This window comes from Sorghum bicolor, chromosome 1 (assembly GCF_000003195.3).
Source record: "Sorghum bicolor cultivar BTx623 chromosome 1, Sorghum_bicolor_NCBIv3, whole genome shotgun sequence".
In the NCBI taxonomy this organism is placed as follows: Eukaryota; Viridiplantae; Streptophyta; class Magnoliopsida; order Poales; family Poaceae; genus Sorghum; species Sorghum bicolor.
The window spans coordinates 48,339,610-48,410,692 of NC_012870.2; the positions used below are offsets into that span (position 1 = coordinate 48,339,610).

The following is a 71,083-nucleotide window of genomic DNA, read 5'->3' on the forward strand; positions in this document are numbered from 1 at the left end:
CGCGAGACGTGTCACCTCCCGTCGTCGCGCGGTGCTGAGTCGTCGCGCTTGTTGCTCCATCCCACGGTGCCGCCGACTTGTGGCCTACGCCCTGCCTCGCACGAGTTGTTGGTCGTGCTGAAGCAGAGGGGCCGCGGTGGTGCTGTCCGCGCCTCTTCTTAGGCGGGGAGGCGTGGTGGTGAGGGCGTCTCGGGGCCTTCAACCGTGCTGGCGTAACGCGGGCTCCTCCTGGTCCTTTGACTGAGAGCAAGATCATGTCGTAGCCGGAGCCCGTAGACATGAACTCGAGGCTTCCAAACCAAATCACCGTGGAGCGCGGAAACGGCGAGGCAAGAGTAGCCATCCGGAAAGGAGTGGGAAATCGATGAAAAACACGCAGGACCCCTACCTGGCGCGCCAACTGTCGGTGTTTTTTCCCCGGGGGGTCACACCAACGAGTAAATTTGTATGCGTGCTCCCTTTCCCGGATGGTGATGCAAGAAGACACAGAGATTTATCCTGGTTCGGGCAAGAGAAAGCCCTACGTCCAGCGGGGAGAGAGAGTTTATATTATCTTGCACCTAAGTGCTTGTACAGGGGCGAATACAAGCGTGGAATGGAGTGTGGAGCTCTACTACGTATGAGTATGGTCTTGTGTCGTCCTGCCCGTTCTATTCCTGAGTCTCTCCTTTTATAGCTCCAAGGAGAGACCCAGGGTACATGCATAGATGTTAGAGTAGGGGTCGATAGCCGCATGGAGCGCTGACCTACTCGAGGCTTCCGTACGGCATGGCCTCGAGCCGTCCCATCTTGATAGCCCGGTGATGATTACGCGTGCTCCTGCGTTCGGCCCTGCCCGCCGCCTCGCGCTGGTTCTGAGGTCGCATGCATGTACGGTATGGCGGCGGATCCGGCGGGGTAGCTGTGGTGTTGTCAGTCGACGCCCAACTTGCCCCTAGGAAGGGACCCTGTTCGGTCGAGGGTCGGACGCCGTGTAATGTGCTGATATCTGGAGCGCTGACCTTGGAGGTCTCGAGGGGGTCCCAATTAGACGTTCCATCCTTGTTCCCTGCGTCCTGACACGCCCTTGATCGTTCGGTGGGAAGGCTGCAAAAAGAACGATGGGACAGAAGCCTCCCGTGACCCGTGTGTTAGGTGGGGAAGCGTCAGGTGCATTAAATGCCCTAGCTCTCGTGCGCGCGTCAGGCGGCGGACAGTGTCCTTGCGCTCGATGCCTCTCGGTTCGCTCGAGCCCGCTTCCGCATTCGACGGCAGTGGTCGCTCGAGCCCTGACCGATTCGCTCGACGGCATTTCCGTCTTCGAGGCTGCGACCGTCGATGGCCGCGCGTGCGTACGGATGGCCTGGTTATACGCATTGGTGAGGGTACCCCTTGTTGATACCCTCGACACCCCCTACCTGGCGCGCCACTGTCGACGAAAGCTGGTCGGCAGTCTACCTTGGGGTATACCCACGGTAGTAGTTTATCGGTAGACGGTGCGCAAACTACGAACTCGATGGTGACGCAAGACACGGACAAGCTTTTTATCCACGTTCGGCCGCCGAGTTGGCGTAATACCTACGTCCTGCGTCTGGTTGTATTGATTTGTGTTGAGAGAATATGATGTCCTAGGGGGGTCCCTTGCCTCACCTTATATAGTCTGAAGGGCAGGGTTACAGATCTGGAAACTAATCCTAGTCGGTTACAATTGTCATAGATAGTTCGATATCAATTCCTATTCTAACTGACTAGAATCCTGCTTGATCTCCACATCTTGCTTCCTTGCGCGAAACTCCAGGCTGTCGGATCAAGCCTTGAATTCGTCTCGTAATGGGCCAAGCCTCCTGGCCCAAGTCTAGCCGTAAGGGTATAGGGGTCTATCCCCCCACAGACGTGGTGCTCACCGGACTCATGCGTAGAGAGATCTGCAAACCGCACTAACACCAGACTCACACCACCGGATGCATCCTGAGCGTCCAGTGCTCTCAGTCAGAAACTCTCTGCTGAAGTCAGGCCACATCGGACGCATGAACAGGGAACACCCTGCGTTTGGTGCAGTGCGTTCGGTGCTCAACCCTAATAGAGCTAGGCACTGATAGCACACCGGACGCTAAAGCCAGCGTCTGGTGCCTCCATGCACTGCGTCCGGTGAGTGTTTCTTAGTGAGAAACACTCCCGCGACTTCCCCAAATTCCCACCGGCGCAATAGAAAATATACATTTAATTTTCTCAAAAGCGCCAAATCACATCGAGCTTGCACCACAAAGTGTCCCCTCTCAACCCTAGGAACTCCCTCTCAACCCCTTTCAATCTTAGGAACTCAAACCTCTCTCAACCCTAGGAACTCCACCTCCTTTGTAAATGTGCTAACACCACAAAGTGTCCACCACCAAAGTGCATGTGTGTTAGCTTTTCACAAACATTTTACCCAAAGGAGTTTGGTTAGGACTTTAATAGATCCTAATGCATATGCTCAAGATATAGACCTAGTAGCACTTGATACGAGAGATGATTGTGATTTCCCCTCTTGATAGTTGGCTATCTATCCTAAATCCGGTCAATCACTTCTCTACTCAACTTAGACCAGCAAAAGCAAAACCCTATGTTTATACCTTTGCCTTGATCACTTTCCTCCTTGTCTATCATCATGATTTCCACATCATGCTTCATCCCTTTGTGATCATGTGACCACCTTTCTATGCCACCATGCACCTTCATCACATGTGTTGCTATGCCTAGCTCAAATCACTCAAACATAAGGCATTAGCAACTTGGTGTCATTAATTACCAAAACCAAACTTGAGCTTTCAATTGTGCTTCGTGCCTAAGATTCAGGACGGGTACACCTCTTTGCTTGACTTGAATAACTAGTGCTATCCTTTTACTGGGTCCCCTAAATCTACTACCACTTTTATTTATCTAAGTTAGTTGGTAGATTAGTTTGGTTATTCTTTACCCATTCATTTACCATTCCTAGCTCCGATCATTCATTCTTGCCCAACTCGACCACATCACCCCAGCCTTCCTTTGGGAAATTATAAATCGACACTTGGTTACTCACCAGGCGAAGTGCTACACACTGCAAATCTTATTCACCTAGATAGATTGCAATCATGTCTGTTGGCCCTACTAGTGTCGGGATTGACAACCCCGCTAGGCATTAGTGGATTAGCCAACTCTAGCCTCACCTTAGGTGTAGCTAAGAACTATTGACCCGACGCTTCAAGGATAGTAGTTAACCTCTGTCCTTTCTTAGTATTACTAAGAAGTGTCATTAAACATGTGGGGGTATAAACCCCTATACCCTTACGGCTAGACTTGGACTAGGAGGCTTGGTCCATCAACGAGACAATTCGAGGCTTGATCTAACTGATCGGAGTCTTGCGCAAGGAAAAAAGATGGAGAGATCAAGCAGGATTATAGTCGGTTAGAATAGGAACTGATATTGAACTATCTATGGCAATTGTAACCAACTAGGATTAGTTTCCAGATTTGTAATCCTGCCCTCTGGACTATATAAGGAGAGGCAAGGGACCCCCTTAGGACATCTCATCTCAACTCAACACAATCTACAGCAATACAATCAGACGCAGGACGTAGGTATTATGCCCACACGGCGGCCGAACTTGGATAAAAACTTTGTTCGTGTCTTGCGTCACCATCGAGTTTGTAGCTTGCGCACCTGTCTGCCGATAATCTACTACCGTGGGTATACCCCAAGGTAGACTGCCGACTAGCTTTCGTCGACAGTGGCGCGCTAGGTAGGGGGTGTGCGCACAGTTCTCCCGACGAACAAGATGGTCATCGTTCCAGTTTTCGCGGCTGTGGCTGAAGGCCTCACATTCACCGTCGGCCAGATCACTTGGACTACTCGTGGCGACGGCCTCACGACCACGACCTTGGAAGAAACCCAGATCCAATCTAGGGCGGCAGAGGCGTCGACTTCCATCACGCCAACTCCGAGGACTCGACCTCCACTCCCTCGCTACAAGGCAAAGCAAGTCGACAACTCGGACCTTCTTCAAACCCTCGATCGCGCTGACCTCAAACTTCTTGAAGCCTCCAACCTGGTGGATTCGATCTCGCGCAAACCCGATTAGGCGGCATCAACAAATTCTTTCGACTCCCGTCGACCAACTCGTGTCACCACGCACGAACAACTGGAGACGTCCCTAACAATAACATCGACCCTCACAGGACGATCTGTCAAGGTCAAGACGGCCTCCCCAGACCAGAACTGCCCTTATGGTCTGAACAACGCGGCCGACCAGTATTCACGGCATACCTGATCTCTATTCAGCAAGGCGGGCTTGTCGCTGGGCCAGAGCAGCCGAGCAGCTCGTCATTACGTCAACATGGTATCCATCCGAGTCCTGCCACAAGATAAGGCTACCAGTACGAACTCCAGCACAGGATCTGTCCCTACTGAGGTTTTACACCCCGAGGACGAAGACTATCACCTGGATTTACCACCATAGCCCCTGGGTTTTTCTCGTTTTCCAGTCTTCCCACCCCGGTGAGGACATCTGATCTTCAACGTCAGCAACGACAAACCAGTTGTCGATGGCGAAACCGACGAGCAAAAACAACTCCGCGAGCAGCGCAACGCCGATCGCGCTCAGCGGCGAGCGGATGACGAACAGCAACTTGCACCACACAACCTCAGCGATGCTTTCGACATGGTTGGGAATCAGCCAGTCTACAAGACGCCAAGCGCTAACGTGGCTGTTGCCATGGCAAACCTGGACCGACTCCCCGATACCCCAGAGTACTAGGGCATCCGATCCAGTATACGAGCGCATCTGATCGCCGCGATGGGGCAGACAGCCACTTTGCTCAAAAGGGTCCAAGCCGTCTCCTACGTGGAGGTTTCCTCCGACCAGACTCATTGTAGTCGGACTTCACCACGACCCAGCGGGCGCCATCATAGCCGCTCCCCCAATGGTCGCAGGAAGGACGCTGGACGTGACAACCGTGGTTACGACACGGGCGGTTAGCGCGAGCAGAGGCGCGGGCGCGGTCAGGAAGTAAACCAGGATAGGGATCTACTCTACAACATCCCTCCTAAGGACGCCCGCGACCGCATCAACAGGCGTGCTACGGAAAGAGCGGTACACGAAAACGTGCGACGCATTGAGTACGATGCAGCACATGGACACCCCCCGGCCTAAGACAGTTCTCTTCACACCTTCGCCAAGTCGTATGGCCCCGCAACTTTAAGCTCGAGAAGCTTAAAAAATATGACGGCAAGGAAAACCCTGAAAATTGGATCACTCTTTACGAGATCGCAGTCCGATCAGCAGCGAGAGACGAGCACATCATGGCAAATTACTTCCCAGTTGTCCTCGACCAAGCTGGCCATCAGTGGCTCCTCGGCCTACCCGAGGACTCCTTCGATTCTTGGGAGGAACTGCGCTAGGCGTTCATTGACAATTTCATTGCTACCTGTGAGCAGCCTGGAAACAAATACGATCTCGAGAGAATAAGGGACAGGAAGAATGAGCCCTTACGCGATTACATCCGACGTTTCTCGGATATGCGCCTCAAGATTCCAAAGATTTCTCACGATGAGGCTATATCAGCCTTCATCAAGGGCCTACGCTTCCATGAAGCATTGAGAAACAAGCTACTGCGCAAAAGACCGACCACGGTCGCCGAGCTCCTCGCCACGGCCAAAAACTACACTGACGCCGATGACGCAGAAAAACTCATCCGAGAATATGTGAGAGGCGCCGACCAGCCTCCCCGACGAGACGACAGTCGTGGACGCTTCGACAACCGAAACCCTCGCCGCGGTGACAACCATGACCACCGAGAAGGTTGGGACAGGCGTCGCGACAACCGCGACGATTTCAGAGGCAAGCGACCTCGTGACAACAACCACGAGGTGAACACAGTCAAGCGCCCCAATGGACGGCGAAATTACCAGGAAGACTACAACAAGACACTAAAAGGACCGTGCCAACTTCACCCCAAGTCCAACCACACGATGGAAGAATGCCATGTCCTTAAAAGCATTTACACTCAGCGGGCCGCTCAGGGAGACTCTGTCAAGAAAAACGGGAAACAGGATAGACACGAAGATGAAGACGACGACCAGGATAGGGACCCACGGCACCAATATGTCAGTCCTACCGACGTGGTACATTCCATCTTTGGAGCCAAAGTTTCCATCGAATCCAAACGAGAAAGAAAGCTCTTAAAGAGAGCTTGCCTTAACGTGGACAACACCGATGGCCTGATTGCCGATCCGAAATTTCCCCCTAGTCACACAGAGAGATCTCCTTCAACAGGCAGGACTAGTGGGCCGCCATCCCAGAACTAGGGCGTTTCCCTCTGATCCTGGACCCGTGCATCAACAGCGTTAGGTTCGAGCGCGTGCTCGTTGACGGGGGTAGTTCTATTGACATCCTTTCCGCAACAGCTTACCTGCTCTCAAGCTAACCCCGACGCAACTGAAGCCGTATGATGCTCAGTTTTGGGGCGTCCTACCAGGTCAAAGTTCAGTACCCCTCGGGCAGATAACGCTGCCCGTCTAGTTTGGAACGCCAGACCACTTCCGCACAGAGTTCGTCAACTTTGTGGTCGCCGACTTCGACGGTACCTATCACGCAATCCTAGGCCGCCCCTCGTTGACCAAGTTCATGGCAGTTCCGCACTACTCATACCTGGTCCTCAAGATGCCAACCGAGAAGGGCGTCTTAACCGTCAGGGGCAACGTCTACACCACATACACTTACGAGGAGGAAAGCTTCAAGATCACTGAGGCAATCGATCTCTCGATTTGCATGGCAGAAACTGCAGCTCAAGCCACACAAATTCCCTCTGACCAGCTCCAAATACCCGAGTAGGAGACTCCCAGGAAAAGCTCTAAGTCCAAAGAGCACAAGGAAGTACAACTGGTCGACGACAGCCCTGAGAAGACAGCTCTTATCGGGGCCAACTTGGACCCCAAATAGGAAGACACGCTCGTCAGGTTTCTAAGGGACAACGTAAGTGTTTTTGCATGGAAACCTGCAGACATGCCCAGCGTCCCATGAAACCTGATCAAGCACTCCTTAAATGTCTCGAAGACCGCAAGGCCTATCAAGCAGAAATTACAACGGTTCGCTCATGACAAAAAGGAGGCTATTAGGATAGAAATAACACGGCTACTAGCAGCCGGATTTATTAAAGAAGTGTATCATCCCGATTGGCTCGCCAATCCAGTTCTTGTAAGAAAAAAGAATAATGAATGGAGAATGTGCGTTGATTACACTGATCTTAATAAACACTGTCCTAAAGATCCTTTCGGTCTCCCTCGTATCGATGAGGTGGTCGACTCAACGGCCAGATGTGAACTCCTTTCTTTTCTTGACTGTTACTCTGGTTATCACCAGATCTCACTAATGGAAGACGACTAGATCAAAACCTCCTTTATTACTCCTTTCGGTGCATATTGCTTTCGGACTCAAAAACGCCAGAGCTACCTATCAACGCGGCATTCAACAATGCCTCCACGACGAGATACGTGATGACCTCATCGAGGCTTACGTCGACGACGTTGTCGTCAAAACCAGGGACGCAAGCACCCTGATCGACAACATAGACCGGACTTTTAAAGCGCTGAATAAATACAAGTGGAAGCTTAACCCCAAAAAGTGTATCTTTGGGGTCCCTTCTGGTTTACTGCTCGGCAACGTCGTCAGTCGCGACGGCACACGGCCGAACCCTTCAAAAGTTGAAGCAGTGCTCGATATGCGACCACCCAAAAAGGTCAAAGACATTCAAAAGCTCACCGGATGCATGGCCACTGTCAGCCGGTTCATCTCTAGACTGGGGGAAAAAGGCCTCCCCTTTTTCAAACTGCTAAAAGCGTCGGAAAAATTCTCCTGGACAGAAGAGGCCAACACGGCGTTCACCCAGCTCAAAGCCTTCCTCACCTCACCACCCGTCCTCACCGCACCTCAACCTAACGAGGACCTGCTCCTTTATATAGCAGTGACTGATCGGGTCGTCTCCAAGGTGCTCGTGGTCGAGCGGGATGAACCAGGCCACGTCTACAAAGTCCAGAGGCCCGTATACTTCATAAGCGAAGTCCTAAACGAATCCAAGATCAGGTATCCTCAGATACAAAAACAAATCTATGCCGTCTTAATCACCTCAAGAAAGCTGAAGCACTACTTCGATGGACATCGGGTGTTAGTTACTACCAGTTTTCCCTTAGGGGACATTTTGCGCAACAAAGACGCCAATGGAAGGATTGTAAAGTGGGCAATCGAGTTATGCCCATTTTCTTTAAATTTCCAGAGTCGCACTACCGTCAAATCTCAGGCCCTGGTCGACTTCATTGCAGAATGGACGGATCTAAACGAACCCTCCTCCCCAGATGTCTCCGACCACTGGTCAATGTTCTTCGATGGATCCTTGAACATCAATGGAGCTGGTGCCAGAATACTTTTCCTCTCACCAAACAAGAACAAACTCTGTTACGTCCTTAGGATCCTCTTTCCAGCATCCAACAACGTCGCCGAATACGAAGCATGTTTGCATGGCATCCGATTGGCTATCGAACTGGGAGTCAAACGCCTTTACGTCCACAGTGATTCTGCCCTAGTCATCAATCAGCTAAACAAGGAGTGGGACACGACTCAAGAGAAGATGGACCTCTACTGTAAAGAAATCTGGAAGTGGGAATCCAATTTTTACGGCATAGAATACATCCACGTGGTCCGGGACAGGAATCAAGCAGTAGATGTGTTGTCAAAGATAGGATCATCCCGAGCCTAGATTCCGCAAGGCGTTTTCGTCCAGGACATTCACACGCCAAGCGTCGGCACAGACCTGGTTGACAAGCCACCCAACGAAGCAATGCTCATCGACGATACCACTCCGACAACCAGCAGCAACGACTGGCGCACTCCTTTCATCAAGTATCTCTCGGACGGTTCAGAGTTTCAAGATAAAACGGAGAACGAGCGCCTTATCCGGCGATCTAGAAATTACATACTGGTCGATGGCAAACTTATGCGTAAGAACGCAAGTTCAGAAGTCTTGCTGAAATGCATATCCCAAGATGATGGCGTCAAGCTTCTGGATGACATACATGCTGGGTCCTGTGGTAACCACGCCGCTTCCAGAACACTGGTCGAGAAGGCTTTCCGGGCAGGTTTTTACTGGCCAACTGCAGTCGCTGACACCGAGAAACTGGTCCGACACTGTGAAGGATGCCAATTCTTCACCAAGCGGACCCACGTACCTACTCACGAGATCCAGAGGATTCCGTCGTCCTGGCCTTTCGCCTGTTGGGGTCTTGACATGATCGGGCCATTCAAACCGGCTCCTGGTAACTTCAAATTCGTGTTCGTGCTAATCGACAAGTTCTTGAAGTGGATCGAGTACATGCCACTAGTCAAAGCAACTTCCGAGAAGGCTGTGGAGTTCCTCAATCAAATCATACATAGATTTGGGGTTCCCAACAGCATAATCACTAACCTAGGTACTTAGTTCACCGGCACTACATTCTGGGACTTCTGCGATGACAGAGGCATAATCATAAAGTACGTGTCGGTAGCCCATCCGCGGGCCAACGGTCAAGTCGAGCGAGCGAATGAAATGATCATTGATGCTCTAAAGAAAAGGTTGTATACAGAAAATGACAGGGCACCAGGACGATGGATGAAAGAGTTACCGGCTGTGGTCTGGGGTCTCGAACACAGCCTAGTCGCAACACGGGTGTGTCGCCCTACTTCATGGTTTACGGTGCCGAGGCTGTGCTCCCTTCGGATTTGGTCTTTGGACCTCCAAGAGTCGAACATTTTGACCAGCCTTCAGCCGACCTCGCCAGAGAGCTCGAAATCAACTGCACAGAAGAAAAGCGCCTAAATTCGTGCCTTCGAACAACGAAGTATCTCGAAGCTATTAGGTGGTATCACAACAGGAATGTCAAAGATCGCTCCTTTGTGGTCGGTGATCTGGTACTCAAATGGAAAACAAGCCAGGAGGGAATGCACAAGTTATCTACACCTTGGGAAGGACCATTTGTGGTCGCTGAAGTTACACGCCCAACATCTTACAGACTGGCGTACCCAGATGGAACACGCTTGTCCAATTCCTGGCACATAGACAAACTGCGTCGTTTCTATCCCTAAGTTCCAGTACATTTCATTTGTAAATCTTTTTTGATGAATAATAATAAAATTTGTCTTTCCTGCTATATACCTTTTCATACGCAGAATATTCGACAAGTGCCACAATTACTTTCTAGGACAAGGTCCTCAAGGGCCATCAACTTGACTCAGTGATACATCACTCAAACAAATTTACAACGCTCCAAACCATGGTTATGATACATCAAGCTTTATTACAAACTTTATACACAAAGTTTACAATAAACACCCCTCTATGTGGCATCTAGTCTACTCCTACAGACTACTTTACAGACCTACTGCTCGGGTTGATCACCCGTACGGCTCTCCTGTCCCGCCGAAGGGGTCGGGGCCACCGGCGTCTGGCTAGTGGAGACCGCAGGCGTCGACCGCCCATCTCATGCAATGGACGCCCCCGACAACTCCCTGGCTGATCTATCTGATCCGGGCTGGTTGGGGGGAGTTGACGTCCCACAGAGATTTATATGTCACCGATCACTGTCGACGACAGATCGAGTAGGCCAACACGAAGGTCATCCGCCTCCTGCGGACCAACCTCCTTGGGATATCCCCTCTCCAGCCGGGACAAGTCGACCAGGGGGTAGTGGGCACGTACCATGCTGAGGACGTGCACTCCGGCAAACTCCCCGGCGTCCTTGACGAACTGCTGAAGCCAACCCCACGCCTGCTGCGCTTTTTCGACCGGGGTCAGCCTCGGTGCGCGAGGCTGGTCCTCGGGGAGCTCGAGGCTGATCAAGTCGAGTACCGGGGCTACTCCTTTCCAAATCTTGATATAGTTGGTCTTCCAGGAGTCCCGATCCTTGACCAGCTCGTCGAGGTGCTAATTAGTGTTGACTTTAAGCACTATGACGGAATTTTCAAAGAGAACCAAGCAAGATGTCAGTACAAACACGAGAAAAGGAACACTGCATAGTCAAAAAGGGCGAAACGGCTCTTACCAGCCAACTCCTGACTCTTGTTCTTCAGCTCCTCGCCAGCCTGGCGTCCATCCTCCAGCGCACCAGCACGCTCCTATTAGAGCCGCTCCCTTTCTTCTCGGAGGCGCCCAATCTCCTCCTCTAGATCTACAACAATAATTGCTGGTCATCAAAACCGACCATGCAGTTAACTACAACTGCTCAGAACATACGACTTACCTTTCTTCTCTCGATCCTTCTCGGCTAGTCGCCGATTCAGATCGAGCAGGCACTCTTCCTGAGCTACCTTCTCAGCCGCCTTCTCCTCGGCCTCCGACCGAAGGCGGTCCACCTCCGCGGTTAGGGCCTTGTTCTCGGCGACTATGCCCTCAATTTGGTCGAAGCACCTTTTTTGGTACTTCACCGTTTTCATTGCGCCCTGCAAGAAATATACATATTGTTCAATGAACAAGCAGACAGTATATACACAATCTGGTTGAGTACAGGACCACTCACCTTAACTTCGTCGACGAGCCGCTTGGCAGCACGCTCCACCCTTGTCGCCTCCTCGGTCTCGGCGAGCTCTTCGTGGCCGGCCTAGTGGTCCCAACGCTGGCGCCACACGTAAACGTGTTGGCGACCATCGTGGGGACGCCCCTGGATCTCCTCCACCTCATCATCAGAGGCCGCCTGGGCCTCGTCAGCCTCCCCGCTACTCCCAGCCATGGTAACGGGAATCATCGGACCCTTGCCGTGGCCAGGGGAGCCCTCTGGCGTGGAAGCTTCGGCCGGGATCGGAATCGGAGCCCTTTCTTCTTCAGCAGGAGGGGGGTCGGGACCTTGTCCCCCTCTTCTGCGACGCTGCTCGGTAGAGGCATCTTCTCCGTCTCATCACCCCTTGTCAGGGTCCTCGCCCCGGCTCTATCTTGAGCCGGGTCCTCTTGGGTGGTCTCTGCCACGGGCACAACCGTTGGCACCACGGGTTGCTCGTGGTCGGTCTGGTCGGCGGTATCCTTATCGACAAGTGCTGGCTCGGCTGTCCCCAAGCCGGCAACATTGCCCGGATCAACTTCCGAGGCCGCATTGAAAAAGACACTATGATGCCAACATCAAATTCTGCACAAGACGCAAATATAGCGCAGAAGAAACGACCTTGAACTTATAGATCAGAGCCCCGGTGTGTCGCCATGAAGAACCTCCTCCTTGTCCTCCCAGCTGCCGCTGCCCTTTCCGTTCCACCTGGGCGCATCGGCTCGACGTGCGCAGCAGGTGGATCACTGGTCACTCGACCAGCATCGATCGACGCGACGTCAGGGCGGTTGCGCGGTCTTCGGACCAAAGATGGCGCAGCCTCCTCCTCTTCGTCCTCGTTGTCGGCAATGCTCATGAGCCGGCGACGCTTCGGAAGCTGGCTGGTCTCCGCCGGCATTGCCTCCGTAGGGGAGGGCTCCACGGCTATTGGCCTCTTTCCCACCACCCTGTCTTCAGTGGTCGGCACTGGTCGGCCCTGGTCTTCTTCGCTGCTGGTGTATTGAGGACATCGAGCAGCATCATCCGCTGACAGGTCCACTTCAGTGGGCTGGTTCATACCGGGTGCCAGTGATAGATACACTAAGCACCGGTCAATGTCTCCTATCTACAATAGAACAAATGGCAAGTCATAAGTCAATAGGCTACAATATTCACATAGCAATACAAATCAATAAAGGTACTCATTTATCTTAGGAGCTGGTCGTCCCAGCTTGAAGGCGTGCATCCGGTCATCACTTCGAACGAAGTTATCATCAGACAAGTTGAATAACTCATTCATCAGCTGCTGGACCTCCGCCTTCTCTAGACCATCCGGGCGCATCCTGGTCGGGTCTTGGCTCCCCACGTACTCATACGCCGAGTGCACCCTCCTCTGGCAAGGGATCACTCGTCGCACAAGGAAGTTCCCGACCACTCCTGGCTCGTCTAAGAGGGACCAGTCGATCAGGCTCATCAGCTCTGCCACTTGACCAGTGTATTCTAGACGGTCTGTCCAGCTAACCCTCTTCTTGGGGATGTAGCCCACGTCGCAGAACGTGACGCTGCCCGGCTCTTCCCTGATGTAGAACCACTTCTTGTACCATTCGGTGAGTGAGGTGTTCCATAGGCAGCTGAGGTACCGGTTCTTCATCCTGTCGCGCAGATTGAGGTATACTCCACCTGCAATCTTGGAGCCTCCAACTGCTCCTTTCTTCCGCAAACAGAACAGATAGCGGAAGAGATCAAAGTGCGGCTCTATTCCAACATAGGCCTCGCACAAGTGAATGAAGGTAGAGATGAGGAGAATGGAGTTCGGACGCAGATTACAAATCCCGATCTCATAGTAGAGAAGAAGACCCTGGAGAAAAGGATGGACGGGAACCCCAAAACCCCTTTTGAAGAAATCCTCAAAGACAACAATCTCACCGGCGCGGGGGTCGGGGTAGCTCTCCCCTTCTGGCGCCCTCCAGCCGCCGAGTTCTTGGTTGTGTAGCAATCCCATTCCGACGAGGTCGTTGAGGGACCTCATGCTGCTCCGGGATTTTTTCCACTCCTTGGCCATCAACTCGGCCCTTTTCTTCGAGTCGCTCTTCGCCATTGATGCTGTAGGGAGAACTTTGAACTAGAGGTTGAAGATGGCAGTGGAAGGAGGCAGCAATGGCAAGGGCAGGAGGTTTGTAAGCAAAGTCGGGTAAACAGTATAGATGTCGCATCGACCCGCGTCATGGGGAAGTGGGCGGATCTTGCGGCGGCCGCGGCGTTTCGACTTTCAATAATTATCACAGTTAATTTGGTGGCTTTTCTACATAATTGATGGTTTCCATTTCTTGGACCGCGTAAAGAGCGGTTGCACAGTTACCAGGCGCACCTTTTTATGCAACAGCCTGACAATGTGCCAGCATACTCCGTCACTTCACACGTTAATGCGGCGATACAGTTTATTCTTTCAAGAGAAAAAGTAAGGCTTTTTGGTCAAGACAGATATAATATACTTGGGAACTAAATCAACCACCGATCATTATATGCTCGGGGACTGGTCGACCAGTTCGCCCATTCGACTTGTTGGGAACTGAACCGACCACCGATCATTATATGCTTGGGGACTGGTCGACCAGTTCGCCCACTTGACATACCAGGGACTGTACCGACCACAGAGCGTTATATGCTCGGAGACTGGTCGATCAATCTGTCCGTTTGAGAGTTGGTGAATTCACCGATCACTAAGCATGATACGCTCGGGGACTCGTCGACCAGGCTGCTTTACCATAGACAAGCATGAAATGCTCGGGGACTGGTAAATTCAATTTAATAACTTCAGCTTGAGAATTATATTTTTTTAGACCTTGCTACAAGGCTCATACTTCGCCTTCCAGCAAGCTCGGGGATTACATCGGTACGATGCATCTGGCGATGCATCTCAGTTTTAGAATTTTTTGAGGACTTTTCTTTTGACTCTAACACCACGTGCCTACGTCACCTACTACCAGGCTCGGAGACTAAGTGGGCACACTTCACCTTGCGGTGAATATGCTTGCTTTTTGAAAGATTATACTTTTCAGAAAAGTAAAGTGGGCACACTTCATCAAGAAGAAAATCTTTTTTGATTAAGAGCACCATGCATTCTTCGAACAACCTGCTTCTTCGATGTCAATATTGATTAATTGTCTTTTGAGTTGGTCAAAATACCGTTGCAACTGTTTGGGTGACTTTCATGCTGATCAAAGATGTCAAGCCTTGTTGGTCGAAGAAGCTCAAGACGGTGTGTTGCATCACAATACATAGTGCTCGGGGACTAGCTGTGGGGGTATAAACCTCTATACCCTTATGGCTAGACTTGGACCAGGAGGCTTGGTCCATCAACGAGACAATTCGAGGCTTGATCCAACTGATCGAAGTCTTGCGCAAGGAAATAAGATGGAGAGATCAAGTAGGATTCTAGTCGGTTAGAATAGAAATTGATATCAAACTATCTATGGCAATTGTAACCGACTAGGATTAGTTTCCAGATTTGTAATCCTGCCCTCTGGACTATATAAGAAGAGGCAAGGGACCCCCTTAGAACATCACATCTCAACTCAACACAATCCACAGCAATACAATCAGACACAGGACGTAGGTATTATGCCCACACGGCGGCCGAACCTGGATAAAAACTTTGTCCGTGTCTTGCGTCACTATCGAGTTCGTAGCTTGCGCACCTGGCTGTCGATAATCTACTACCATGGGTATACCCTAAGGTAGACTGTCGACTAGCTTTCGTCGACAAAACATTTCTAGCGCCATTGCTAGGGACTAGACTTTGTGTCTACTTTTGGTGATTGTGTTAAGAATTGCCAACACATGTCACTTGTTGTTTTTCAACAACATCACTGCAATGTTTCTCTTTGAAAGAACCCAGATAAAGCTTGTTTCTGCCTATTAAGATTAGAAGAAACAAGGACGACTTTTGAGTTTAACCGTGGAACGCTCGGAGGCTTGTCGATATGGGACCTACAGGATTCCTTACTATCAGGATACCAGAAGGCGGGCCTCGGCCTGGCCTACAAATCTAAGAAGAAGCATAATGAGGCGTGACTCTGACTCCGAATAGTCTATGTCAGAATAGTGGGATTCTTATGGAAAGTACCTTTTGTATTAGAATCGGAACACTATCTTTGAATTTGACTAGGATAGAAAACCACACCACAATCATCTCTATCGATATAAAGAGAGGCTAGGGTCACCACTTATAACAACCAATAATATTATACAATCAATCCAACGCAAAATGCTAACGATGATTGGACGTAAATACTTTTACTTGTGTTTGATCTCGAGGGCCCGAACCAGAATAAATTGTTTTTTTGTGTGAACCGTCGAGTTTCAATATATCCTAAATCCCGAACAACTGTCCCGAACAACCAGGATATATTGACTGTTTTTGCAATGCATCAGTTTTTTTCTCTTTTTTCCATGAATTTTTTCTTTCCATGATTTCTTTCCGTGATCATCGTGGTTTTTTTTCTATGATTATGCGTGTGGCGGAATCATGGTGGGTGCGCTGGGTGCGAGGCAGAAGCGTGGGTGGGGGCTGAGTTTGAAATCTTGTATCAAACTTTTATCGGTGGCCATCAAATCTGATCTAGGTGTTTTATTAACCATTGATTTTAATAGTGTAGGATTATTATGTTATAATTTTTAGTCGTGGAAGATCTTTTATCGGGTAGACTAAGTATGATTTAAGTGTTCTATTATAGGAGAGATATGAATATAAATATGAACACTACAATCTCGTGGTATTCTTCGCCTCTGGTATGCTGCAAACAGGACACCACAAATTGTAGACCTCGAAATGCTATGGCTCTATTCGCTTGTCTAAAAAGTCATAAGTGAAAGTACTATTTGTGTACTATTTAGTGATTTATTGTGAAAGAAAAATAATATTAAATGACTGATAGAGTCAACAAAGAAGCTCAAGCGAATACACACTGAACATACCTCTCTGTATAAAAATCATGACTAAAAGTACTATTTACATACTATTTGCTGATTTATTGTGAAAATGCCTAAGAGCACTCCTAATGCTAGAAATTATACGTAGTTTCTATATCTATTAATTTCTATAGACACTATATATAGAAAATATGGTCTCAATGGATAATTTTTATAGAATAATTTTTTATCCAATCACATTCTCTCTTCATTCTCAACCAATCATATCACTTCATGTCTTGGATCTCGTGTATAGACATGGTTTCAAACTTAGGCCTAGTTTCTATGATTTTTGCTCCCTCTCTCTTCAATAACTACCTTGCCACATCAGCAAAATGCTTAGGTCATACTACAATTGTTGTCTATGGAAACCATGATAGTTTCTGCATAGGAGTGCCTATTAGAGTCGACAGACACTAAGAGGGTGTTTGGGACTGCTACGCTCTAGTTTTTCCAGCTCCGCTCCAGCTTCGCGTTGCCAAATACGTCCAACTTTACGAACTCCGCTCCGCAAAAAAGATGGAGTTAGAGGCCAACTCCATATTTTTGCTAGAGTACCTCAAGGGGTACTCCACTTTTGGAGTTTGGTACTCCCACATGAAATTATGAGGTAATTACTCAACTTGCTACTCATTAATCATGGTTTATTTCTCGTAAACGCTTCCCCTGATAGGGTACAACGCGATGCTGCGGCAAGCCCCCTACGGCTCGTCGCCACAGCTAGCCTCGTACGACTCTTGGCCAATGGCTCCTAGTGTTCATGTCTAGAGTTCTACTATCGAGTCCGGTCAATGGCCATGCACTGGAGTGACAGCACCAGCCTCGTACGACTCTTGGCCAATGGCTCCTAGTGTTCATGGCTAGAGTTCTACTATTGAGTCCGGTCAATGGCCATGCACTGAAGTGACAACACCAGCCCCTGGTGACCAGGACATCGGCAGGCAAGCCGGTGCCGGTCAGAGAGCCTCTGTTAATATTCAATTATTTAATTTTTATTTTGATCAGAAAATATCAAAACCAATTTTGATCAAAGATATAATGGACCATTTATATGAAAATAACTCATTCTTAAAACTAGAGTAGAGCTGTATACGAAACAATATCTCCTACTCCACGAACTCGATAATAAAACCACTCTATAGTGGAGTTTGAAGCTGACGAGTCCCAAACACCCCGACATCCCTCCCCGCTTACGGACAGCACAGGGCCGCACGCCTCGCAAGCCTGCGGCCTGCGGGGACCCGAACGCAAACCGCCCACGCCACCCCTATGTGGGCCAACGTACAGCGGTCCCCTCAGAGAGCACTACCACGAGCGAGGCGTCGACCCCGTCCCGCCTCCATCTCACCTAATATTACTGCAAACGCATATTTTTTGACAATTTTTTTCCCAAAATAATTCATCGTATTCTTTTCGTTCCATTTCCAACTTCATCATTTCTTTCTTTCTTTCTTTGGTTTCTTCCTCTCTATCTCTCGTCTCCCTCCTACCGAATTAAAACTCTCGACCTGCCAAGCCGCACCGAACCCTAGGTCCCGATCCGGCGTCTCGCCCGTGCTGCTTGGATCGGACGGGTGTGTTGGATCGGATCGGCGGCGGGATGACGATCCCGAGCGCGGAGGGGTTCCTCCAGGCGTCGAGCTGCCTCCCTTGCACGGCGGCGGAGGAGCGGGAGGTCGTTGACGCGCTCACCAGGGAGGCCGAGAAGAATGTCAAGCACGGGGATCTCCGCTATCTCGTCTCGCAGAGGTCGGTGCCTCCCGATTTCCCCGTTACTTTTTTCCTGAAAATTGCCTGCAGTCTTCCGCGCTGAATCGCCTCTCCGTTCCGGGAGCTGCAGTGCCTGGCGTGTGTATCATGCGGACAGAAGCAATTTAGGGTTTCAGTTAGAAGGGTGGAATCCTAAATGTACAAATTTGTCGGAGACACGGGTTCCTGGTTGGTTGAATCTAGGGCTATTTGGGGATGCTGGTGTTGGGTGGCCAAAAATTATCTATTCTCACCATACTATTTGGTTATTTTTTAGAATCTCGGAAATCAGGGGCGTTTGGCTGATGATTGATGATTATCTGAGGCAAAATGCTTTTGCACATTGGTTATATGTTTTGATGTTTACTTTGCTAATTGCTCAATCAGAAATATGGAGATATCTAGGTATCAGAATTTGCATGCACTCTAGTCTAGGAACTAAACTATACGTTGGTAAGAGTTGTTAATTGTATGGACTATTCTTATTTGGTATTGGAGGAGTATATGTTAGAAATGGGAAGGATATCCTAGATTGACACATGTTCCCGTTTGAGTTGACCTGATATGTGATATGGTTATGATGACATGGCGATACATCATTTCCTGAAAACCATGATCGTCCGTTAAACTGAAGTATTGTGGATGTGTAGATTTGCATCACTCTAATACATATGAAATGATTAAGTCCCCACAACTCAATGAACATTGCGATGCCCACATCCTAATTGCTTACTGCTATATGGAATTTAGAGTGTAATAGCCTAATATAGGTACCTTCAATCGTGTCTGAAATTGCCACCTACCTTTGCCTTACAATTTTAAAAAGGTTGTTATCAACTATGGAGAACCCATCAGTCCTTTTAAAATTCTTGCAAAAGATATGGCTGTTGTCCAAAAGGATTTCTTGTTGCAAATGTCATATCTTGTAGTTGTCATTTCCTTTTGAAGTCGTAATGTTTAAAGTCATCCAATTTTGGTTTAAAATTATTTTGCGCATTGAAGTTCACAGTACTGTTACTGAATTACATCCTGCATAAATGGTGCAGCTGGTGGATGGAGTGGCAAGGTTATGTGGGCATATTCAGTCATGGAGAGAATGGCACCGAGCAGTTTCCTCAGGCTATGAATAGACCTGGAGAGATTGATAACTCGAAGCTTGTTTCGGCAGAAAGGATCAATGGTAGTGAAGAGCCAGAGCTTCAAAGGACCTTGAGAGAAGGGGAGCACTATACTTTGGTGCCGCAAGAAGTTTGGCAAAGGCTATATGAATGGTATCTAACGCTATTTGTGTTTGCTTATTTTTGATAGCTCTAGTTCCAGAAACTGTACCCAAAAGTGGAAAATCGCTACACAAATACTACTAGTGATCTGTTCTCTTATCAATTAGATTCACCCTGGATGTGGTAGCTGAACTATAACATGAGTTAACACCAGGATATTTTTTCCCTTGATTATGTCTGTTTCATTCATTTATTTGGCATGGTTACAACTCAATGATTGTATTAACCTGTGATGCCTAGTGTATTTTTAGAACATTTTCTGCTATTATGTTAGCTAATCCTATGGGCCCCAAAACCATGCTCGATGTTATGCAAATTTTCTTTTCTATCAACGCTCTTATTGTGAGTTCATATTTGGTGTGGATCTGTTAGGACTTAGTTGTGCTATCTAATATTGCATTAGATGTAACTTTTTGATGGATTACCATCTATAGCAGTCACTCATGTGACATATTTGGTTTCTGCATGGTAGAGACCTTGAGTATGACCTTCTCGTGTTGTCTTTGGTATCATATACTCATTGAACATATCAATACTTGCAGGTATAAAGGTGGACCAGAAATCCCTAGAAAAGTTATTTTTGACAATCCAATTGACAAGACTTACATAGTGGATGTCTACCCTCTCTGTCTAAAACTAATTGATGGAAGGGACAGTTGTCAAAAAGTTTTCAGAATAAGTAGAAAGGTAAAATGGCACTACTTAATTTCTTTACTTGATATTGACATAAAATTATTCACCTAATAATGAAACTATTCTAATATATTTTCGATTTACGATGCATGGACAGGTAAATTAAATTAATGCTACCATTAGTCACATTGCTACAGTCACATACAGTACCAAATTGCTTATTTGTTGTCATCAGTTTTTATTCAGCTGAACTCTAGTTTTGGATAGCAAATTGGTAAATGTCTCAAGCTTTACACAGCATGGCCCGGCTAGTATAGATGGGTTTTACAGTTAGTCTCATAATCAACATGGAAATATGCTGATCGTTAATTGATTGAGTAATACTTTGCCCATAATAATAAAGTAAATTTCTATGAGCTACTTTTCTTAGTACTCTCTGCTCTAATATCTAGGTCATTTTGGCTTTTCTAGGTACATAGATCAATGTACCTAGAAAAACCAAAATGACTTGAAATTTGAGACGGAGTGAGTATTTTTGTTAAAATTCCCAAGTTCAGTTACCTCCATACTAGACAAATTTATTTGTTCTGCAACTGATTTATTTGTATTATATGTTTGTGGATGCTTTCAGGCCAAAGTTCATGAGCTTTACTCAATGGTTTGCTCACTCATGTCAGTAGAGCAGTCCGAGGTATAAGCATTGTCATCTGTTGTATTTGACACGTTGTGCCATTTATCAGGAAAGGTCATGCTTTATAGTTACTAGTATTTCCCATTTTGGTTTAATGTTTCAGATTGTCATCTGGGATTATTACCAAAGGTCAAAGGGCAAAAAGTTGCTTAATCAAAATGAGACACTAGAAGAAGCTCAACTTACTATGGACCAGGAGGTATTATGCTGTCTTTACTTTTTTTTCACGGGTCTCAAATTATTGAATGTTCTCTTTGAAATCTTTATCAAGACATTTGATTGTTGCTTGTTTTGTTGTTACTATCGCTTGCCATCTTTTTCTTGTGCAGTCTGTTTCACATGCCATCAGTTCTTTGGTACCAGATTGTAAAATTCAACAGGACAGATTGTTGCAATCCCACAATGTGCTTCCTCCCAGCTTGCAGGAACAATCTGCAAGCTAAAGCAAATGGGGCTTTATCTTCTTGGGTTACTCTTTGCCTCAAGTGATTAAGCTCATCAACTACACCAACCACGTTTCTGACCTCAAACTTTTTCTATGATCTGTTAGAGTTGTCTCTTCCTAAGATACATGTCTGCCATTCACTAAGGGTTTGATTGGTTGCTTGCATTAGCCTTAGCCTGCATTAGACCTTATGCAGCATAACCTAAGCTAGTGTAAACGTATGCAGTGTCTTGGTGTTTGGTTGTTCGCACAGGCAGCCCGCATTTGATAAAATTGTGTTTGATTGTTTACATTTTGTTGTATGTAGTCACCTCCATGTTCTAGTTGAGGTCTTATGTTTCTAGCAGAGGTATGGGGTGTTTGGTTGTTTACGTTTTGTTGCATGTAGTCACCTCCATAGTTGAGGTCTTATGTTCTAGTTGTGTGCATTGGCTTGTGCAAACCTGCATTGTCTAATATGACCAAGTTTGGCGTACTAGCTAATGCAACATTGAGCCTGCTTTGAGCACTGTGCAAGCCTGCATAGGCAATCAAGCACAAGAATACTGCATTGCCCAAGCCTGGATACAGATCCTACAAAACTGTTGACCATCCTTCAGTTCTCTATTTCTTCGTCGAGAAGCTCAGCATTGAGGGGATTTGGCATGTTTCTTCATGGCTAATATTGCTATACTAACTTAATTCATGCCATTGAGACACTGGTTTGGTTGTTTGAAAAACTTTGTCATTGTTCGCTTATTTGTTATAGGTATAAACTTGTGCCTAACTTTGCCAATGTTGTCATCTTTGCCACCACAAAAACTTTGTCAAGCACCTGTCGTAGCATTAGGCATGAACCAAACAGGATCTGAACAATTAAAAATCTATTCTTTTCTTATGTTGCTTGGCATTTGCTTTGTACAGTCATCTCATTGTTATGTCTTGGGTGATAAAGTGGATTCTTAGTCTTTAATATGATTATGCTTTTGAGTGATGTGTCGTACATCCGTATACTTGTTGTGATAGCTATTAAATTTTGTTGTGCTGTAACCAGAATGAACTTATGCTGGATGCATCCCACCAAAATAAAATTGTGCTCGATGCAAACCAGCTGGTCTATTTGTGGCACCAATGCTAGTGCCTTCCCAAAAGTGTTCAATTTTTATCCATTTAGATGGTGATTAATAAGTTCTAGCTATTTTCTGGCTTTGCAATAACTATTCTTTCTTGCCTTATGCTTGCAGATCCTCTTGGAGATGAAGCTGGGCGAGAGCAGTTCAGGTTTCAGTACAAGATCCACAAATGATGAATTAGCATTAATTCCATTAGAACCCTCCACATCATCATTTTCTATTGCTGGAGGGCCTACATTTTCAAAGGGTTTTTCATCTGGGATTGGTTCTAGTTTTTCACAAGATAATAGCTTCAGTCCTTTATTAAGGGATAGTGAAGATGGTTACAATAGTCTCAGCAATGGAACTAAAGATGGCACTCATGGATTGAGTGGATTACATAACTTGGGTAATACATGCTTCATGAATAGTGCCATACAATCCTTGGTTCATACACCTCCACTGGTACAGTACTTTTTGGAGGACTATACTTGTGAAATAAACACAGAAAATCCACTAGGCCTTCAGGTATAGGTTCATGCTTATCCTGTACTTGGCTAGAGAAAGCTAACTTACATGTAGTTTTTACTGATGTTTGTGGATTTTCTAACATGCAGGGTGAACTTGCGATAGCATTTGGAGAGCTACTTAGAAAACTCTGGTCATCTGGTCGAACTTCTGTTGCTCCACGTGCATTTAAATCAAAACTTTCTCGTTTTGCTCCACAGTTCAGTGGATATAATCAGCATGATTCTCAGGTTGGTCTTATTTGAAACAGGAATTGACCTCAACTCAGGATACATATCAAATTGTTTTGGGTTCATGTATGTGATTGGTGTATTAAGTTGGAACTTTTGTTTAACTCACACATTGCTGCTTGCTATAGATATCAGAAATCTTCTGCTACTTCTGAACAAAATGCATCCACTTTCATTATTACAAAGCCCTTTTGGCCATAGATGCTAGAATGCTTTTCTGAATAATTTGCCATCGCTTCCAGTTCTCTTTCTGAAACATTGACCATTGCATTCCAACATTCCTTCATTTCTTTATAGGTAAGTGGCATTGCTTGGTGATATACATCTCTTAAGCACCCCTTCTTTATGATAGTCGCTCTTTAGTCATTCAACTTTGATTTGTTTGTTTTTAGACTTTCAGATTATGATACTTTGCTTTACTGCTGATTCTTGTACTTGTGTGGACTTGTGTTGCAACTTTGCATTGTATTTAGGCACCGTGTATCATTCCTTTTCAGAACAGTGGTTCTTTCTTTTGTTTAACTGTTACTCTATCTGAATGTATTTGTAAGTTCTCCATTTATGTGAATATCAATTTTTTGGGTTTGTGATACTACTTTATTTAATTTGCCCCTCAACAGAATAATACCCTTCCTTTCCTACAGGAGCTACTTGCGTTCTTGTTGGATGGTCTGCATGAAGATCTGAACCGTGTAAAAAAGAAACCATATATTGAGGCAAAGGATGCTGATGGCCGTCCAGATGATGAATTTGCTGAAGAATGCTGGAATTACCATAAAGCTCGAAATGACTCCATAATTGTAGATAGGTTTCAAGTAAGTAAAATTTTTAACATGGTGTTTGTTTCCTACTTTATGGAAAATAATATTTTAGATTAAACTGAGTTGATCTTTAGGTTATCTTTGCTACTTGTTGCACCCTGTTCTGTGTTATTCCACGTGAGAGTTGCACTTCTCAATTTGCTATTGTTTTGCTAGTTCAGATTTCTCTTTTGCAATTGTTGTCCTGTCATGCACCATTTGGCCATTAAGAAAACCTGAAAGTTCAGAAAATAATCAAGTCAAGAAAGAAAATTAGAATAGAAAAAAGAGTGACCCTTAAGGAAGCTGAGATAACTCAGTTGGTCGAGGGTTTGGATGTATGACCAGACCACCCAGGTTCAAGTCCTTGAGGCAAATTTAAAATTCCACCTAGCTCCTCGTAGGTTAGTTTAGTTTTTCTTTGAACATAAGTTTCTGGATTGAAACTCCAAAAAAGTTATGCACTGGGGAATCGATGCTAGAGTGTATGAAGATTAAGCTGTTCCATTTTAATTTTTTTAATCGAGATCAAGGGTGAGTATTGAATCCGTGTTCATTTTATTATTTTTCTGTTTATTGATGTATTGGTGTTCTCTTGATGTTTATAAACTGAGAAGTGGGTATTGCTACCATTCTTTTGGAAAATAACACTGGTTATTATACGTCTAAATTTCACCAAAGAAGCCTAAAGTGTTCTGTATTCTTTGACTCAAACTTTTGCAACTAAAACTATCAATTTGATAATCTGGTCTATATATTCAATTATAATTCCACCTGTGTTCTGTGTAAAGCGTGCTTTAATCTATCGGTTTGTTGGTTCATGTTGCAGGGTCAATACAAGTCCACATTGGTGTGCCCAGTTTGTAACAAAATCTCAGTTACCTTTGACCCATTTATGTATTTGTCGCTGCCATTACCGTCAACAGTTACTCGGATGATTACTGTAACTGTATTCAGTGGTACTGGAGATGTTCTTCCAATGCCTTACACTGTGACTGTACAAAAAAATGGAAACTGCCGAGATCTTACTAAAGCCCTTGCTGATGTTTGCTGCTTAAAAGATTCTGAGACATTGTTGCTTGCAGAGGTACAAACATGGATCTGCTTTTCTTGTGCAGTTAATTGTATAATCTCATGCTTTTACAGCAAACAACTTAGCAGCTGATACTTCTATTCTCTAGGTATATGAGCGTCGGATCTACCGTTACCTAACAAATCCAATTGAGGGACTTCATAGTATAAAAGATGAAGATATACTTGTTGCATATAGGCTCCCTGTTGGTTATGAAAAACTTTTGAGGTTGGAGATCCTGCATCGGAGGGCAGACAGGTGAGCTGGTGTTACTGCATCTTAGTATCTTAATATATAGAGAGATGTAAGGAACACATGATATTTCTGTGTATAAGGGAATGTTTGAAACCCTTGCTGGTCCTTGCTTGGCCTAGCTGGGTGAGAAATTGGCCTGCTGCTAGCGTTTAGTTTTCTTGCTTATCTCCTTGGGGCTCATGATTTCAAGGTTTCTCCACGCCAGGCCTAGCGAGCCAATGCTCTCTACTGCTGGCAAGGCTGGCAGCTGGTGAAGCAAATGTACCAAACATGCCCGCGGTCATGGTCTATGCCTCTATGGTCTATTGTATGTCAAAAGGCATATATATGGGCAGTAGTTTCTCCTTTATGTTCTGTTTATTTATTTATGTTTTTTTTCCTGCGATTGATGACTACCAATTTAATCCATCGAAAGAACCAGATGATTATACTTTATCTTGTATTTTGTGCCATGTTTGATGGTTGTCCTTAGTTTCCAAATTTGTTCATAAGTGCTGATAAGCTTTTGATACTTCACCCAGATTTCTTGTGGAGCCTCAGTTTAATATCAACAGGAAGCTCATTGGGTGCCCCATTGTGACTTGTATTCCAAATGGTTCTACTGGAAAATCTGATATTTATGCGGCTGTATCTGCTGTTTTGGTTCCATTTGTACGAGCAAAAGCACATAGCCCTGATGTGTCTGCTGTCAAGTTAAATGGCAATGGGCCAAGCCTGGATGGTATTGTACTGACGGATAATGGCACCACCAGTGAGGAGGGTCTCTCTATATCAAGATCAAGTGAGGATGATAATGCAGCTGTCGATGAGCTTTTACCGTTCCAGCTTTCATTGACTGATGAAAAAGGAAGTATAAGAAATGCTATAGACACGGATTCTAATCGTGGTTTAGGACTAGTTATTAGGGTTTTGATGGATTGGTCTGAGAAAGAGCATGGGATGTACAATATTGATTACATGGATGGACTTCCTGAAGTCTTCAAGCCTGGTTTTATGTCAAAGAAGACCCGGCAAGAAGCAGTCAATTTATTTTCATGCTTGGATGCTTTTCTGAAGGAGGAACCCCTAGGGCCTGACGACATGTGGTTAGTAATTTTCTGGCTCTGTTAACTGAGATACTTTTGCTAACTGCTCTCATCTGAAATGAACCTTTTGTTGGTATATGATAGTTCTTTACTGTTGTCATGCCTATCTAAACAGGTACTGTCCTGGGTGCAAGGAACACAGGCAAGCTAGCAAGAAACTGGACTTGTGGAGGTTACCTGAGATATTAGTAGTTCATTTGAAAAGGTTCTCATACAGCCGGTATATGAAGAACAAGCTTGATACATTTGTGAATTTTCCAATCCATGACCTCAATATGAGCAAGTATGTGAAGCTGACATCAAGAGGTGACCAGCACCCCATGTATGAACTCTATGCAGTAATAAATCATTACGGTGGTCTTGGTGGTGGACACTATTCTGCATATGCAAAGGTACCTGCATTTTTGTGTCACTGTTAAATTATGTATGTATATGTATATTTGTTTGCACTGTTGTATGTGTGTTTGCTAGCTTCCTGAACTCTGCTGTCACTCGCAGCTAGTAGAAGAGAACAACTGGTATCATTTTGATGATAGTCATGTTTCCTCTGTTAATGAGGATGAGATCAGGACGTCTGCAGCATATGTGCTTTTCTACCGACGAGTTGGAGGTTCAAGTACGGTGGCAAATGGTGGTGCAGTCGACATTGAAATGGTTGATTCGATAGAGATGTAGTTAAGCCTATGAGTATATCATGTGGACCGAGATATGGAGCTCAGAAGAGTTCTTCTGGAATTTGCATGTCTGCTCTGGGACGGAATATTCGTGTATCGAGCCACTGATATTTTGATGCATGGCAGAGAAGTGTGGTCGAATTAGCAATGTTAGCATATGGATATGCATTTCATATGACTCAGAGTTCCAGATATTCTGTGACCAACCCTTTTGAGTAGAACTGATCCCGACAGGTAATTGAGAAAATGACCTGATTTGAAAATTTTGCTGATAGGCAGATGCAGCTCTTGGGGTCTACAATTTTAATTGGTGTGGAAGGTCTGTGCTGTAGCCAAGGGATTGCAACTGGAAAAAATGATGTAACAATGCTGCATATTCTTTTTGCCTAAGCTACAGCTGTGCTACAGCAGTTTTGATTACTGTTGCCTTTTGTTATAAAATTCTCTTATCATCATTACTTGCTGAGCCTTAGTGTGATTATGCGAGCAATCAATTCTCTAATTCGCTACAGGCATGTTTGGGTTTTTTAATTCCATCATTCTTCGAATAAAGTATTTGAACTCACAGTCAGCCCACTGACCGCACTAGATCGAAAACCTTATCTAGGTCTATGAGCAGACTTTAAGAGCAAGGCTAATAATGTAGCTGGCTGCTTACTGAAATGATCTTTGCATTTTATCTCTTAGTCTATCATATTTTAGCTAGTTTTCACTATTAATACATGTTCCAGTTATCTTATAAGTTTTTAGTTCTTATGTCTAAGCTAGCTATAAGCTTACGTCTTCCATTCTATAATACAGTGTATTTTGGTATTTAAAATTTGTTCTCAAATATAATACCTCTAGTTGAATTGTGGCTTGTTAGAATGCCTCTCTAGCGCGTTTCTTATGGTGCTCTTGGTTGTGAGTTTGGAGAACTTTGCCATCTTTCTTGGTTGCAAAATTATGGCTCCACTTTAGATAACCTGAATTGAGAAATCTGGGCCTATGAATATTTTTCTTAAAAAAATCATATATCATAAGCCACGAAGCAGCGTTTGTTTTAGTAAAACCTTGCAATTCCATTAAAAAGGTCTAACGTCCCTAAAAACGTATTTCTATGTGATATGGTTGTGTATCCGTGGGGCATCCATCGTCCTGGAAGAACCGGCTTGAACTCATGACCGGCCGCTGCTTCACAGTTGCACTCGCCGCATGAGCTACGTCTCGGTTCCAGCATAGCTTGGTTTGGGGCCAACTTTAGCCAAGCCAAAAATTGGTTCTGGGTGGCATGCCCTAAAAGGATTGGTAGCTGTTTCTCTTTAGTCCGACTTCGGCTGGCCAGCAAAAGTGGCATGAAGCAACTACAGTAAACGGCCGCGCTGCGTCCTCGTGCAGGCGAGCAAATTGCTGGCCCCTATTTTGAACGGGCAATGCCCATGCTCTCCAAGGTTACGTGTCAACAATAGATAGCATATGGTTCAAAATATTTGGTTTAACTGGAGTAGTATGTCCGTGCGTTGCTACGAGATAACTAATAATTTGTATTTAAAAAAACACGGACTGCATGATAAGATAACAATACTATAAAAATTAATACCAACATTAAGGTGACATTTGATTTAAAAATAAAGTTTGTGAAATCAGTATAGTCACGGAGAGTGTAGCGTCACAGGTTCATAAATATTTTATAGATTTTTTTGTGATGCGGCTAAGATAATGTTTAAGGAAGAAATTTCTGATATCTATTTCTTTCATGTGATAATAAATCCACAACAAAGATCCGCTGTATTTCTATACCATTTGTGTGGATTTCTAAATGCTTCTTTGTCTGCCTCACTTTTGTAGAGTTGTTCGCTACAGGGAAAGAAGGAATCGCACCGGAAAGAAATAGGGATAATCGCCATAACCAATAAATCATGTGATTATTTCTGGTTTTTAGAGATTTGTTTTTGGAAAGAAAAATCAGACCAGAAGGAAAACTATGAGCAATTACTCAAATCCGAGCGATTGTGGGGAGGAGGGATGGTAGGGTTCAGCAGAACAATGACCGGAGGAATTTTTTTCACACGATGACAGTGACTGTGATTGAGCATGATTGGTTTTGGTTTCGTGCCCGCGTTGCAACAGAAATAACAAAACTACCACAATCAAGATGATGGTTCATGTCTATATGTTTCCCATGCAATGTTTTTAGTGAACTCTTAAGATTGAACAAGACTAACACAATAAAAATTTTCCTTCTCAATTTTTTTTGTTGCAAGGTGCTTGGTGATTACAAATTACAAAATACTGAAACATAACAAAGTGCTTCATGATTCAACACCTAAACTGACTCTTCGCTAGACCTTTTGAGAATGATCTAATCATTGGATCCTTTCCCTAAGAGGAGGCCTCAAAAACCACTTTTCTAGACAGATTACCTAGCATAATAGACTATAAAGGGTAACAAAGAGGCAACGAAGATATGTGAAACAAAAGAGATTAAACTCATTGTCTTTCATTGAATCTGAATTGGTTTATGTTACATGGTGTGCAGACAGTTTAACAGTCGTTCACACTTTATTGTGATGCTCGTATGATTAAGATGAATTATAGGATTTCCTGAGAGGGTTTCTCACCTCTACATCTTGTTACTCAATTTGAATTGTACATTGCAATGCACATGGATTCCATGATATTCCATGATACATCTAAGAGTTAGCCCTCTCTGCTCTACTCTTTGATCTTCCTTATCTCTACCCAAGACAGGAGACGTCAACACCACTCCAAAGTCTCTCTTCAACGTGTCCGCACTTACTCCCGAGGCCACCTCCTGCTCTCCCACACTCCTGACCCTCCACTTCCCCTCGCCTTTCCTTCGCGGCCCTCGACTTCCGCATCACGCCGGCGCCAGCCACCGCCTGCGGCCTAGCACCACCCTCACGAGACCTCCTCACTCCTGTTCGTCGCCAGCACCGTCGCCTTCTGCTTGCGCTTCCGTCGCCAGATCCGGAACTGCTCAGCGCGCCGCAGCTCCGGTGCGCGGTGGACGGCGAGGAGCGGCCACATCCCGGTCCGCCAAGCTGCTGCAGCGTCTCAGGCTACAAGGAGGCTGGCTGCCGGTGTGGCAGGCTGCGTGCGTCGCCAGATCCCGAAACTGCTCGGTGCGCCGCAGCCCCGGTGCGCGGTGGACGGCGAGGAGCGGACGCATCCCGGTCTGCCAACCTGCTGCGGCGTCTCAAGCTACGAGGATGTCGGCTGCCGCTGTGGCAAGCTGCGTGCGTTGCCAGATCCCGGAACTGTTGGGCGCGCCGCAGCCCCGGTGCGAGGTGGACGGCGAGGAGCAACTGCAGCCCAGTCTGCCAAGCCGCTGCGGCGGGCTGCGAAGACGCCGGCTGCTGCTGTGGCACACTGCGTCCGGGTTAAGCACACAAGCTGTTGTAAGCCACACTCTATCTGCTACGTGCTTTTTAAAATGTCTGAATAAATTTGCTATTGTGAGAAGGTTGACAACTTTAGTGCATTTAGTTTTCTTGCAAATCTATCTTTTCTATCACCAGCCGGATACAATGGATCTATGTTTTTTTCCTTAAGCACTCTAGATCAGTGTTATTCTTTTGGGACTGAATATAGTTGCCATAGAATCCCTATTGCACAAAAAACAGAATTTCTTTTGGGACTGAGTATAGTTGCCACACTTTACAGTGGATCTTTTCTACCACTAGCTGACACAGAATTCCTATTGTGAATGGATCTTTTCTATCACTAGCTGACACAAAATTCCTATTGTGATTAAATTTATCAGTGTTATTCTTTTGGGACTGAATATTATGAGTGTTTGGAAACAATGAAACTTCAAATATGGTTTCACTCCTAACGCTTGCTATCATTTCATTTCCATTTGTGGTTTGACTGCAGATTTGTATATATAGCAATAGTAGCACCAATGCCCACACACTAGCTCTTGTTCCATGTGCAGTGCAAAACAATTATTTTAAAACTTCTGACCATGAGCTATACTCATATCTACTAGCGTTTCACAAGTGTGCAGCAGTGTGTTGTAAACACTAAAATAGTAGTTGCACTCTAACAACTGACACTATTTCTGTCTCTTTTTTTGTTGGTCATTTCTGTGAAACATGTGCTCTAAACTGAAACCAGGTCATCCACTCAAGACTCACTTGATTATTAGTACCAATAAAGTGATTAAGATGCCAATAAATAATCAAATATTTTCAAAATAAGTTACCAATAAAGTGAATAAGTTGTACTGAGATTACAAGGAGTATACTGCTATTACAAGTACTGCCCTGAATGTTTCAAAAATAACTTTGATAGTAAAAAAACATCAATATTTTTTAATATTCTGATGATGACACTAGCCTGCCCTGTTTTGCTGGGAGCTGAATTATATTAAACTAATTTTCCACCTCAGAATCATGCTTCTTTCGGTTCAGTCATGTTTTCCATTAATAAGTTGGCTTATTTTGCCCTTTGCAATTAAAAAAAAAACAGTAGATTTTACTAATGCTAAAGTAAATTGGACCGTGTCTTGTGCTAAAGTAACCATTTTTACTAGAATTTTTCCTGGATTCTGAAGTGTCTTTTGGAGTTAGACACTGCTTCTCAATAGCTAATAAGTATTAATGTCTCACAGTGATGCAATTTAAAATCCGTGGACTACTGTTGGTTGCTTCTTATTGCCAGCAAGCTTAAGCAGTTAGGTTAGGTTCTGAACAGTGTCGTTTGCAGCAGCAAACTCTACAGGAGAGATCCTTGAGTGTATATTATCTTTTCACTTGTCAATCAACATCATAATTTCTGAGGCTAACCGAGAATACACAAGGGGCAAGTTCCTTTCAATGGATGCCCATTTGCTTGTTTAGCATTATATATAGCCAATGGGCAGTCCTGATAACTTTTTGCATGCCCGAGAGGAGGCAATATCAGAATATATAGGCACTATAATAATAATTTCTCATGACTGGTACATACTTTATAAAACAAATTATTAACTGAGTCATTGAAGTGAAAGATCAGATTATCTTCCAATTCGTGCTCTGGATTCTGCAGTGATTTTAGTTATTTTCATCAACTACAGATGTTTGTGCTTACTATATTTGTTCTTTATGTTTACTCAGGCAAGATGTAGTGGCCAAGTGTCATCTTGCAGATACAATATTAAGCTAATACAATATGCTGATATCTAGAGTAGTTCCAAATGTTTGATTTGTTGATTAGTTTGGTATGGACAAAAATGGCTGAATTTAGACGCTCTGGCTACCTTTGGAGTTGATGATTAGTATTTGAATAATATCACAAATATCTACATGTTTATTATTCTGTGGTACCAGACATGCCGTGGAGCCTAGCAATGGAACCTTTCAATGATATCTATTTTCACTGGGTGAATTGATTAGAAAAGTTTCATCTCACATTTATTTTTGTATATCAGACACGCCCTGAAGCCTAACAGAGGTTGTGCACACCTAAGAGGGGGATATAAACATTCTAGAGCTGTGAACAAGGACATATTGTTAGTTAGTTATTTTCATCTCGCATTTATTCTGTACATATTTAGTCAATGGATGCCCATTTGCTGCGCAGGCTGTCAATAGTGGGAAGTGACCTCAAATAGTGGTGCCGATTAACCTCCCCCACTCCCTTCCTACTGTGAGGCAGTACGTCACAGTGAAAGAGGTAAGGGCACAGTGACCAGGGTGGTTGGAATAGTTATCGCCTTGCCCTGCCGCGGCATGGAAGCCGTCGCGTCTGTCATGTCGCGGGTACGGGCGCCGTGCGGTGGAAGTCTTTCTGCTCAGGCGGAGTGGGGTCCGGCGCCCGAGCCTGGACGGGGTTGGGCGAGTCGGAACTTGCGTCCGAGGCCCTGAGGGGTCGGGCGAGTCGGAACTTGCGTCCGGGGCCCTGAGGGGTCGGGCGAGTCGGAACTTGCGTCCGGGACCCTGAGGGGTCGGGCGAGTCGGAACCTGCGTCCGAGGCCCTGAGGGGTCGGGCGAGTCGGAACCTGCGTCCGAGGCCCTGAGGGGTCGGGCGAGTCGGAACCTGCGTCCGAGGCCCTGAGGGGTCGGGCGAGTCGGAACCTGCGTCCGAGGCCCTGAGGATTGCGGTTAGTATGTTTCTTTACGTTTTTTATTGCTCTGATTTGGGTATCCCTTATTATGGTACCCAACAGTAGCCCCCGAGCCTCTGAAGAGGTGAGGTCACCTCTTTAGAGGTTCTTTCCTCACGGACTGTGGTTGACTCGGAGCCTTTTACTTTTCTCGGGGGGTGCGCGCGAGCGCACCCGCCGGGTGTAGCCTCCGAGCCTTTTGGAGGAATGGTGTTATTCCTTCAAAGGCTTTCACCCTTTGACAGCTATAGTCTGGAGTGTTTTTCAGGGATAGGTTGCGTGTTCTTTACACGTAGTGCCTGTTCCCATGTTGCGAGGAAGCCCCCGAGCCCTTTCCCCGCAAGGGTCGATCAGGTTCTTTCTCGTCTTGTAATTTCGTCCCTCATTCTTCCTTTCGCTCGGAGGAGGGGTGGGTCGTGCCGTACTACCCTCGGTGGGCGAGTGACGACACTTCCCGGGAGCTGCAGGCGGGTAGATCCGAGTGGATGTCCGAGTCCCGTTCGATAGGGGTCGGCTAGTGGCCTTATGGGCACATCTCAAAAAGTACCCGAGGGCAGTCACGGTGGATGTCAGAACCGTTCGTTAGGTCCCGAGGGCTCGATGCCTCCCTCGATGGGATCCCACTCTCGTGACACCCGCATGGGTCTCGGATATGACTTGCAAAGATGCGCCGACTCCCTGTAGGGTTCGGACCTTGGCCTCTATTGTGCTCATCTCCAGTCATCCCTCACTCAGTTATCCTGAGGCGACTGTTCGAACCTGGGGATTTTGGGCCTTGAAAGGCTTTCTTCAGACTTGTTCTTTTGCGTCGGGGTCGGGCGAGACGGAATCTGACGCCCGACTGAGACCTCCATGCGACGCTTGGTCAGCGGGGGGTCGGGCGCCGCGTCCCTTGGAAGGAACCGCCCTGACATAACTTTTCAGGGCGCTCCTTTTGAGGCGCGGCGCGTGGGGACTCGAAACGGCTGTGCCGTCTCGCCCCGGTTTGGACGGGACGTTTCGCCTGCGAATTTAATGCGCGCATGCGGTGGGCGCGGGAATCAGAGGAAGTTGGCGCTTCGAGTTTTCCACCTGAGTGGGGGACGGTTACTCCCTCTCCCGCTTGGCCTTCCTTGTAGGGGCGTGGTCGTGGCTCGCCCCCTTCTATAAAAGCGGCCGCTGGGGTTTTGGTTTCTTTCCTCTCGCTCCTGCGCCACAAAACCTTTGCCTCCTGCCCCTTCTTCTGCCGCCGTCTCTTCCACCTCCATCGCGCAGACTTTCCTCTTCCTCCCAGAGCCATGGCCGGCGTCGAGGCGTGGCCGCCTAGCAATGTGACCAAGTCCGCGCTGGAGGCGCGCGTGAAGGCCGAGATTCTTCGTCCTCTCAAGGACGTCGGGTTCTCGGAATGGATCGTTCCCTCGGCGAACGACAGGGAGCCAAACCCGCCGCCGGGCTACGTGGTGTGCTTCCTGTCGTTCCTAGACCGGGGGTTCGGGGTTCCGGCCGGCCGCCTGATCAGGGCCATCCTCCACTACTACGAGGTGGAGTTACACAACCTGAACCCAAACTCGGTGATGCAGGCCGCCGTCTTCACCACGATTTGCGAGGGGTTCCTGGGGTTCCTGTCAATTGGAACCTCTGGCTTCACCTCTTCAAGGCGGACATGTCGGCCCGCTATGTGGGGAAGGAGAAGATCCCTCTGCGGGCCGGCGGCTGCACGCTGCAGCTTCGCCAGCAACGGTTCGGACTGTACATCTGGAGCACGATGCCATCGTCAAACCGGGGGTGGCAGAGCGCGTGGTTCTACCTCCGGAATGACGGTGGTCTTCTGCCGAAGTACACCGGAAAGATGGTGACAGAGGCCCCCCAGAAGTGGGTGTTGGGTGCTCCGTCCGAAGATCAGAAGAGGCTTGCCCCGCTTCTTGCGGGGCTTTAGAAGCTACGAGAGGCCCGAGTCACTGCGGCCACGGTGGCAATAGCGTTCCATAAGAGGAGCCTGCTTCCGCTGGCGCAGCGCCGGGTGCCCATGTTCGAGATGACCCGGGACGTCCCTTGGGCAGGGACGAGGATGTTAGCCGAGCCGATATCGGCCTCGGACATCACCGCCCGGGTCGAGAAGACGACGCACCCGGAGATGAAGAATTCCCGGGTGGTCCCGATGCGCCCTGAAAAGGGCTACATTTCCTTGGTAAGGTGTCCTTTTATTTCGATCTCTTGCTCCCGTTTTTTCTTTCGCCTGATTTCCCTGTTGATCTGCTTGCTCCACAGGGGATCGGGGCCGTCAAGGACTCCCTGCCCCCTGTCCCGGAGGACAAAGAGATCCGGGCCAAGAATCGGGCCCGGAACGAGGAGCAAAAGAAGGTCAAGGAAGGGAAGAAAGCTAAGGCGGCGCGAAGGGCGGAGAGACGGGAGGTCGCCTCCAAGAACCGCCGTGAAGCCGAGAAGGCAGGGGTCGCCCCGCCTCCGTCTCCTGAGACTCAGTCTCGAAGATAGAGGGCGGGGGCGGCGATGTCGACTGGCTCGATGAGCTAATGGAGGAGGACGACGCAGTCCCTCCTGCCGGGGGGATCGAGGCCCCGGAGGGGTTAAAGGCCCAAGGTGGGTCGGAGACCCCCGAGGGGACCCAGGCACCGGGGGGCGGGCAGCTCGTCCCCCACATTGTTGTGGATGATGAGGACAGCGCCCCTCGTGAAGATTCGGCCCCCGTGGGCCTCCAAGAGGGGGAGAAGGTGTCGGAGGCCGAGCCCAAGGAGGCCCCTCAGTCGGTAGCGCCGGAGGGTCCGGCCGAGCCCACCCCAACGTCCGGGACGGGAGCTGGTGCCCCCGTGGAGGTGTCGCAGGCCGAGGCCATCATGGCGCCCCCTGCGCCGTCGGCGGGCGAGGCGGGGGTCCGGCCGTCGGCCCCAGGCGCCGCGGGAGACCCCCAAGGTGCCCCGGGCTCCTATAAGAAATCTGCTCCCCGGACGAGGTAAAGATAGCATTCCTGATCCTTTTGCTGATTTTTTGTTTTTCTCTTTCTTCTGACTTGACGTTGTTCCCCCAGCCGTAAGCAAAAAGCGCCTTCGGTGGCGCTGGCCCCTCTGAAGGCCGTGAAGAGGGGGGCTCAGTCGACTCCCGGGTCGGCTAGGCCTGCGTCGCCGCCGCCTCCAGGCTACGAGGAGGCAGGGCGCCACCAGGGGCAAGACACGGGGGCGCCAAAGCCCCAAGGATCGGAGGACGCTGACCTCGGGGGTGCGGCCCGGCCTGCGTGCGCTGAGGCAAGCCGAGCCATCGTGGCGTCCAGCGTGGCGCACGAGGCCCCCGCGGCGGGAAGGGAGGAGGAAGCTGGATGGGGCAAGAGCCCCGTAATCTGGCCCAACCTCGGTGATGCCGAGGGGGGAGCCAGATTTGTCCTGGATGATCCGTCAGAGAATTACCTCTGGCAGGGTCTGGATGCGTGTGGGCGCGCCGGGGTCGAGGCCCTTAACCGAGCTACCCAGCTCGTGGGTCGCGACATGTTTAATTTGGCTCAGGTAAGATTTTTACCCGTGTCGTAAAGTAGTTTTGTCCTTACTTTTGCGGTATTAACTCCCTGTGTGACCTCTGACCTTGCAGGCGCTCAAGGCCACCTCCCAGGAGAAGTCGGTATTTCTCCGTCGGGAGAGGGACGCTTGGGCGTCCTTTGAGAAGGAGAGGACTGCCAGGGAGGCGGCCGAGGGGGAGCTTGCGAAGGAGTGTGAGATTTCTGCCGAGCTTCGGCAGAAGTGCTCGGCACTGGCCACCGAGGCTCGGGAGGCCCGGGACAAGGTTGCCCCCCTGGAGGAGAGGGTTGGGGTCCTCGCCCAAGAGTCTGAGGCGCAGAAGGCGGCGGCTGAGGGGTACAAGGGCGAGGTCGCTCGGCTTGAAGCTTTGCTCGCCGAGAAAGACCTTGCCTTGAACCAAGCTCAGACCGACCTGGCCGGGGCTCTGAGCCAGGTGTCCCGCTGGCATCAGAGCTCGGCGGAGTACGAGAAGCGCGCCAAGGGTAGGACTCGCGCCCTTTACCTTAGACGCCTTTGTACTTTTGGATTTGTCTTCCCTGATTCCTTTTTTCTTGTCGTATTTTTTAATCAGAATTGGAGGTGAAGGTGGTCGAGACGTCCTCTGCTGCCGAGGCCCTGCAAAGGACCCTTGACGCCGAGGCTTCAGACCGCTCGGCTCTTGAAGCTGTGGTCACCTCGGCGTGTGAGGGGCTCGGGGTATCGGCGTCGGGGTCGTCGCTGCGGGGTCGGGTCGAAGCCCCTTACTCCCGGGCCGGGGAGAGGATGAGGGAGGCACTCCACGCCGAGGATGAGGCTCGGCGCTTCTCCTCGTCGAATCGGCGCAGGCGTTGCTTCACGGGTTTGGAGCCGGCTCGGATGTCCAAGGAGTGCTCGGCGACCTCCCTCGGTATCCCAGGCATGTCCGAGGGACTCCACGCAAATATATCGGCGTTTGCGCGGAGAAAGTCGACGAGCACCACTTCCTATTTGGGGTCGAGGCCGGAGCTGATCCTCAACGCCTTGCCCTCAGAGGTTCCGGGGTCGAGAAAGACTAACTTAGTTTCCTCCGCCGGTTCGAAGCTCCCGTCGTGACGTTTGGGGTCGGGGACGTCCTGGTCGCAGTCGCCGAGGCCGGTAAGGATGGCCAGAGACTGTGCCAGAGCCTCGGCCTGCACGACGCACTCAACGTCGCACTGGTAGGCGTGCTGGCTGGTCGTGCTGACGGTGATGATGCCCTTTGGCCCTGGCATCTTGAGCTTGAGGTAAGTGTAGTTGGGGACGACCATGAACTTGGCGTAGCATGGTCGTCCCAGGATCGCGTGGTAGGTCTCTGGGAACCCGACCACGTCGAAGGTGAGGACTTCCCGTCTAAAGTTGTCAGGGTCCCGAAGCAGACGGACAGATCGATCTGTCCGAGGGGGTGGGCACGATGCCCCTGCACCACTCCGTGGAATGGCGCGGTGTCGTTCCTCAGCCGGGACTTGCTGATCCCTATGAGGGCCAGAGTCTCGGCATAGAGGATGTTGAGGCCGCTGCCTCCATCCATCAGCACCTTAGTGAGACAGGTCTCGGCGATGATGGGGTCGACGATCAGAGGATAGCTCCCGGGATTGGGGATCCGATCCGGGTGATCCTGCCTGTCGAACGTGATCGCGCTCTCGGACCATTTGAGGTACAAGGGCGCGGCCGTGCTGACTGCGCAGACTTCTCGGAGTTCGCGCTTCCTCTGACTCGCAGTGAGGCGAGCCGCGCGTCCCCCAAAGATCAGAAGGCAGTTCTTGATCTTGGGGAAAACCTCCCCCTCGGGGTCGTCGTCCTTGTGAGGCTCTTCGGCACTTCCTTGGTGATGATGTCGGTATAGTACCGACGGAGGACGGTGCACTCCTCAAGGGTGTGCTTGGTTGGCCCCCTGTGATAGGGGCACGGCTTCTTCAACATCTCGTCGAAGAGGCCGGGGCCAGCAGGAGCCCGTTTGGGGTTCTTGCGATCAGCTGCTGCGACTAGGTGGTCGTCCGACTGACCCTGCTTCCCCTTGCGACCCTTCTTCTTCTTCTTGGGGTCGCGTGATCCTGAGGCTTCGGTGGCCTCGGCCTTCTGCTTCCCCCTTGGCTGCGCCGTCGGAGAAAATGGCGCCGACTGCCTCTTCGCCTGAGGCAAAGTTGGTGGTGATGTCGAGCAGCTGGCTCGTGCTTGTGGGGGTCTTGCGTCCGAGCTCGTGTACCAACTCCTTGCAGGTGGTACCGGAAATGAAGGCTCCGATCACGTCGGAGTCCGTGATGTTGGGGAGCTCGGTGCATTGTTTGGAGAATCGCCTGATGAAGTCTCGAAGAGACTCGTCAGGCTTCTGCCGGCAGCTCCTGAGGTCCCAGGAGTTCCCAGGGCGCACGTATGTGCCCTGGAAGTTCCTGACAAAGATCCTGACTAGGTCAGCCCAGACGTGGATCATGCGCTCAGGGAGGTGCTCGAGCCATGCCCTGGCCGTATTGGCCAGGTGGAGTGGAAGGTTGCGGATGATGAGCAGGTCGTCATCCGCGCCGCCTAGCTGGCATGCCAGGCGGTAATCCGCCAGCCAGAGCTCAGGGTTAGTTTCTCCTGAGTACTTGGCGAGGTTGGCGGGTTGTCGGAATCGCGCCGGGAATTTGGCTCTGCGTATGGCCTCGCTGAAGACGCGGGGCCCCGGAGGCTTTGGTGACGTGCTTCGGTCGTGATCGGGGTCGTACCTCCCGCCTCGGCGCGGTCGGTAACGTCGGGACTCGGCCTCGTCCCTGTCACGTCGCCTGGCCTCGAGGGTGGCCCGTACGTCCGCGTCGGCTCCGACGCGCTCGTGAACTGACGGGGCCCTGTTGCCCCCTTGTGGGTTAGGGGGTGGCAGACCCTGTACTGTTGGTGCCTTGTTAGGAGGGGGGCGTTCCCCACGACATCTCGTGCTATGGGATTGTGAAGCAGAACTTTCCGCGTTCTGCACCACAGCCTGCTCCAGGAGGCCACGTAGCCCCTAGCGCACTCTCCTTCCCTCAGGAGTCGAAGGCTCGGGCATCGCCCTGAGGAGGAGCGCGGTGGCCATCACATTCTGGCTGGCCGTGCTGAAGACTGGGGCGTCTTCCCCTTGGTCCGCAACAATGCGACGGTTGACGTCACGGGCGCGACGTCTGGCTTCACCCCCGTCTCCGCGGCCGGACGGCTCTCGGACCAGGGCCTCGCGGAGTTGGCGGAGGCGTGTGCGCTCTTCTTCGAGCCTGGCCTCCAGCTCATCGAGCTGTGCGAGGTCAGGGTGGTGTCCCCCAGCGGGGGCAGATGCTACCCCACGGGCTCCGGGATTGGTTCCGGGAGTTGGATTGGGAGGTGGAGTTACGTCCTCTTGTCTAGAGGGCCCTGCGTCCCCCTGGGCGCTATGCGGCGTGCCTCCGACTTCTATGTTGAAGCATTCTCGTGACGGGTCGTAGTTTCCGTCGTCGGAGTCGGAGTAGCCGAGACAATAGTTGCTGGCCTCCAAGAAACGCATGAAGGTCCCCGGGTCGCCGCACCCGGAGAAATCAGCGCCAGCCCACTCGTCGTTGCCTGAGGTGAGGTCCTCTGGGTAGGACGAGACGGGCGGTGTGGAGACGAGGTCCAGTGCAGACCTCAAGTGGTGCCCTGGAAGTTCCGCGTACGCACTTAACGAAGTGCTCACGGAAGAGGCGTAGGTGGCGGCGGCATTCCTGAGTCCAAAAGGTAACTCAGGATGTGCCGCTGCTACTCCTTCATCCATAGGTGGAGGAGGACGGGACGTTGAGGCCCCTTTGTCACCCTTGCGGGAGACGGGCGCGGGCCGTGCCTTCCCCTTCGAACGGGGTGGGACGGGTGGCCGCGATGATCCTCTGCTGGTCCTGGGGGCGGAGCTTGATGCCCCGCGAGCCCTTCCTCTAGTGCCTGTTGGGCCGGAGGAGCGGACGACCTGGTGAGGAATATGCGGGGGGAGGACCGGGTGGATCCTGGCCTCAGTGGTAGGGTCGGAGATTCTAGATCTCTGACGCCCCCTCCGTGAGCCCCCCGCATAGTGTCCCGAGCGTCTCCCACGCACTGACTGTGGTGGGATCGGCTCGGGAGCAGGCTCGACATCCCCACGAGGCGGGAGGAGGATCATGTCGTAGCCGGAACTGAGGGACATGAACTCCAAACTCCCAAACATCATGATGGTGCCGCGGCGGAGCGGGTGAAAACCGTCTGCCATCCAAATCTTCCCAGTAGGGACAGGTGGATGTCACGCAGAAGGCCCCTACCTGGCGCACCAACTGTCGGCGTCTAGATTCGTGGTCTAGGCACTAACAAGTATAAGTCTGCGTGACCGACCGAGCTTGGATGGTGATGCAAGTGAGACACAGGGGGTTTATACTGGTTCGGGCCAAGAATGCCCTACGTCCAGTGCGATCGAGGGTCCTGTATAACCTTGCACCCAAGGGTGCTTATAGTAGGGGGTACAAGCAGATTGCGAGAGAGGGGTGAGCCCCAGGTCTCGACTTGGTGATGGACAGAGTGTGGATTGCTGCTCTATGAAAGAGTGTTGTGCGTGTGAGTGTGTGTGTGCGCTCTGGATCTGTGCCTGTCATCCAGTTGTGAACCCTGGCTCCCCTTTTATAGTCTCAAGGGGAAGACAGGTTTTTACAAGAGTAGATTTCTTCTGTTGAATGGTGAAACCTCAGTCCCGACCCTGTTGAAGCTGGTCCATCTCGTCCTTGGGGGATGGTCGGCAGTATGGCTGTTCCTGTAGAGTGTTTACCGAGCCCTGTAGGAGTTGCGGGGGTCGGGTCGCCAGCACTGCTGCGCAGACTGTCAATAGTGGGAAGTGACCTCAAATAGTGGTGCCGATTAACCTCCCCCACTCCCTTCCTACTGTGAGGCAGTACGTCACAGTGAAAGAGGTAAGGGCACAGTGACCAGGGTGGTTGGAATAGTTATCGCCTTGCCCTGCCGCGGCATGGAAGCCGTCGCGTCTGTCATGTCGCGGGTACGGGCGCCGTGCGGTGGAAGTCTTTCTGCTCAGGCGGAGTGGGGTCCGGCGTCCGAGCCTGGACGGGGTTGGGCGAGTCGGAACTTGCGTCCGAGGCCCTGAGGGGTCGGGCGAGTCGGAACTTGCGTCCGGGGCCCTGAGGGGTTGGGCGAGTCGGAACTTGCGTTCGAGACCCTGAGGGGTCGGGCGAGTCGGAACTTGCGTCCGAGGCCCTGAGGGGTCGGGCGAGTCGGAACCTGCGTCCGAGGCCCTGATGATTGCAGTTAGTATGTTTCTTTGCGTTTTTTATTGCTCTGATTTGGGTATCCCTTATTATGTTACCCAACACTTTGTATCAGATAACTCAACATTAAGATGTTTCATTACAGTCTTAGTTCGGAGAATTGCACTGCCATTTCTTCTCATTGTTATGAGCAAATTGTTTTTTTCCTTGTCATATGAGAAAAAGCTGTGAACATGTGTCACATATAGTTAGCTATTTAAATGGATACACACATTAACTTTGCATGATGCTTTAGCAAGGTTCAGTGTATTTTTTGTGGTGCCAATGGAATATCACCCATACATACACATACACAAGTGTTTAATTTTTATTGCGCTCTATGGTTATTTAGTTCTTTTGTTTGATTTTCAAGGAAACGTGGGATAACATTTGACAAGTTACTAACTGTTCCTGAGAATGATAGTTCGGTCGATGAAGATGCATGGCCAGTCAGCATCCTGTATAGCTCTTTGACCATATTACCAGCTTCGTTGAAGTTACTGAATTCACAGTAAGTACTCCAGAATCCTTGTGTTCAAATCTATGCCCTTATATAGGTACATTTGTCGGAGCAAAAGGATTCTCTAATCACAGTTAGTGGAAATCTGTATTAACATTGATTAATATTTCAGATTATGGTATTATTTGCTGCTTGGTGCTTAACTCTGATCTTTTTTATATTTTCGTAGATTGTTGAGAATTCCCGTCTAAGTAAAGGAATGGACTACTTTACTGCTTTGCTTATATCTATGTGATGAAAAGTTTTGAAAAATAATGTCAGTACACCCTGCCTATGAGCATGTCTCACTTTCACTAACATATTTAATATTTGACCATTTGAAATCTCTAATCATTCTGAGGAGCTCAGGCGTTCCGGCGGTCGCGAGCGGGCAGCCACATGGCCTGCATCCATGAGTGGCGCTCAGGCGTCTCAGGTTGCAAGCGGCGAGCCTATGCAGCCGAGCGGCCATGGTCATGTCCTTGGTGGCCGAACGCGCCACACTGTGGTGTATCGCCACCGTCAGGTTGCTAGCTTGGGAATGCGCGCGAGTCCTATTGTGCGCGCGTGCTCACCTTCGATGTGACCCTAGTGCGTGCTCTCATGAACAACTACATCGTCGTGGTTGTCAATGTCTATTGTTTTGATTTTATAACTTGTTTTGAGTTTGGATTTGAATTGTTGTGCTGTGTGGATTTTGATTCAGACTTGATTTGGTCCTGGGCACCTTGTAGATTTGGGCTTGCCGATTTTGGAAAATCCTTGTATAAATTTAGTAGATTTGAGAAAACCTATTTAATTTTAGATTGGGACAGTCCAGACGAAATTTGAGTCTAAAATTTTGTCTCTTTAGTATTAAATAGAAATATTTATTTATTTATTATTAGGACCCTTTTATGAGTAGTAGAGAAAGTTCTATCCACTTTTTATTATGTTTCGACTATTCTAATCTCTCAATTATACATGGTTGTTTGGGAATTAGTAGAGCCACGTTGAAATAAGTGTCGCGGCCTATTTGTGTAGTAAGTTTCACATACATTAATCTCCACTTTATTGATCGGCAACACCATCCGTTAAGTTGATCATTTATTATGCTAGAGTGATTTAAATGCCTTCATCCTTCTGTAATTCATATCTGCACGGAACAACGGAAAACTCATGCCAATCTCCACGATGAGCACAATACTTTATATATATATATATATATATATATATATACATGGTAGCACTATTTTACACCCTAGGTGTAGAATATTATTCTACACCGCAAGCCAAATTTGAGCAGAAAAAATACTGAGCAGTACTGAACGATGTTCAGTATCATCCAACACTAGACTCAAGACCACGGAATACTGAACAATACTGAAATGCGGATACTGAACGATACTGAAATCTGTTCAGTATAGTAGTTCGGTGTAGAATAGTATTCTAGGGTGTAGAATAGCACTTGAATGATTCCTCTATCCGTACAAAAATATCTTAGCCGCATTATGGGCATAAGACAATAAAAGAGATAGTTATGGATGACTTATCTATCATGCACTTATTTTGACATTGTTACTAAATTTGACGCTTATTTGAATGTGGCTCAAAACATATGTTGCTAAGCCAAGTTAAAATTTATTTGTCTTCATTTTGATCCACAACTTTTTGATACTCTTACTGCATTAAAAATTCGAGCTCCTAACCTACTATTTTTTTCTTACTTTTATTGATGTTAAATTGCATTGAAAATTTTAAAATTCCCGTAGCAACGCACGGGCATTTATCTAGTCTGCAGAAAAGAACTAAGATTAAAAACAGGGATGGATTAAACAGAGCACTTTGGCAAAGATGGAAGGGCAACTAACTAATACTAACAACAGTGTATAGTGAAGTAGATTGCTAATGGCTATGCTCATTTGGTTCCTACATCTGGCCGAATTTCCAACTTCCGGCAACAAAAAAAATTCACGTAGGGATGCTTGCTAGTCATTTTCCAAGGAGTGAGTTATGTTTTGTCTTGATAATTGTCTTGCTAGTAATCAAGAGAAAAGTAATTACCTATATTGACAAAATATGGTCAGTAGTCTACCTATGGGTATGCCCAAGGTAGTCGATTAGGTGGAGGTGCGCAAGGCAATGAACTAGACGGTGACGCAAGACGAACACAAGGGTTTTTATTCAGGTTTGACCGCTGCGTAATACCTACGTCCCACGTCTGGTTTGTATTGTTGTATGATATGAGATGAGATGTTTTGAGGGGGTCCCTGCCCGCCTTATATAGCATGAGGGGCAGGGTTACAGATCTGGAAACTAATCTTAGTCAATGATAATAGCCATATCGAGCAAAGATAGAGCTTCCTATTCTAACCGGCCAGGATCTTCCTTGATTAGTAAGCAAAATCTATTGCCTTGCGTGGGATGCCGACCAGCCTAGTGGATCACACGTGATCTTTTGGCGAGTTGGGCCATCCGGTCTAGGTTGGGCTATGTCCAGCCATGAAGGTATAGAGGTTTATACCCCCACAAGTCCTCGAGCTCCATGTATTGTGATGCGACACATCGTCTTTGAGCTTCTCCGATCAATGAGGCTTGAGTCATTATTATCTTCGACCAACAAGAATGTTGCTCGAGTGGTTGCAATAGTGTTTCAACCAGTACGGATGACAGTCCACCACCATTAACGTTGAAGAAGCAGGTTGTCTGAAGAATACATGGTGCTTTTGACAAAAAAGAAGAAGATTTCTTTCCTAGTGAAGTCTGCCCATTTTACTTTCTGTGAAGAAAAGCAATGGTAATTTGTGTAGGTGAGATGTTAATCATTAGAAGTGTAGGGGTCGAAAAAGCAAGCACATTCACCATAAGGTGAAGTGTGCCCACCTAGTCCTCGAGCCTGGTAGTAGGTGACGTTGGCACATGGTGCGAGAGTCTGAAAGAAACCTTGACATAGTTAAAAATTCAATCATCAAGCGGGTGATAGATGCACTGGCAGGTGCATCATACCAATAGAGTCTCTAAGCTTGCTAGAAGGCAAAATATACACCTTGTAGCAAGATCTAAAAAAAATGTCTTGAATATTGTGAAAAATAGGTCGGGAGATCTTAGCAATAGACTAGTAGCCAAGCTTGGCTTGGCTGGTTGAGAACACAGTCCCCAAGCTCTGCTGACAGGATCTGGTCGAAAACCATGTGTGACTGTACATGAGCTCTGCTTGTAAGCCATGTGTAGCTGTGTTCAAGCTTTACTTCCGGTCCGGAGCATTTAAGGCCTTATTTAGTTCTCAGAAAATTTTGCAAAATTTTTCAGATTTCTCGTCACATCAAATCTTTAGATACATGCATGAAGTATTAAATATAGATGAAAATAAAAACTAATAGCACAGTTTGGCCGGAATTGACGAGACGAATCTTTTAAATCTAGTTAATACATGTTTAGATAATATGTGTCAAATATAAATGAAAGTGGTACTATTCATATTTTGTAAAAATTTTTGGAACTAAATAAGGCCTGGTGGAGTGGCCAAAAGGCAGAGTCCCCGAGCTCTGTGAGGCCAATGTAATCAGTCCCCGAACTCTGTGAGGTCAATAGTCGTCTAGCTCTAGTGGAAAACCACGTGTGGCTGTATGCGAGCTAGCACTACATGAAAAAGTGTCTCTAGGCATGTTTTGTAGTAACGTACACTGAAGTCGTTTCTACATAGTCTGATAGTCATATAAACATGTTTTTTGATATGATTTTATGAATGTGTCATTATGACACAATATTAGACACGCTTTTAGTGTCAAAAGGAATCTGGGCCTTGTTTAGTTCACCTCGAAAACCAAAAACTTTTCAAAATTACCCGTCGCATCGAATCTTTCAACACATGCATGAAGCACTAAATATAGACGAAAATAAAAACTAATTGCACAGTTTATCTGTAAATCGCGAGACGAATTTTTTAATTCTAGTTAGTCCATAATTGGATATTTGCCACAAACAAACAAAAGTGCTACAGTAGCGAAATCCAAAATCTTTTCGCATCTAAACAAGGCCCTAGAGACACTTTTTTACATGATATTGAAAACGTCTCAAAATGACACGACGGTAGACACGTTTTTAGTCATCAATAGTTTGTAGACACGTTACAAAGCATATCATAGAACGTTCCATGAACAATTAAAGATGTTTTTGATACAAATACTAAAGTCATCTCAAAATAACATGAAGTTAGACACGCTTTAAAGGGTTAGTATAATCTATATACGTTGCAAAGCGTATCAATAATCATACTTAGTCATGTAAAAATGATTTACAATATTAAAAACATTTCAAAGTGAAACGAAATTAAATATGTCTTGGTCATCTATCAGTAGTATAACACTCCAAAATTTGAATTTCAAATTTTAGCTTAAATTTGATTTAATTTTAGGCTTAGTTTCAATTTCTTTGGCATTTATTAAATAATTTACAAAATTAAATAAAATGAAATATAAGGTAGAAACATGTTTGAATGCATTCATGCTGCTGCATTTATTTTGTTTGATTTGTTTGGTTGTCCTTGTTTGAGTTTTGGAGCAAGAAAGAAATAGGAGAAAATCTGTTTTGAAATAAAAAAAGGGGCAGCGCCCTCCCCTCTCCCGCACGGCCCAGCAGCGGCCCAGTTCGCGCAGCAGCCGCGCCCCGCGCACACCCGCGCCCCAGCACGCGCCCGCTGCCCCTTGCCGCCACCGCCCGCTTACCGGTGGGCCCCGCAGGTGGGACCCACCTGCATCCCCAACCTCGGCCGAAACGGAATCGGCAACCGCCGGCTTCGACTTCCGTGCCGCCGCTCGGATTCCGCGCTGCGCGGCCCCCAAGGTTCCCCGTGCACTTTAAATAGCACCCTATCTCGCCCGCACGCCCCCTACGCAACCCTAGCCGCAATTCCGAGCCGCAGAGACGCTTCCGAAGCTCGCAGCGCCGCCGCCGAAGTCGCCGCGACCTCGCCGCCGTCGAACTCGCTCCGCCGCCACCGTTCACCCCGAGGTGAGCATTCCCCGAGCACCGCCTTCTCGCGACGAACGCGCTCGCGCACTCGACGGGCTCTCTCCCCCTCTCTACCGCGCTTACGGCCTCGCCGGAGTAAGCCGCCGCCGCCGCCTCTCGCCGCCGTGCGGCCAGCGCGTCCCGGCCATCCCCGGGCGCGGCCGAGCCGCGCCCTGCAACCCCCGCATCGCGCGCGACGCAACCCCGCCCTCAGCTTGCCTCCGCGTGGCCCGGCTCGCCGTCCCGGCGACCTCCACCCCGCGCCAATGGCGCGCCACCGCAGCAGCGCCGCCCGCGCCCGCTCAGCCCCGGCCCCGGTCCACGGTGGACCGGTGGACCAGCAGCAGCCCCCGGTCCACAGCACAGCGCCATGGACCGGTCAACCGCCTGCCGCCACATGGCCAGGCCGGCCACGGCCCCCGCGCGCCCCTGCACTTTTTGCGAAAAGGCCCTTGGTTTTCTTTAAAATCAACCCGCGCTCCGTTTAGTTATAACTTTATTTAAAATATGCCCCTGCTTTTACAGTTTAGCCCCTGCATCCGTTAGTTTTTGCAGATTTAATCCAAATCTCTTTTTAATTCAGTTTTAATTAGTTTTAATTATGAAAAATAGTTCGGTTAATCTACAGATTTGCCATCCAACTTGTTTTAGCCATAACTTTTGCGTTATAACTCCGATTTAGGTGATTCTGGTCGCTATAGTTTCGTTTCATCAAGTAGAATACAGTAGTACAGTTGCTTTCTGCCTTTGAATGCTTTGGTGTACTGTTTCTGATTAAGCTTGTTTGCTTGCATGTATTGCTTCGTTTGTGTGATGATTGTCGCGTATAGCCAACGAGACGTTCGTGAAGGAAGAGGATCAGGATCCCGCTGAGTTCGAGAAACCCGACAAAGATCAAGGCAAGTGCAGACACCGTTTGATCATTTTGAACCTACTCATTAATGTCATTTACTTTATATGCATGTGTCCAATGAATGCAAACCCTAAGGACATGACTAGCTTTACTTACTACTCCTTGTTCACCTGGGGTTATGTATATGGGTAGACTAGGCTATACTAGGTTTGCTTAGCTGCTCTACTCATCTTGTACACATGCCTAAACAAGTAATAATCTCTACTCAACTTGATGCTTAAACTGTGCTGAATCTTTGGTCACTGTGGTGATGGCGATGTTGGATGCTTACGAGCATCGTGATGATGGTGGTGAAAGGGGGAGCGGGTACCGTTGGTGGTCCGGTTTGCTGGGCGTACCCGTCTCTGCTCACCATAAGGACTTAGTTAGGGAGCGGCCCCCTGGGACATACAGTGCAGCTCCAAGCTATATGGCTCTGGCTTGACTAATTAGCAGGACCTCCACTAGTAGGGTGTTACTTTCCGGGTAGGCGTGAGGAAGTAACTTGGGTAATGAATATTAAGTTAGCGGCTGCTCGGTACGCCATGGCTATGGGTATCGACTGTCGAGCGCCCCGACGAAAACTTGCGAGTGGCATCCTCTTAGTTGGACCCTGTGAAAGGTCTCGTAGTGAGACCCTGCGTGCTCACCTTGGCAGTGTTTTGGGGAGTCATGACCCCGGGCAAATGGGAACCACGACTTGGAGTGAACGTGCACACCTCTGCAGAGTGTAAAACTGATATATCAGTCGTGCTCACGGTCACGAGCGGCCCAGACCCTCACTTGATGAGCAAATTGGATTTCACTGGATACTTGGAGATGGAACTTGGCGAGGTTGCTACCTCGTGTTTTGGCGGAATGGCTATTCCGTGTTGGCAGGATTGCCATCCTGTGTTAATAATTGGGGTTAATCCCTGGATTACTATAATAATTAGGATAGTCTTTTGAAAGATGCTAATTACTACTTACACTAATTAAGGGTTGGGTTTATGCTACTCATAATTAGTAGTAGGTTGTTCTTATAATAGTCATAATTAAAAGTGATCAACTAAAATGCTACCGCAGTCAAACCAAGTCAGCTTTACCTTGTTTTAAGCCTTGCATGTCATTACTTTCCGTCTGTGCTTGCTGAGTTCGACATGAGCTCACCCTTGCTATAATCATTAAAGGTTGCTCGGACGATCAGGAGTACAATTGCGATTTCCCTAAGGACTACCCTGAGTCTCCTGGTTGTTAGGCTCGTGTGGTTCTGCCGTCGACCTTCCTGTGGCAAGGTGGTCCTGCTACGTCGACGTCTAGTTTTCCCTTTTATTATGGAACAGTTTAGCTTATGCTTCCCATTCGCACTTTGATAAACATTTGGCTTGTAATAATGGTACTTTCACTCTCATTTATGTAATTCGTTTGAACACTGTGTTTTGTACCATTGATGATGTCGATCCATGTGTGTGAATTTGAGATCCTGGCGCACATGTGATTTGGCACCCGAATGCTCTTTTACATTCGGGTGTGACAGAAGTGGTACCAAAGCCGTGTTGACCGTAGGATCATGCAGCCTAGTTAGAACCAGCCGTTTAGAATGTCCTTTTTGGCTGGAATACACCATTGGATCTATTAACTACCTTACTAACCTGTCTCATTAGACCTTATCTATTAGCCCTATCTACTTACATTTACTAACAGTTCAATTTATTCACTTACTTTCTGCATTTATTACCTTGTTATCATTTATTACTTCCTGCTTCTCATATTGCATTTATATTCTTGTTTCAAGTTTTATTACTTCTATTTGAACCTTTCTGTTACACCTTGTCTTTTATTATCATTCTACTCATATTACCTTCTTGTTCCTTGTTTTTCATTATTACTTGAATTATGCTTTATTTCTGCCTTGACAATAATTTCATTACCTTGTTTTTACTTTATACCTTCATTTCCTGCTTTCTTATCTTACCATAAATACCACCAAAGTTCATATTTTCCATTCACTGTATCATCTTGATTTATTTTCATTTCACATACACCAGTGCCTTCATTTATGCTATTCATCTCTTTATCATTGTCATGATCTATTAACCGTTTTCTGCATGTCTATGATCTTATGCATAAGTAGATGACTCGCCGTTTGACCTGCCACAAGAGCGTCATTCGTTTCCGTCATGTTCAAGCTATGGAGTTCCTATTGACTGGTCGTGTCGATAACATCGAGTTCCAGCCTAGCCAGGATCCTGATGACGGTGCTAACCTCCAAGACGCGGAACCCTACGAAGGACAGCAACCACCTCAAGCTCTGGTGGTGCATGGAAGGGTGCCTTGCTGGGTCGCTGGAGGAGATGATCCCTTCGGTGATGACGATGACATGGATGATGATGAGGATGCACCTGGAGGACCTGGTGGACCTGGACGACCTAGAGGTCAAGATGGACTTTTCGCTGCTGATGATGGGTGGATTGTGACAGTCTGCACAAGGGATGGTGGAGAGTCTTTCTTCTACAGCGAGCTGAAGCGTCTCCTTGACCAGCAGCTAGAACATGGCATGTTCGCAGTGGAGTACCGCAGTGAGCACTGGAGTCACCCGGAGTACCCGACGTACTGGAGGGTCTGGGCACACGTCGGCAGGCCTAACCCAACGTTGAGAGCACTGAGGATCATGTCTATACATGAAGCTGTGGCAGAGAGGTCTACTCAGATGGCGGGCATTAATGATGTTGCTCGTCAGGCTTTCTACACATACCGTGATCACTTCTTCGAGGAGATCAGCTAGGACGCACGTCGCTACTACCCTCGCCGTCGCCGTGGAGAGTTGGCGATGACTATTGCTTCTACCACTAATGAGCAGGACCCCCGCATGCATAGGACTGTCAAGCTAGTGGCGGTCACTAACACCGAACTCAACAGTTCACTAGTGGAGCTAAAGCAAGTGAGGAAGGAGCTGGATGATGCCAGGAAGAGGATAGCACAGCTGGAGGCTCACATCACTAGAGTGCCACCGCCTTCACCTCAGTGGCCTGCTTTCTCTCCGCCCCGTGAAGACCCAGCCTATGGAGATGCCAGCGCTCGTACTACCATAGAATAGGAGCTATTCCCAGCTTAGTAATAAATAGTGCCACGCTTAGAACGTTAGCACGATCTTAGTTATGCGAGTCTAGTGTTTAGTGGTTTGCCTAGTGTGCTTTGCTTGGTCTGTGTGAGAACATGATTTATTATTGTGTTAATGGTGTGATTTGGTTCTTTGTAATGAGTGCGATGAGTTGTGGGTTATGTCCACAACGCATCAAGAACAAGATTAAGTATTAAGTTAATATGAGTTAGTTAGTTTGGGTTATCTTCGGTCTCCTTTATTTGTGCTTTATCATATCTCATATCGCTTTATCTTATCAGTCTTACTTTATCATGATCCGTTCATTATCTATATATTCCATCCGTTATGAGTACTGTGTTATATCAACTGAAAAGGGGAAGTTACTATCAGCTGGTTCCCACATTGAGGAAAGATTATAACTTTGCAGTTTACATTACAGCTCAGATTTACACATATGAACTACACCTGATTTTATTATATTATTTCTATACATCAGATGCCTATCAACACCAGGAGCAACACCAATGGAGGAAACAATGGTCAATCGAACAACAACAACAACAACAACAACAATGATCACAATAGGACTAATGCCAACCCTCCTCCTATGAATCAGCCCATGACCATAGAGCAGTTGATGACTATGTAGACTCAGCTGATGCAAGGGATGACCCATATTATGAACAACATGCAGCAGAACCAAAATTAGAATCAGCAGCAGAATCAGAACTAGCAGCACCGAGGTAACAACGCGTTTGCCACACCTAGGGACAAGCGTGGAGAGTTCATGAAGGGACGTCCACCGTTCTTCTCTCACTCAGATGATCCTATGCAAGCTGAGGACTGGCTTAAAGTTGTGGAGAAACAGCTGGTCATTGCTTAGTGTAATGATAGGGAGAAGGTTCTGTATGGCTCTGGACAGCTTCAGGGAGCCGCACAGGACTGGTGGGATTCGTACTGCTTCGCACATCAGGACCCAGATACTATCACCTAGGATGAGTTCAAGGTCGCCTTCAAGACTCATCATGTGCCTGCCGGATTGGTGAAGTTGAAGAAGAAGGAGTTTCTGTCTCTGAAACAGGGCTCCATGACAGTTTGTGAGTATCGCGACAAGTTCACTCAGTTGTCGCGGTATTGCCCGAATGAGGTGGAGAACGATGAAGACAAGCAAGACCACTTCCTGGAAGGTTTGAATGATGGTCTGTCTTACATGATGTCAAATGTCAAGTATGCTAGCTTCCAGGAGATGGTGGACAGGGCATTGGTGCTTGAGAGCAAGCGCCGCGAGATGGAAGACAAGAAGAGGAAGTATAATTCCTCTCAGCAGCAGGCTGGTGCCAGCTGTCCTCGCTACAACAATCAGCAGGGCCCTCAGTCTCGCCCTGCATATCAGTCTGGTAACCAAGGACAGCAGCAGAATGTCAGGTACAGCAATCAGAGTCAGCAGACGAGCCAACGCTACAACAACAATCAGGTGCAGCGCCCCGCTAGTCAGGCGCCTCGTCAGAATGCCCCAGCACCATCAGGCTCTCGCCAGAACTCCAACACTGTCCCAGCGAAGCCCAATGCCAACCCCACCCCCACTGGAAATACCTGCTTCAAGTGTGGTCAGCTTGGACACTATGCGAATGCTTGCCCCCAGAGGAAGAAGAATAACAACAACAATGGAAGGGTGAATCATGTGAAGCTGGAAACTGCTAAGGAGGCTCCAGATGTGGTAGTTGGTACGTTCCTTGTCAACTCTTGCCCAGCTACTGTTTTGTTTGATACTGGAGCATCACATACTTTTATAAGTGCACAGTTTGTTGAGAAACATAGCATAACCACCTGTACCATGCAAAACACCATGATAGTTAAATCACCTGGGGGAAAGATGCATACTAATACTTTGTGTCCGGGAATGAGCATTAAAATAAGGGGGGTAGATTTTCCTGTCAATCCTATTGTGTTGGGTTCAGAAGGTTTAGATATGATATTGGGAATGAGATGGTCGTCCAAGTTTAAGGGTACTATTCAGTGTGCTGAGAAGTCAGTTGCTCTAACAGCACCTAGTGGGAACAGAATTGAGGTCAGAGTTTCTATGTCACCTAGCAGTGAAGGAACAATTTACCATGTGAGTAGTGGGTCAGTAGAGGATATTCGAGTTGTGAAAGAGTTTCCTGATGTGTTCCCAGAGGATTTGCCAGGTATGCCACCTGAACGTGAGATTGAATTTGTTATTGATTTATTACCTGGTACTTCACCCATATCTAAGAGACCTTATAGAATGGCTGTTAATGAGTTAGAAGAACTTAAGAAACAACTAAGGGAGTTACAGTCTAAGGGGTATATCCGTCCTAGTTCCTCACCTTGGGGAGCTCCAGTTATCTTTGTAGAAAATAAGGATGGGACACAGAGGATGTGTGTAGATTATAGATCTTTGAATGAGGTCACAATTAAGAACAAATACCCTTTGCCTAGAATAGAGGACTTGAAAGGAGCTTGTGTGTTTTCCAAAATAGATCTGAGATCAGGTTATCACCAGTTTAGGATTAAACCTAGTGATATTCCAAAGACTACCTTCACCACCAGATATGGACTTTATGAGTATACAGTTATGTCTTTTGGGTTGACTAATGCTCCAGCTTACTTTATGTATCTGATGAATAAAGTTTTTATGGAGTATTTGGATAAGTTTGTGGTAGTCTTTATTGATGATATCTTGATCTACTCTAAGACTGAGGAAGAGCATGAGGAACACCTGAGACTTGTGTTGCAGAAATTGAGGGAACATCAGCTCTATGCCAAGTTGAGTAAGTGTGACTTCTGGTTGAAGGAAGTTTCTTTTCTGGGTCATGTCATTTCAATTGGTGGAGTTGCTGTTAGTCCGAAGAATGTGGCAGATGTTCTTAAGTGGAGTCCACTTCAGACAGTTGGAGAAATCAGAAGTTTTCTAGGAATGGCTGGTTACTACCGGAGATTCATCGAAGGATTCTCTAGCATTGCTAAGCCGATGACTACTTTGTTAGAGAAGGGTAAACCATTCAAGTGGAATGAACAGTTTCAGGCTAGTTTTGAGGAGTTGAAGAAGAGGTTGACTACTGCACCAATTCTGACTTTGCCTGATGTGACTAAAAGTTTTTCTATCTATTGTGATGCTTCCAAGCAAGGTTTGGGATGTGTACTGATGCAAGAGGGAAAGGTGATTGCCTATGCATCTAGACAGTTGAAGAAACATGAGGTGAATTACCCAACTCATGATCTTGAGTTAGCAGCTGTGGTCCATTCACTGAAGATCTGGAGACACTATATCCTGGGTCATAAGTGTGATATCTACACGGATCACAAGAGCTTGAAATACATCTTCACTCAGAATGACTTGAACTTGAGACAGAGAAGATGGTTAGAGTTGATCAAGGATTATGAACTGGAGATTCATTACCACCCTGGTAAAGCTAATGTAGTTGCTGATGCTCTAAGTAGAAAGAGTCAAGTGAATATGTTGGAAGCCACGGAGTTACCAATGGAACTACTGGCAGAATTTGAGTATCTCAACTTGGGATTTGTTACCAACACCCAAGGTACATCTATGGATATAGAACCAACCCTTGAGCAAGAGATCAGAAAGGGTCAGAAAGAAGATGAAGAGATCAAAAAGATTCTTAAGCTGCTAGAGGAAGGTAGAGCACCTGGATTCAGAGTTGATCAAGAAGGAATTGTTTGGCACAAGGACCGATTGTGTGTGCCTGATATTCAGAGAATCAAGGATGTGATATTGAAGGAGTGCCATGAGTCTGCTTACTCCATTCATCCAGGAGGTACTAAGATGTACCAGAACTTGAAGAAAAACTATTGGTGGCCTGGTATGAAGAAAGATATTGGTGAATATGTGGCATTGTGTGACACTTGTCAAAGAGTGAAAGCGGAACATCAGAGGCCAGCAGGATTGTTGCAACCGTTGAAGATACCTGAGTGGAAATGGGATGAGATCAGCATGGACTTCATAGTGGGATTGCCGAGATCTCAATGAGGTTATGACTCAATATGGGTTGTAGTAGATCGATTGACCAAGGTAGCTCATTTCATACCGGTCAAGACTACCTACCGTGGAGGACAGTTAGCAGAAAAGTATATGGAACAGATTGTGTGTCTGCATGGAGTTCCTAAGAGGATTGTGTCTCATAGAGGTACACAGTTTACTTCAAAGTTTTGGGAGAAGCTACATGAAGCTATGGGAACCGAGCTTAGATTCAGTACAACTTATCACCCTCAGTCCGATGGTCAGACAGAGAGAGTCAACCAAATAGTGGAGGATATGCTCAGGTCTTGTGCTTTACAGTATGGAGATAGTTGGGATACTAGTTTGCCCTACGCCGAGTTCTCCTATAACAACAGTTATCAGACTAGTCTTAAGATGACTCCTTTTGAAGCCTTGTATGGAAGGAAGTGTAGGACTCCATTGTTCTGGAACCAGACTGGTGAAAGGCAAGTGTTCGGCCCTGATTCATTGAGAATAGCCGAAGAGTAAGTTCAGTTCATCTGACAGACTTTGAAAGCAGCTCAGTCTAGACAAAAGAGTTATGCAGATGTGAGACGAAGGGAACTTGTGTTTCAGGCAGGTGATTATGTATACCTAAAAGTGTCTCCGATGAGAGGTCTAAAGAGGTTCAATGTTAAGGGAAAGCTAGCTCCAAGATATGTTGGTCCTTTCAAGATTTTGGAAAGGAAAGGAGAGGTGGCTTATCAGCTTGAGTTGCCTGCTAGTTTATCCAATGTGCACAATGTTTTCCATGTCTCCCAATTCAAAAAATGCTTGAGAGTGCCTGAGGAACAGTTGCCACTAGAGGAACTGGATTTACAGGATGATCTAACTTACGAAGAGAGTCCTATCAAAGTTCTAGAAACAGCAGAGAGAATTACCAGGAGTAAAACTATCCGGATGTGTAAAGTGCAATGGAAACACCACTCTGAGGAAGAGGCAACTTGGGAAAGAAAAGATGATCTGATATCGAAGTACCCTCAGTTATTCTCTGGTTCATCCTAATCTCGAGGACGAGATTCTCTTAAGGGGGTAGGTTTATAACACTCCAAAATTTGAATTTCAAATTTTAGCTTAAATTTGATTTAATTTTAGGCTTAGTTTGAATTTATTTGGCATTTATTAAATAATTTACAAAATTAAATAAAATGAAATATAAGGTACAAACATGTTTGAATGCATTCATGCTGCTGCATTTATTTTGTTTGATCTGTTTGCTTGTCCTTGTTTGAGTTTTGGAGCAAGAAAGAAATATGAGAAAATCTGTTTTGAAATAAAAAAAGGGGCAGCGCCCTCCCCTCTCCCGCACGGCCCAGCAGCGGCCCAGCTCGCGCAGCAGCCGCGCCCCGCGCACACCCGCGCCCCAGCGCGCGCCCGCTGCCCCTTGCCACCACCGCCCCTGACCGGTGGGCCCCGCAGGTGGGACCCACCTGTCATCCCCAATCCTGGCCGAAATGGAATCGGCAACCGCCGGCTCTGACTCCGCGCCGCCGCTCGGATTCCACGCTGCGCGGCCCCCAAGGTTCCTCGTGCACTTTAAATAGCACGGCCCCTACGCAATCCTAGCCGCAATTCCGAGCCGCAGAGACGCCTCCGAAGCTCGCAGCGCCGCCGCCGAAGTCGCCGCGACCTCACCGCCGTTGAACTCGCTCCACCGCCACCATTCACCCCAAGGTGAGCATTCCCCGAGCACCGCCTTCTCACGACGAACGCGCTCGCGCACTCGACGGGCTCTCTCCCCCTCTCTACCGCGCTTACGGTCTCGCTGGAGTAAGCCGCCGCCGCCGCCTCGCGCCGCCGCGCGGCCAGCGCGTGCCGGCCATCCCCGGCCGCGGCCGAGCCGCGCCCTGCAACCCCCGCATCGCGCGCGACGCAACTCCGCCCTCGGCTCGCCTCCGCGTGGCCCGGCTCGCCGTCCCGGCGACCTCCGCCCCCGCGCCAATGGCACGCCGCCGCAGGAGCGCCGCCCGCGCCCGCTCAGCCTCGGCCCCGGTCCACGGTGGACCGGTGGACCAGCAGCCGCCCCCGGTCCATAGCACAGCGCCATGGACCGGCCAACCGCCAGCCGCCACATGGCCAGGCCGGCCACGGCCCCCGCGCGCCCCTGCACTTTTTGCGGAAAGGCCCCTGGTTTTCTTCAAAATCAACCCGCGCTCCGTTTAGTTATAACTTTATTTAAAATATGCCCCTGCTTTTACAGTTTAGCCCCTGCATCCGTTAGTTTTTGCAGATTTAATCCAAATATCTTTTTAATTCAGTTTTAATTAGTTTTAATTACGAAAAATAGTTCGGTTAATCTATAGATTTGCCATCCAACTTGTTTTAGCCATAACTTTTGCGTTATAACTCCGATTTAGGTGATTCTGGTCGCTATAGTTTCGTTTCATCAAGTAGAATACAGTAGTACAGTTGCTTTCTGCTTTTGAATGCTTTGGTGTACTGTTTCTGATTAAGCTTGTTTGCTTGCATGTATTGCTTCGTTTGTGTGATGATTGTCGCGTATAGCCAACGAGACGTTCGTGAAGGAAGAGGATCAGGATCCCGCTGAGTTCGAGAAACCCGACAAAGATCAAGGCAAGTGCAGACACCGTTTGATCATTTTGAACCTACTCATTAATGTCATTTACTTTATATGCATGTGTCCAATGAATGCAAACCCTAAGGACATGACTAGCTTTACTTACTACTCCTTGTTCACCTGGGGTTATGTATATGGGTAGACTAGGCTATACTAGGTTTGCTTAGCTGCTCTACTCATCTTGTACACATGCCTAAACAAGTAATAATCCCTACTCAACTTGATGCTTAAACTGTGCTAAATCTTTGGTCACTGTGGTGATGGCGATGTTGGATGCTTACGAGCATCGTGATGATGGTGGTGAAAGGGGGAGCGGGTACCGTTGGTGGTCCGGTTTGCTGGGCGTACCCGTGTCTGCTCTCCGTAAGGACTTAGTTAGGGAGCGGCCCCCTGGGACATACAGTGGAGCTCCAAGCTATATGGCTCTGGCTTGACTAATCCACTAGTAGGGTGTTACTTTCCGGGTAGGCGTGAGGAAGTGTCGGTGTTTTCCCCCCGGGGGGTCACACCAACGAGTAAATTTGTATGCGTGCTCCCTTTCCCAGATGGTGATGCAAGAAGACACAGAGATTTATCCTGGTTCGGGGAAGAGAAGGCCCTACGTCCAGCGGGGGGGGAGAGAGTTTGTATTATCTTGCACCTAAGTGCTTGTACAGGGGTGAATACAAGTGTGGTATGAAGTGTCGTGCTCTACTACGTATGAGCGTGGTCTTGTCCCTCCTGTTCTATTCCTGAGTCCCTCCTTTTATAGTCCCAAGGAGAGACCCAGGGTACATGTATAGGCGTCAGAATAGGAGTCGATAGCAGCATGGAGCGCTGACCTACCCGAGGCTTCCGTACCGGCGTGGCCTCGAGCCGTCCCGTCTTGGTAGCCTGGCGATGATTACGCGTGCTCTGTTATCCTGCTCTGCGCCCCGTCTTGGATTGGTTTACCGGATGTGCGCTCGTACGACCCGACGGCAAATCCGGCGGAGTGGTTGGGATGTAGTCAGTCGACGCCCGACTCGTCCCCTGGAAGGATCCCTGTCTGGTCGAGGTTCGGATGCCGTACGTTGTGCTGATATCTGGAGCGCTGACTTCAGATGTCTCGAGGGGGTCCCGACTAGACGTTCCATCCTCATTTCCCGCGTTCTGACATATCCAGGGTCGTCTGGTGGGAAGGCTGCAAAAAGAACGATGGGACAGATGCTTGTTCCCTTATCACGTCTTCCGTGACCCATGTGTTAGGTGGGGAAGCGTCAGGTGCATTAAATGCCCTGGCTCTCGTGCGCGCGTCAGGCGGCGGACAGTGTCCTTGCTCTCGACGCCTCTTGATTCGCTCGAGACCGCTTCCGTATTCGACGGCAGTTGGCGCTCGAGCCCTGATCGATTCGCTCGACGCTACTTCCGTCTTCGAGGCCGCGGCCGTCGTCGGTTGCGCGTATGTATGGACGGAGCGTCGAATCAAAGATCTAGTCTTATGTACGGATGGTCTCGTTATATGTATTGGTGAGGGTACCCCTTGTTGATACCCTCGACAGTAGCCCCCGAGTCTCCATTTGAGCGCTGGCGCTCGAGTGGAGACTTTTGTTTTTACAGTCGAGGTTCCATGGGGGCGCGCGAGCGACCCCGCGGGGGTAGCCCCCGAGCCCTCGAGGGAGTATTTAACTCCTTCGAGGGTTATTTTGCCTAATTTGCAGAGACACTGTCGACACCAGTGGTGGAAGGTTCTGATTGGCTTTGCCTTGCGAGGAGGTTTCGACGTACTCTCGATAGAGCGAGCGTCTTCCACTCCAGATCGAGTTCCTAGCGGGTAGTCCAAGTGAGAACCTGTGCCCCTTTCGAGGGGGTCAGCTGTAGCCCGGAGGCGTTCTCATAAAGCTGGGTCGACGTGGTCGGGGATACCGGTCTCATTCGATAGAGTCCAGCGGCTCGATGCCTCCCGTCGGGGGGATTCCTCTCGACTGTCTTGACCCTACCTTGGACATCGCCAGCGAGTTTTCGAGGCAGGCCTCGATCTTCGACCGCTCGCTGGAGATCCCTGACTCTGGTGCTCGAGATCGGCTGTCGAACCCTTTCGGCGGGCCAGCCATCGACCTCTCGAGACTCTCGCGGGTACGCCCCTTGGCTTACAAGGGAAGGAAGTGGCCATGACGGTTCGCCTTTCTGCCCGTTGGGTGCGTCTTTTTAGGCGGGTGACGTTACTATACTGTATCGGCGTGGAATTCGGAACGCCCGGCCTGTGAAGGGGGAAAGACTGTTAGGTAGCGCATTAATGGGGGGACGTTACCTCATTTCCCGGATCTGTCCGTTAGCGGATTGCGGCCTATAAATACGTCGTGGCGCCGTCGCCGTTCCTCTTCCTTCCGCCATCTCACTTCCATTCTCTCGTTGCCTTTGCCTTCTCGCTGCCTTAGCTCTCTCGCCGTCTTACGCGCACACGCCTCCTCGTGCAGTAGCGGATCCACCGCCTCTCCGGCCAAGATGCCTGTAAGACTCATCGCCGCCGACGACTGGCGCCCGTCGTCGATGACGGAGCGCCGGTTGTTAGAGCTTGAGAAAGAGGGATTGCTGCGCCACCGTACCTCACTATCGTCGTCGGAGTGGATCGCGCCGCCGGCGAGTCACAGGGAGCCCCAGCCGCCCGAGGGCTACGTGGTGTCGTTTGCCAAGTTCCACCGCCACGGCCTGGGTGCTCCCCCGAGTCGCTTCATGCGGGCCCTCTGCTTCCACTACGGGGTGGAGCTCCAGCACTTCTCCCCGAACGCCATCACCGTCGCGGCGGTCTTCGCCGCCGTGTGTGAGGGCTACTTGGGGATGATGCCGCACTGGGAGCTATGGCTCCATCTCTATAGGGGCGAGCTCTTCAACGCCCCCACTGGGACCACCGGCGTGAGGAAACCTGTGCGGGCGGGTTGCCTCAATCTCGTGCTGAAGACGGGGAAGTCAGAGAGGCCGCGCGAGTACATCCCGGTGGGACTGTCGACTAACCACGCCGGCTGGGACTCCCAATGGTTCTACCTGAGGAACGACGACGACCTGCTGCCCGCCTATACCGGGCGTTTGATCACGGAGCGACTGGAGAATTGGACGTACGGCGTCGTCCAAGTTCACCAATCTCGGCTCGACCCCCTCCTCGACGTCATGAAGAAGCTGCGTTCGGAGGGCTTGACCGCCGCCCTCGTTCTCTCGGCCGTTCATCACCGGAGAGTTCTCCCTTTGATGTCTCGGCCGTTGAGGATGGATGAGATGGGCCCCGGCGTTCCACCTCGGGACCTCGAGGCGTGCCGGATGTCCAACGAGGCTCCGGCGGATGACGAAGTCGCGGCCCGAGTCAGGGCTGCAATTGCCGGCGATTTTCAACCGGAGCGTGTTAATGGCTTCCCCATGAGGCCAGATGCCGGCTCGATAGATCTGGTATGTTTTCTTCTTGCGCGCAACCTCGATTCTGGGTTCCTTTTCTTCCCCTCTCCTTTTCTTTTCTAAGTCTGCCTTCATTTTGACAGGGACGGATCGACGTCCGGTCCTCGAGGCCTCCGGTAAAGGAGGACGAGGCCGATCGTGACAAACGGCGCCAATCCGCCGAAAAGCTGAAGTCCGCCAAGGACTCTGCCAAGAAGGGGGAGAAGAAGAAGAACCTCGACCGTCAAGCGTTAGAGGCGCATCGGGCCAAATCCAGGCAGGGGGGGAAGCCTGAGGAAGAATCCCCCAACGATGATGATGACGACGACGACGACAGTGATGATTCCGAGGGGATGACGTCACGTCTCGACCGGATCCTCGAGGGCCCGTCTCGAGGCGACGTCGACTCCCCCCGGACGGAGACGTCAAGGGAGGGTCCGAGTGGATCTCATCGCGCCCAAGACGGGTCAAGACGCACCGCGCCCTCCCCCGGCGCCCAGAGAGAGCGGTCAGGCTAGGCCCCAGGGGAAGGGGCCACTGACTCGCGGTCGCGCCGCGGCCTCCGAGAAAGGAGAGGCCGGCCGCAGGAGCGCTAGTCCCGGTGCCCGTCAGGCGGGAACCGACGCGCCTAGGTCGGCGCCTGCCCTCGAGGGACCTGGAGCCCTGACGCGGGGTGGCTCGAGGCCCGCTAGTCGGGGCGGCGGGAGGCGAGCTGTTCTCCCTGTGGGGTAAGCCCTTTCGATGTTGTGGCTTCTGTCTTCCTGTTCCTCTGCCGATCTTTTCTCATATACCGATCTTTTCTCAGGCTGAAGCGGACCCTCGAGCAGGCCCAGCCATCTATGGCAAAGAGGCTCAAAACGGGAGCCGCCTCCAAGGAACCGGGTTCGTAGTTTATTTCTGGGCCTTGTGATGTCCTTGTGTCGATTACTGTATCGTCTGGCCCTTACCCTTCGCTTTGTAGGCTCCTCCGACTCTCAACCTCCACCCGACGTCGAGAGGGCTCCGGCTCGTCCCGTGCCTACCCCGTCGCCGTCGACTGGTGGTGAGGCGCCCCAGACGCAAACGTCAGAGGGAGCCCCAGAGCCCCCTTTATTGGGGGTCGAGGGGGAACCCATCACCATCAGCGACACGTCTGATGGTGACAGAGCGTCTGGGGGTGCCCGCCCTATGGAGGAGGAAACGTCGACCCCCCATGTCGCGGGATCAACTCCCTGGCCCGCCGGCCTCCGCACCCTCGAGGAGCAGAAAAAGAAGAGGGAGGAGGATGAACAGCGGGAGCGCGAGGCGGCGCGGCAGCCGCAGGAGCACGAGGCGCAACAACAGCAACAGCAGCAGCGACAGCAACAGCAGCATCAGCAGGAGCAGCAGCAACAGCAGCAGGAGCAACAGCAGCAGCAGCAGGAGCAACAGCAGCAGGAGGGCCAAGAGGAGGGACTGCTCGAACCCCAGCCCCAAGGTCCGGCCCAGCCGGCGCTGCCGGAGCCGCAAGAGCCCGGTGAGCAAGAAGAGGATCTGCCGGTGTACGGCCCCCCGACCCCAGTGTGGCTCCTCCCGGGGGCACCTGCCGCGATCCGGGCAGAGCCGGGGCGAGCGGATGGAGTGGTGGCGCTCGCCTGCATGATGCGCACTCCCACCAACCCCGAGTCCGAGATCAAGAGGACGATCTACGGCATGGACGGTATCGCCCCAGGGTTCCTCTGGGAGCGTCGGGCATGGGAGGACCATTTTCCTTCTGAGGAGGATGAGATCGGGACATCGGGGACCAAGGACGGTACTTGGAAGACGGTGGACGATGACGGGCGGTTCCCATGCCTCGTCGACCTGTTCCTGCGCCATGGGGGCTCCCTCGAGACCGTCGAGGATCTCATCCGCGGCGTAAAGGCGCGGGCCGACCGGGAGATGGAGCACTGGTGCCCTGATCGGATCCGCATCCGGGCCTCCCACGACCCGTCCGAGCCTAACATCTTCCTGGACGATCGGAAGGAGGCAGAGAAGTGGGAACACGTCGAGGAGCTCCGCCTTTGGATGAAGCATGTGGTGGGGCTCCTTGCAGATGTTATCAATAACGGGCTCGGCCCGGCCTATTTCGTAAGTGCTTTTCGATCTTCACTCCTCGTGGAATCTTTCGGTTTTGTGTGCTCTAACCGCTCGACTCCTGGTTCGCAGGATATGAAAGAGACCTCCCGCATCAAGTCCAGTTTCATTCACGCCACGAGAGGCGGCTGGGAGCGGCTCCCCCTCCTTATGGATCAGCTCCTCGAGTCGCAGGAGAAGCTCCTTCAGGCCTACAAAGACCTCACAGCGCTCGAGGAGGAGAAGAAAGCGAGGGAGGCTGCCTTAGCCGAGGCTCGAGAGGCCTCAAGGAGGGCGGAGGAGGAGACGACGCTGCTGCGGGAGAAAGCTCTGACGGTCGAGGAGGCCGCGTCCAGAGCCCGGGAGGAGGCCCTGTCTTACAAGAGCGTTATCGCAGATCTGGACAAGGAGAAGGGCCTCCTTAAATCCGAACTGGACTCTCTCCGAGAGTCCTTCCGAAAGATAAAGGTGGAGCATGTGAACGGCGAGGTCGCCAGGGGCGCCGCAGAGGAGGCCAGGAAGAAGGCCCTCGAAGATCTTGAGGTGGAGCGGGCTCGATCCCGCATTCTCTCTAACGATGTCGAGCGTCTGAAGGGAGAATTGCTGGAGAAGAGTGGGGCCATTGTTCAGGCTGGCAAGGCGATCGAGGATCTCCGCGTTGCCAACACCGAGCTGGCACGCTCCAACAAAGAGATCGAGAGGGCCAACACCAGGCTGGTTGGTGAGAACACGGCCCTAGAGGAGACCGCCCGCGGTACGTTTCCTTTATCAGATTTCTTTTTCCGAGGTGTGCTTGGTTTTTCCTAAGGTCTCTTGTATTGGCCTTTACAGGGCTCAAGGACGAACTCCTGGCCGCCCAAGCCGAGGCTCGCAACGCCAAGGCTCAGCTCAAGGCGGAGGTTGCTTTGAACCGTCGAGTGCGGACGGCGATAAGTGATCTCTCGACCTCTTGGGAGGTCGAGCCTATGGATGAGTCGAGGGAGGGTGCTCGAGGCGATGCCCTGGTCGACCAGCTGTGCTACATAGGCGCGACGCTGCGAGATCGGGTGCGGGACGCCCTCCACATCGGGGTGAAGCGGGCGATGGCGGTTGTCTGCTCGGGCTTCTCCTACGACATGGAGGTGGTGTCTCATGGCTTCGTCACCGACATCTCCAAGACCGACGCGGAGAACGAGGAGAGGCTCCATGCCTTGATCGACGACGTGGAGGCTCCTGGGGAAAGGTTGGCTAAGCTTTTCGAGCCTGAGGTGCTCCCTCCTGAGGTTAGCTCGGGCGGAGGCGAGGGCGGTGAGGATCGTGCCGCGGACTGAGGCCTGCGAGCCTGCTCAGGGCGCCTGAGGCCCCTTGTATGATTCTTTGTTAATTCTGTGGTTAAATGATACAGTATCTTTTTGGTAATTGTTAAATGCTTATTTTTTCTTTCCGCTCGATGCTTTTGTTTTTCTTTGCGCCTACGTTTGTATCCCTTGCTCGATCTTTCGTGAAAAACCACCTCGATCACTTCAATGGTGGGGGAGTGAGTAGAGTTTCCGTAGCCCGGGGGCGTAGGAGTTCTCCAGCTCGTTGTCCCTCGGCCTTTGAAGGGCTCGAGGCGCCTTAGCTACTTGAACCGTGCAAGGTTTACTACGTAAGAAAAGAAAACTTCTTGGTTTTTTCGACGTCCCCCTGGTAGCCCCCGAGGGGGTGCTGACTATGATGGGTCATAGTCGGCGCCCCCTTTTAACGTCGAGATCGTGACTTGTGAATCTTCTTGGCACAAAAAGGAAGTTGCTTCGAGGGAAGGACTTTATTTATTCATTCATTCGTTTGCAAAGTCTTGGTACAAAACGTAAGCAGGAACATAAGTTTAGAACTTCTAGGGGTAGAATCGACGTAGCTGTTCGATGTTCCATGCGTTGGTGAAGATTGCCCCCTTTTCGTCCGCCAACTTGTACATTCCCGGCTTCAGGACCTCGGCCACCACGTACGGGCCTTCCCAAGGCGGAGTCAGCTTGTGGCGTCCTTGATTGCTTTGCCGGCGTCGTAGGACTAGGTCGCCCACGTTGAGGTCCCTCTTGCGCACATGCTTGTCGTGGTAGCGTCGAAGCTTCTGCTGATATCTGGCAGAGTTGAGGAGGGCCATGTCTCGAGCCTCCTCGAGTTGGTCGACCGCGTTTTCTTGAGTCTCTTTGTTTGATTGCTCGTTGTACGCCTTCAGTCGAGGTGACCCATACTCGAGGTCTGTGGGGAGGACAGCTTCAGAGCCGTAGACCATGAAGAACGGGGTGTACTTTGTGGCCCTGCTTGGTGTTGTCCTAAGGCTCCATAGGACTGAGGAAAGCTCCTCGACCCATTTCTTGCCGAATTTCTTCAATCGATTGTAGATCCTCGGTTTCAGTCCCTGCAAAATCATGCCATTGGCACGCTCGACCTCGCCGTTAGTTCGAGGGTGGGCTACTGCAGACCAGTTCACACGGATGTGATGCTGGTCGCAGAAGTCCAAGAATTTTTTGCCGGTGAACTGAGTGCCGTTGTCGGTGATGATGACGTTGGGGATCCCAAACCGATGGATGATGTCGGTGAAGAAAAGGACAGCCTGCTCGGAGCGGATGTTGGTGATGGGTCGAGCCTCGATCCATTTGGAGAACTTGTCAATGGCCACCAGCAAATGGGTGTACCCTCCTTTTGCCTTTTGTAGAGGTCCTACTAAATCGAGCCCCCACACCGCAAACGGCCAGGTGATGGGGATCATCTGAAGAGCGTGGGCGGGCAGATGCGTCTGCTTGGCATAGAACTGGCACCCATGACACGAGCGTACGAGCTCGATGGCATCCGCCATGGCCGTCGGCCAGTAGAAACCTTGTCGAAAAGCGTTCCCTACAAGGGTCCGCGGAGCAGCATGGTGGCCGCAAGCCCCCGAGTGTAGGTTCTCGAGGAGTTTTCGGCCTTCTTCTACGGTGATGCAACACTGTAAGACCCCCGTCGGGCTTCGCCGATACAGCTCGTTATCTTCGCCATAGATCACATATGACTTGGCCCGTCGAGCGATACGACGAGCTTCTGACCGGTCTTCTGGCAACTCGCCGCGGATTAGGCAGTCGAGGAACGGCGTGCGCCAGTCGAACGGTCGACCTGGCCGTCGTTCTATCTCCATCACCTCTTCCACCATCAAGAGCGTATCGACAGCATTGGTTGGTTGGGCGGGGGTGGCGTCGACGCCAGCCCCCGTGCCTAGGTCGACGGATGGTTCGTGAAGATCTCTTGAGAATGCATCAGGTGGCACCGTGCCTCTGGTCGATGCGATCTTGGCGAGTTCGTCGGCTGCCTCGTTGTAGCGTCGGGCGATATGGACAAGCTCGAGACCGTGGAATCTGTCCTCGAGTCGACGGACTTCTTTGCAGTACGCTTCCATTTTCGGGTCGTGGCAGCTCGAGGTTTTCATTACTTGGTCGATGACGAGTTGGGAGTCGCCTCAGACGTCGAGGCGTCGGACTCCTAACTCGATGGCAATCTTGAGACCATTGACGAGGGCCTCGTATTCTGCGACATTGTTAGACGCGGCAAAATGAATCCTGATTACATACCTCATGTGGACTCCCAAGGGTGAGACGAACAGCAGGCCGACTCCGACCCCGATTTTCATGAGTGACCCATCAAAATACATCGTCCACAGCTCCGCCTGGACCTGAGTCGGTGGAAGCTGGCAGTCCGTCCATTCTGCAACGAAGTCTACCAGGGCCTGCGATTTGATGGCCTTGCGAGGCGCATAAGTGAGAGTCTCACTCATGAGCTCGACCGACCATTTTGCTATTCTTCCCGTGGCCTCTTTGCTCTGGATTATTTCGCCTAAAGGGAAAGATGAGACCACTATGATGGGGTGGCCAAGGAAGTAGTGCTGCAGCTTACGGCGGGCAAGGATTACGGCATAAATCAGCTTCTGGATTTGGGGATAACGTGCTTTGGTCTCCGAAAGCACCTCGCTGACGAAATATACTGGCCTCTGAACTGGTAGCGCATGTCTCTCCTCCTGCCTCTCGACCACTACCGCCGCGCTGACGACCTAGGTCGTCGATGCGACGTAGAGGAGCAGCGGCTCTGCAGGTTGAGGTGGAACCAGGACTGGTGCCGAGGTCAGCGTCTTCTTCAGCCTTTCGAGTGCTTCCTCGGCCTCGGGGGTCCAAGAAAAGCGCTCGACCTTCTTCAGGAGTCGATACAATGGTAATGCCTTTTCTCCTAGTCTCGAGATGAAACGGCTCAGAGCCGCCAGGCATCCCGTGACTCTCTGCACACCCTTGATGTCTCGGATTGGCCCCATTCTTGTGATGGCCGAGACTTTCTCGGGGTTGGCCTCGATGCCGCGCTGCGAAACGATGTAGCCTAGGAGCATGCCTCGAGGCACACCGAAAACGCACTTCTCGGGATTGAGCTTGATCCGGTTGGCGCGTAGACAGCTAAAAGCAATCTCGAGGTCCTGGATTAGGTCCCCTCGTCGCTTTGACTTGACGACAATGTCGTCGACGTAGGCCTCGACCGTTGACCCTATGTGTTCGCCAAATACGTGGAGCATGCAACGTTGGTACGTGGCTCCCGCGTTTCGAAGCCCAAATGGCATGGTCACGTAGCAATACATCCCAAAAGGTGTGATGAAGGAGGTCGCGAGCTGGTCGGACTCCTTCATTTTTATTTGGTGGTAACCAGAATATGCATCGAGGAAAGAAAGGGTTTCACATCCCGCGGTAGAATCGACAATCTGATCAATACGTGGCAATGGAAAAGGAACTTTTGGACATGCTTTATTTAGACTAGTATAATCGACACACATCCTCATTTTCCCATTCTTTTTCTTAACTAATACAGGGTTTGCTAACCAGTCGGGATGATGAACCTCCTTGATGAATCCGGCCGTCAAAAGCTTGTGGACTTCCTCGCCAATGATCTTGCGCTTCTCCTCGTCGAATCGGCGCAACCGCTGCTTCACTGGCTTGGAACCGGCTCGAATCTCCAACGAGTGCTCGGCGACTTCCCTCGGTATGCCTGGCATGTCCGAGGGACTCCATGCAAACATGGCGGCATTTGCACGGAGAAAGTCGACGAGCACAGCTTCCTATTTGGGGTCGAGGTCGGTGCTGATCGTCAGCACTTTGCCGTCGGAGTTGTTGGGGTCGAGGAGGATCTTCTTGGTTCCTTCTGCCGCCTCGAAGCTGCCCGCGTGGCGCTTAGGCTCTGGAGCCTCAGCGGCCAGGGCCTCGAGCTTCGCGACGAGCTCGGTGGAGCTCTCGACCGCCTCCCCGTACTCGACGCACTCGACGTCGCACTCGTACGCGTGCTCGAAGGAGGAACTGACAGTGATGACGCCTTTGGGACCGGGCATCTTCAGCTTCAAGTAGGTGTAGTTGGGTATAGCCATGAACTTGGCGTAGCCCGGGCGCCCGATGATGGCGTGGTACGTGCCTCGGAACCCAACCACCTCAAAGGTGAGGGTCTCCTTCCTGAAGTTGGCCGCCGTGCCGAAGCAGACCGGTAAGTCAATTCGACCTACTGGCAGCGCCTTTTTTCCTGGCACGACGCCATGGAAACCGCCGGCACTTGGTTGGAGCTTCCCTCTATCTATGCCGAGGAGGTCGAGGGTCTCGAGGTAGATGATGTTGAGGCTGCTGCCACCATCCATCAGCACTTTCGAGAGCCGGGTGTTGACGATGATGGGGTCGACGACGAGCGGGTAGACGCCTGGGGCGACTACCTTGTCGGGGTGGTCCTCTCGGTCGAAAGTGATAGGAGTGCTTGACCAGCTAAGGTACTGGGGCACCGCCATTCTTGCCGCAAAGACTTCGCGACGCTCCCTTTTGCGCTGCCTCGTGGTTAATTGAGTCGAGGGCCCGCCATAGATCATGTAGCAGTCGTGGACGGTGGGGAAGCCATCGTCATCTTTGTTGTCCTCCTTGCTGCCACCCTTCTCTTTCTTGGAGTCGTCACGCGCATCTTTTTTGAACCCCAGACCGTCGAAATGCTTTCTCAGCATACGACAGTCCTTGAGCTTGTGGTTGGCGCCTCCCTTATGGTAAGGGCACGGCTCCTCCAACATCTTGTCGAAGATGCCTCCATCCGGAGGACCTCGAGGTTTCTTTCGATCCATGGCGGCGACAAGATTGTCATCGGAATCCTCCCGGTGGAACAGCCGTGCCTTCTGCTTCTTTTTATTTTTCTTGAGGCCTCGACTGGGGGTCCCATCTTCATCGATGGGCTGCTTGCCTTTTCTTCCTTCAGGGCTGAAGAAGGCGCCGACTGCCTCCTCCCCTGCCGCGTAGTTGGCTACTACGTCCATCAGCTCGTCGACGGTCTGAGGTCGATTACGACCTAACTCCCGCACCAAGTCTCGGCTGGTGGTGCCCGAGACGAATGCTAAGATGACGTCGTGGTCAGGAATGTGCGGCAGCTCAGTGCGCTGCTTTGAGAAGCGTCGAGCATACTCTCGGAGAGTTTCTCCTGACTTCTGTTTACACTTGCTGAGGTCCCACGAGTTCCCAGGCCGTATGTAGGTTCCTTTGAAATTACCCTCGAAAACATTTACCAAGTCAACCCAGTCGTGAATCTGATTTGCTGGAAGTTCTTCGAGCCATCGACGGGCGGTGTCGGAGAGGAAAAGGGGTAGCTGTCTGATGATGGCTCGATCATCACCTCGAGCGCCACCTAGCTGACAGGCCAGCCTAAAATCGGCCAGCCATAACTCTGGTTTGGTCTCTCCATTGTACTTCGCGATGCTGGTCGGGGGTCGGAATGGATTAGGCAGGGGCGTGCTGCGGATCGCCCTGCTGAACACCCGTGGGCCCGGTGGCTCAGGGGCCACCCGGTCCTCGTCGCTGTCGTATCTCCCGCCGCGATGCGCGCTGTAACCGCGCTCTTCCGCGTCTCCGTGCCGGCGGCGTCGATTTTCTTCGATGTCGTGCCGCGCGTCGTGTCGACACTGATTGTAGACGGGGAGGATGAGAGCGGTCTTTCTGCCTCGAGGGGGAGGTTGTTGATGGACTGACACCTCCTTTTCGTTTTGAGGCTGTTCGTCGCGCTTCTCTGTGGCAGCTCCTCGTCGTCGAGATGCCGAGCTTTCGGTTTGTTGAACTGCCGCCACCTGGAGCAATGTCTGTACCTCATCTCGAATGCGTCGGGCCTGGGAATTTGACGGCTCTGGCATGTTACGCAGCAACATCGTTGCTGCCACTACATTCTGGCCTGCTCGAGGGAAACGGCTGACAGGTTGCTCTGGCTCTACGTTGCCGACGATCTGACGATGTACCTCTCGAGCGCGTCTGCGGACACTTCCACCGGGCGGGTAGGGCAGGTCTTGCTCGAGGATTTGCTCGAGCAGGACGAGGCGCTCGCGGTCTTCGTCGAGCTTCATCTTGAGCTCCCGCAGCTGCGCGAGCTGCGCGGTTCTGTCTTCCTGCGGAGGGGGGTCGACTTGTCCGTCGTTCCCAGGCGTCCTGGGGTCTTCTCGTGCCGCGGGGGCTCGACCGCCCGCAGCGGCATCCTGTGTCTCATCGGTAGTTTCTACCGCTCCGTCGATGTGATAGCATTCCCTCGTAGGGTCGTAGCTATCAGTCTCGGAGTCGGAGTCTGTCTCGGCGGCGTAGAAACACCCACGCCCCTCCTCCAGCAATCGCTGCCTGAGGGAGGTGATCGTGTAACGTCCAGGGCCTAGACGACGAAGGCTTCGTACCCGGGAAAGGTCCGGCAGCTCGGAC

General features: G+C 49.7%; 3 protein-coding genes across 3 annotated transcripts; all 3 read left to right on the forward strand.

Moving 5' to 3' along the window:
* Nucleotides 8,830-11,189, forward strand: LOC110431980. Its single transcript, XM_021451866.1, has 2 exons — nt 8,830-9,168; nt 11,094-11,189. The coding sequence occupies exons 1-2, from the start codon at nt 8,830-8,832 to the stop codon at nt 11,187-11,189; spliced, it is 435 nt and encodes a 144-aa protein (XP_021307541.1).
* Nucleotides 17,728-27,495, forward strand: LOC8083827 (ubiquitin carboxyl-terminal hydrolase 9). Its single transcript, XM_002464671.2, has 13 exons — nt 17,728-18,253; nt 19,300-19,524; nt 20,076-20,220; nt 20,798-20,857; nt 20,961-21,056; nt 22,526-22,921; nt 23,011-23,151; nt 23,796-23,966; nt 24,781-25,038; nt 25,133-25,281; nt 25,800-26,363; nt 26,479-26,755; nt 26,862-27,495. The coding sequence occupies exons 1-13, from the start codon at nt 18,105-18,107 to the stop codon at nt 27,036-27,038; spliced, it is 2,808 nt and encodes a 935-aa protein (XP_002464716.1). The 5' UTR covers nt 17,728-18,104; the 3' UTR covers nt 27,039-27,495.
* LOC110431985 lies at nt 28,450-43,235 on the forward strand. Its single transcript, XM_021451872.1, has 3 exons — nt 28,450-28,467; nt 29,764-30,438; nt 42,230-43,235. The coding sequence occupies exons 1-3, from the start codon at nt 28,450-28,452 to the stop codon at nt 42,248-42,250; spliced, it is 714 nt and encodes a 237-aa protein (XP_021307547.1). The 3' UTR covers nt 42,251-43,235.

What these genes read in the sequence shown, in the direction of transcription:
- LOC110431980 (XM_021451866.1), top strand. Translation starts at nt 8,830, where the DNA reads ATGCTCATCGACGATACCACTCCGACAACCAGCAGCAACGACTGGCGC. An exon ending in TCGCTGACACCGAGAAACTG is followed by an intron (nt 9,169 to 11,093) that starts GTCCGACACTGT and finishes CTTGTTCTTCAG; the next exon opens with CTCCTCGCCAGCCTGGCGTC.
- LOC8083827 (XM_002464671.2), top strand. Translation starts at nt 18,105, where the DNA reads ATGACGATCCCGAGCGCGGAGGGGTTCCTCCAGGCGTCGAGCTGCCTC. An exon ending in TTTTCAGAATAAGTAGAAAG is followed by an intron (nt 20,221 to 20,797) that starts GTAAAATGGCAC and finishes GGATGCTTTCAG; the next exon opens with GCCAAAGTTCATGAGCTTTA. An exon ending in TAATTGTAGATAGGTTTCAA is followed by an intron (nt 23,967 to 24,780) that starts GTAAGTAAAATT and finishes TTCATGTTGCAG; the next exon opens with GGTCAATACAAGTCCACATT.
- LOC110431985 (XM_021451872.1), top strand. An exon ending in GGTTAAGCACACAAGCTGTT is followed by an intron (nt 30,439 to 42,229) that starts GTAAGCCACACT and finishes TTGATTTTCAAG; the next exon opens with GAAACGTGGGATAACATTTG.